General features: G+C 46.9%; 1 protein-coding gene and 1 non-coding gene across 2 annotated transcripts; both read left to right on the top strand.

Moving 5' to 3' along the window:
* The first annotated feature begins 25088 nt into the window (after window positions 1–25088).
* On the top strand, window positions 25089–49018 carry Ramp3 (receptor activity modifying protein 3). Its single transcript, XM_074058172.1, has 4 exons — window positions 25089–25139; window positions 33879–34089; window positions 46106–46238; window positions 47981–49018. The coding sequence occupies exons 1-4, from the start codon at window positions 25089–25091 to the stop codon at window positions 48234–48236; spliced, it is 651 nt and encodes a 216-aa protein (XP_073914273.1). The 3' UTR covers window positions 48237–49018.
* A 9986-nt stretch (window positions 49019–59004) lies between these two features.
* Window positions 59005–59077, top strand: Trnag-ucc (transfer RNA glycine (anticodon UCC)). Its single transcript has one exon. It is a non-coding gene; the product is annotated as a tRNA-Gly (tRNA).
* The last annotated feature ends 12411 nt before the right edge of the window (window positions 59078–71488 follow it).

The raw sequence follows: 71488 nt of genomic DNA, 5'->3' as shown, positions 1-71488 counted from the left end.
GACTAGAAGTACGTGCAAGATGTGCCCTGCCTGCTTGCTAAATGTAACCGTGTGCGTGAATACTGACCCTTGAATCTATAGGCTAAGAAGTAATGTACTCTTAAATGGATAGGCTGGAAATTTATGTGGTGTTACAAACTCATTGGCTATGTACTGTGCGGGCTTTTGCTGTAACGGCCGGTAGGGGCCTATATAAGATCTTCCCTAAAGAGGCTCGGGGTCTTGTCTGCCCAATCGGACCTGTGTGTCTGTGTGGGAGCTTGACCCTGGCTTGCCAGCTCAATAAACTCTGCTTTGTTGATTGCATTCACACGTGACTCTCTGTCTCTCAGAGGAATAGGATTCTCGGACCCTAACATTTGGAGGTCCCACCGAGATACCCTTTTTCGAGAAGGCAGACTGTCCACGAGAAAGCAGAGGTGATTCTAAGTCCTAGGCATTGGGAGAGTCTGAGATTCTCATTTGGAGGGAACTAATTGGTAGGTGATTGTTCCTGTTTGGGCCGCGGTGGGGATTTGGCCAATCCCCGGGGAGATTCATTCTGGGAATCTCATTAAGGGGACCACAAGGTCCTGCTGGGAGAGGCTTTCCTCTCATTTGGGCTCAAGCATTTCAGGAATCCTGGCGCCAGGTGAAGAACTAATTGAACTAGTCGACCGACCACCCGTCAAGTGGACGCCTTTCGGCCTGATATCCAAATTGGACGGTGAGGAGATTGAATGGGGTGCGCACCAGCGTGAGAGAAGGACTGGTCCAAGAGAGTGGTGGAGAGTGTTCTGTGTGTGTGGAGTTATTGTTGCTTTCACCCTTTTTGTTCTATCTCTCCTGGTGGTTGCTTCTCATCCCACAATGGGACAGGGACAAGCAACCCCAAAGTCTTTGATTCTCTCTCACTTTCCAGAAGTCAAAAAAAGGGCATTAAATGCGGGTCTGGTCATTAAGAAAGGTAAGTTCGACACCCTTTGTTCTGCAGAATGGCCCACCTTCGGAGTCGGATGGCCCATTCAAGGTTCCCCCTCCCTTGAACGACATTCAAGGCTGTCGTTTTCCGACCAGGCAATCAAGGCCACCCAGATCAGGTCCCCTACATTTTGGTTTGGGAAGATTTAGTGAGGAACCCCCCCCTTGGTTAACAGCTTTTCTGACTCACCCCTCCAGTTCGGCTCCCGGGGCTAAAACCCCAGTCACGCCTGCCTTGGTCATAAAAGAGGAAGAGAAACCTCCCCTTCCCTCCCTGACCAGTCCTCAAAATAGGACACCCTCTTTACCACCCCCCGGTCTTACCGGAGAGTTCCCCCCTTTACCCATCCCTCGCGGGGGTAGAGGAAGATCGGCCGCCCCCATACATGACTCCCCCTGGTCAGGCCAGTGCTCCAGAGGAGGAAATTTCCTCATCCTCCTCAACAGGACTGACAGCCGGAGGAGGAATGGGTCGAAGACTCCGCCCACGAGGGGTACGGGAAAGGGAGGGAGAAGATGGGCCCTCCTCATCAACACATGGGGAGGAAACTGTCCCCACATTTCCAGTCCGGACGGTAGGCCAAGGAGGACCGGGAGGGGGGCAACAGTTTCAGTACTGGCCCTTCTCCTCCAGTGATCTATATAACTGGAGGACGCAGAACCCACCCTTTTCAGAAGACCCTAAGTGTCTCATAGATCTCCTGGAGTCCATCATGCATACACACCGCCCCACATGGGACGACTGTCACCAGCTGCTCAATACTCTTTTTATGACGGAGGAGTGGGAGCGCATCCTCCACGAAGCTAGAAAGAATGTCTTGGGGGACAACGGGAGACCCACACCCTCCAACCGGCCATAGACGAGGCCTTCCCCCTACGCCGCCCTGATTGGGATTTCGGGACCACAGAAGGTAGGGAGTGTCTCCGAATCTACTGCCAGACTCTTATGGCAGGTCTCTGAGCGGCCGCTAGGAGGCCCACCAACTTTGCAAAGGTAAAGGCAGTTGTCCAAGGGGAAAATGAAAACCCAGCCGGTTTCTTAGAGCGCCTCTATGAGGCATACTGTCAGTACACCCCTATTGACCCCGAGGCGGAGATCCACCGGTCTGCTGTGGTATTCTCATTCATTAATCAGGCAGCTCCAGACATTAGGAGAAAACTCAATAAACAGAAAAACTTAGGGGAGATAACCATTAGGGAAATGTTACAGATAGCAGAAAAGGTCTTTACCGCAAGGGAAACTCCAGAAGAAAGGGAGGAAAGGCGGAGAAAGGAAGACAGGGAGGCCCAGGAGAAATTGAGAAAGGAGGACAGGGAGTTCCAGGCTAAGGAGAACCGAAAGCAACAAAGAGAAATGGCCCGTATTTTCCTAGTGGGTGTCTGGGACCAACCCAGGGAAGGGGGCCACGCCAGGACCCCGGATAAGGAACACTGTTTTTACTGTAAGGAGACTGGGCATTGGAAGAGAGAGTGCCCTAAGTTAAAGGAAAGAAGAGGGTTTGGCAGGAGACTGGGAGGTAACAGGGAAAGAAAACGAGCAGTGGAGCAGGCCAGAGTCCTTCTAGCCGGAGAAGAGGACTGAGGGAGACGGGGCTCGGACCCCCTCCCCGAGTCTTGGGTAACTGTATGTGTGGAGGGAGTCCTTAAACAATCCCCTGGGAAATGGATGACGAATGCCAGGCTCACCCACTACCAGGGGCTGTTGCTGGATTCCCCTCGGATCACCTTCACAGATCCCGTAACTCTGAACCCTGCCACCCTGTTGCCCAACCTGGAACTACAGACACCTGTCCATGACTACAAGGAGTTCCTCTCCGAAGTTACCCAGGTACGGGTTGACCTAAAGGACACCCCACTGTCCGGCTGTAAATTAAACTGGTACACTGATGGAAACAGTTTTGTCCAAAATGGAGTCCGAAGGGCAGGGGCAGCAGTGGTCGACCAAGAAGGAAACACAGTATGGAGCAGCGCCCTCCCACCCGGAACCTCAGCCCAAAAGGCAGAATTAATTGCCTTGGCCGAGGCCCTGGAAAGGGCAGAAGGAAAACGAGTCAATATCTACACCGATAGCCGCTATGCTTTCGGTACCATCCATGTCCACGGAGCCATCTATCGCGAAAGGGGATTTTGCACAGCAGAAGGGAAAGGCTTAAAAAACCTGGCCGAAGTCCAGCGTCTATTAATAGCCGTGAAAAAACCGAAGGCAGTGGCAGTGATGTATGTCCCAGGCCATCAGTCTGCCAAGACTCTGGAAGCTGTCGGTAACAACAGGGCAGATCAAGAAGCTAGGAGAGCAGCAATGGTGAGTCCCTCCATGGTTGCGGCTATAGATGTGCCTGTCCCCGAGCTCCCTTCGCTACCTCCTCGACCAGAGTACTCCTCGGAGTATTTCACTTGGATGAGAGCCCACTCCCTCACTAGAAAAAGGGAGGATGAATGGAGAAGCGACTTGGAAGGCAAGCTAATCCTGCCCAAGAAACTCGGCTGATTCCTGTTGGCTAACCTACATAAGTCCACCCACTTGGGGAGGAGAAAGTTGCTAGACTTGCTGACATCTGCACAACTCCGATTTCCGAACCAGACCGCGGCCGTCCGTCAAATTGTGGAGGATTGTGCTAGCTGTACAGCTATGAAACCAGGACGAAGGGAGGGGCACCACACAGGTATTTGGGAATGGGGGAGGGCCCCGGGAAGAAGCTGGGAAGTGGATTTTACCAAGGTAAGACCAGGGAAGTTTGGGTACAAATATTTGCTAGTGTTCATAGATACCTTTTCGGGCTGGGTGGAGGTATTTCCTACAAAGAGGGAGACGAGTCAGGTAGTGGCAAAAGCCTTACTAGAAAAAATCATGCCCAGGTACGGGGTGCCTGAGGCAATTGGGTCAGATAACGGTCCGGCTTTTGTTAGTAAAGTCCTGCAGGGACTAGCCCAGGCTATGGGGGCCAATTGGAAACTACATTGTGAATATAACCCCCAGAGCTCAGGGCAAGTAAAAAGGATAAATAGGACACTAAAGGAGACTTTAGCCAAATTGGCCCTGGAGACTGGCGGTGATTGGGTGACACTCCTTCCCTTGGCCATCTTCCGAGTCCAGAACTCCCCTTATGTCCATGGGCTAACCCCCTTTGAAATCCTGTATGGGGCTCCACCCCCCATCATTCAAAGGACCTTAAACCCGGGACTAGGTGATCTGGCTCCAAATTACCTGACTATGCTACAGGCTCTAGCTAAGGTGCAACAACAAATATGGCCCTTAATTCAAGCGTACCATATTACTGAGAGGGTCCCGACTCCGGAACATGGCATAGTCCCGGGTGACATGGTATGGGTTAAAAGGCATCAGTCCAAAACCCTAGAGCCTAGATGGAAAGGACCTTATGTTGTACTGCTTACTACCCCCACCGCCCTCAAGGTCAATGGAATTTCACCATGGGTACACCACTCCCATGTGAGACGGGCACGTCCTCAGGAGGAGCAGGGAAATTAGACCACACGACAGCATCCCACAAATCCACTCAAGCTCCGGCTGATACGGGATGCTCCGGAAAACGAAAACACCCCAGATGCTCTGCATCCCTCCTAAAATGGGTTCATCACCTGGGTCCACTACACCCACATCAGACCGGCAGACCCGGTAGCTGTAAAGGAAGACTTCCTGCCAACAAGAAGGGTGTCCCACCACAAGGACAATTCCTTCAAACTCAAACTTCAGCAAACTGGACCTCGGTAACCTTATTCCTTTTTCTAACCCTGTCCACCACTTGCTTGGGGCATACAAATCCACATCAACCTTTTAACCTGACCTGGATGATTGTAGATGTATCCACAGGAGACATTCTTAACTAGACCTCCAAGGTGACCCCTCCCAGCACCTGGTTCCCAGAATTATACTTTGACTTAAGGGCCTTATTCACTGGCAGGGGACAATGGGATTTGCGCCAAAGTTACTTCTATGTCTGCCCCGCTCCCCAACCCAACCACAAAAAAAATGTGGAGGAATCGCAGACTATTATTGTAAGTCATGGGGTTGTGAGAGCTCAGGGGACATATGGTGGCCACCCCACAAACAGTGGGACCTTATTCAGTTAAGTAGAGTCTCTCAATCTGTAACAGCCGGTAGGGGCCTATATAAGATCTTCCCTAAAGAGGCTCGGGGTCTTGTCTGCCCAATCGGACCTGTGTGTCTGTGTGGGAGCTTGACCCTGGCTTGCCAGCTCAATAAACTCTGCTTTGTTGATTGCATTCACGCGTGACTCTCTGTCTCTCGGAGGAATAGGATTCTCGGACCCTAACAGGGATGTTGGGCCCCAACTAAGAAAAAAAAAACAGATGCGGGGCCCCGTTTAAAAAATAACAGGGACATCGTCATTTCAGGCTCAGGCTCCTTTGTTCCTTAGCACTGACCTGAGCACAACCTCTCCCCTGGAATGCACCATAACCTGGGATGAACCCTCCTCTGGAATGCACCACCTCAGCCCTGATCCAATCATAATTGAGCAAAGCAGGCCTTTGCCCAAGGTGACCAAAAAAAGGAATAACTCTGGCCACACTCCTGACGACCAAGACACAATGGAGTAAAAACCAATTCCAATATGCCAAGACCCCCTCACCTGAATAACATCCAATCTGTTTACCCCTAAAATGAGAAGTCCTGTCTCCTGCCCTTCCCCAATAAAAACCCTGCTGGGGTGAGGCTCGGAGCTCTCTGTGCAGATCCGCTGTGTCAGTGAGGTCGGAGAGCCCAAGCTTAAGCCCGAATAAAGGCTCTTTGTTTTTGCATGCAACTTCGGACTCTGAGCGGTTTTTTGGGGTCTCGTGATCTGGGTACAGCAGGGACACTTAGATAAAAGGAGAAACCTCTGTTAAGGTGACCAATTTTCCCTTGTTTCCCTTTTTTAGATGGGAAATCAAGCCTCAAGGATTCAGGAAGGATCCCCCATTGCCTGCTTATTAAAACATTGGAAAGATCTTGATCCAGAAAGTCTTCAGCAAAAGTGATTCAAGTTTTACTGCACCCAGGCTCGGCCACAGTATACTCTGGGAGATGAGGAAAGATGGCCAGAAGAAGGGAGCATTAATTATAATACCATTCTTCAATTAGATATGTTCTGTAAAAAGAAGGGAATGTGGACTGAAGTTCCATACGTTCAATTGTTCTTTTTCCTAAGAGACCACCCAGAATGGCTAAACAAATGCAGGCTAGATACCCAGACCATGGTAACCCTTTGCAAAAATCCCCCAAACTCCCTTGAGCCAAAAAACTCATCTAATGCTCCATCAGCTCCCCATCTGCCCCCTTAACTAGCTACCTCACACACTAGACGCTGTCCCACAGGACTCTACCCCCTCCAGTTAATTCCTGGAGGGGACAGAGCTTATGTTCCTTTTAGACTGGGTGAACTTAAAGAAATAAAAAAGGATTTAGGAAATTACACAGAAAACCCAGATCAGTACATCCAGTCATTTAGAGAAGTCAGCCAAAACTTTGAACTGAGCTGGAAAGATGTAATACTATTGCTATCTCAGACTGTCACTTCTCTGGAGAAACAGCGGGTTTGAGATCAGGCAGTCACAGCTGGAGACAATTATCACTTAGATAAAAGTGGCCCTACAGGCCTGTCTCCTACTGGGCCCTCACAGGAGGAGGAGGCAGAGGAAGAGGAAAGACAAAGGCACTGGATACCTAAAAGGGAACCTCAATTCCCAATTCCTACAGGAGATCAGGTAGTGCCTAGGTATGACCCTAAGTGGTACCCTGAAAATGACAAGGATGAATGGAGTCGTAACCATTTCATCCACTGCATTCATGAGGGTCTAAGGACAGCCAAGGTAAAACCTCTTAATTACTCCCAAGTCACAGCTGTACAGGAAGGACCCTTAGAAACTCCAGTAGCTTTCCTACAGAGACTTAAGGATGCTTTACAGAAGCATACCAACATTGTACCAGAGTCAGAGGAAGAGGAAATTGTCCTAAAAGATAAATTTCTAACACAGTCAGCACCAGATATCCGTAAAAAACTTCAGAAATTGGTGGCTGATGGGAGCAGAGATCTGGACCAATTGGTCCGTGTAGCCACATCTGTATTGTAAGGAAATGTGGGCCCCAAAGTGACCACGTGGAGAGGAGTGATCTGGCCAAGAGATTCTTTATTGCCGGGTGGGAGAGGGAGAGAGCAGAGAGCCAAGAGAGTGAGGGAGAGAGGGGCAGGGGCTTAAATACCCCTCAGTGGGACTTAGCATGATCTGGTTGGTTAGGATCTTATGGTTCATGCTGATTGGAGGTTGGGGCAGAAGGAGGGTTCAAGCTAGACTTGAGGCTGGACTATGACCCTGGGAGGCAGGACTGTGACCCTGGAAAACAGGAGCTTAAGGGTGCAGTAAGAACTGAAACGTATCGGCGCCATTATTGCCAACATTCCTCCCTTTTTTGTTTGTTAAGGAAGGGGGGCGTTGTGTTCAGTCTGGCTTCTTTGAGCTGGCAAGGGGCGGCATAGGGGAAGGGAGGGTTAGTTGGCAAACAATGTTGGGGTGGTAAGCCTCATGATGGCGTACACCCAGGCTCCAAAAATGAAGATTTCCTCTTCCCTGAAGTTGATGAAGGTCCCTTGTAGCCACAGGTCATAAAGAGTCTCGAGCCAATCCTCCGACCTCTGCATAGTGGGTATCAGCCAACTATCCTGGCGTTTTGGAGAGGTTGGTATCCCTGGAGGTACAACTGGTTGAATTTTTGATTAGCAGTAGCAGACATGTAGTATGATACAAGGGAGGAAGCTTAAGAATAGGAGAGCAAGAACATAGGCATTAGGATGGGCATTGGCCAGGAGAATCACTGTGAAATGTTGTTCTCCAGACAATTTCAAGAGTCCTCCAATTCCCTTCTCCATTTTCTAATTGTTTCTTGAGAGGTGCCGCCATTGGGGGAACCCATTGAGCTTGACAGCAGTGGGTGTTGTGAGAATGACCAGATGAGGGCTGGTCCATTGAAGTCCCAATGGAGAGGGTAGAATATCCTTTTGGAGAACAAGATGCCCTGGTTTAACAGAAATTGTTATAGGGTGGGGCAGGATCTGGTTTGCATGCTCTCTGAGAAGTTCCCTGAGAAGGCAGGTAGTCAGCCAGAGGAGCAGAGTCTGTTGGAGGCAAGTTTTTCTAAGAGAAATGGGTGGCCATACATTATCTAAGACCCAAATAGGCATATTAGGAGGAGCATAAAAAGGTGTCTGTTCAGGGACTACATACCTAGGAATCTAAATTCTGCAAAATCCTATAACTGCCAGGAAAACTGTAAGCTGTCTTATGGTATGGGGGTTGGGAAATGGAAGATTGGGTTGATGCATTTAAGACTCAGGGAGTGAGTCTGTCCCTTTAAGGTCACACCTAGGTAGGTGACCTGTGGGAGGCAGGGGCTGTCAGGATTTAAATGTAACACTCTTGGATAAAAGAAAGCTTTAGCTCATTATTTTATATAAATTGACACTTTTAACCTTTTAAATATTTGTACCATATTTAGATAAAGTATAACATAACACTGTTACAAGGTAGTCATTTAAGACACATAAGCAAATATGTAAATGAACTCTGATTTAGTAGTACTTAAAGCTTGACAAGATCAGCAGAAAACACAAATAATTTCTTTGATAAAATCTTTCTCCGTAATGGTTTTTTGTAGATGTTACTCAGAGCAGAACAATATTATGATAACCTTGTTATTTCATAGACATAGAGGATTTGGTTTTAGTTTGACATGACCCTAAATATCTTTTAGGCAGCTCTTAGATTATATTGAACTTTAACTTTATCACACACTGAAGCTTTTATTATACACTTTTAAACTTACTCAGACCTTCATACAACATACTAAACCCTTTGATAGTTTGTCCTCATCTTTCCAATTTGAAACAATCTTTAGGACAAACCCTTCTTTACAAAATCCTTTCTCATCCAAAAAACCATTCCTTTTCTCTTTAACTTCCCAAAAAATACATTTATTACCTATCTATATCCTTTCCAGTTGTTTACTTTGTAACTTGTATTTTAAAATTAACTTTTATAAGAATTTTAAATTTATTATAGGGGCTGGAGCAACTAATTAGTAGCCCTTGTTGTTTTAAGGAATTTGTGATAGGCATAAGGCATCATCGTCCCTCAGGCTTGAGGGGATATTGTTTTAGGTGTGGAAACTGTGAGGGATTTTTGAGTTTTATTTCAATAGGGAGGGCTGTCCTAGCTCACCCTACACTCCTCTCATCAGTCCACACTGTGGAATCTTTTTGTTCCTGAAGGAGGGGGCAGCAGAGATAGCTGCCTGGGGGAAGGAGAATTTGAGCTTTTGATTGAGATAGTAAATCCTGTCCCAATAGGGACACTGGAGTTTCAGGTACTATGGGGAAAGAGTGACAGAGGAGGAGGTCTCCCCAAGAGCAGGCCAGAGGCCAGGTAAACTAGCGCTCTAGGGGCTGGCCAGATATGCCCCGAATGATAACTTTTGTCATTGGAGCAGGGACCAGGAGAAAAAGGTAAAACAGAGAAACAGGCTCCACTGTCTAGGAGGAAAATGGCCTTTTTTTCCCTGCCATTATGGCTCCTCAACACTGATGCCAAGAAGTGGAATGTGGACAGGAGGCTTGGACCCATCAATCCATAGAAGGTGGCACCTCACCTTCCATCAGGTGACGGGGGCACTTAGACCTTCAGTGGTTACCCTTGTAGAGGGTAGGGTCCTGGTTGGGGGCGGGGCTGTCTCTCAGGCTGTCCCCCCTTAAGCATTCTCTGCAGAAGTCCTGTCCACCACTGTAGCAAGTTCAGGATACAGGCCCCAGTCAGGTGGGGCCCTCTCTGAGAGCAGCAGTGAGGCCATGGTGTCTCTTATCTTTTTCTCTCCTGTTAGTAAGGTCCCGGACATACAGACATAGCCATAAATACAGACATGGCTAGCTGTATTACTTGGTTCAATGACTTTTCCTTTCAGCCACAGTCTGAGTTTTTTACGAATATCTGGGACTGACTGTTAGAAATGTATCTTTGAGGAGAACCTCTCTCACCTGTGACTCTGAGTCCACCGTGGTATGCTTTCTGATAGGTTGTTGCTGTAAAGTAAAGTTGTTATTTTACATTGACACCTGACACTCTGGAGAGCAGGTCTCTGAACTGTTCTGGGCCTCAGTTTCCTTGCTTGAAGAATGAGGGATCTGGTCTAAGTTAAACTAGGTTTTTCCACTGAGATGGCTGAAGTGACCTTAATGCCACTTATCTTGTTTACTTTTTTTTTTTTTTTCCGTAATGCTGGGGAATTGAACCCAGGGCTTTGCACATGCTGGGCAGACATTCTCCCATTGAGCTACTTCCACAGTCCCAAATATTATTATTTCTTACTTTGGCTGTATTGGGCTTGAACTCAGGACTTTATGCTTGTAAAGTGGCACTCTACTGCTTGAGTCATATAATCATTTCCAACCTGAGTGGCCTGGGCCCAAACCCATTCCTTTTCTAATGAGATAAGAGTCTGGTCTAGTAGAAGCAAAATATCCTTTCATGTCAGTTGAAAGGTTTGGATCACAGAGTTAAAGGCTTGAATGTATTTGTCTGGGCATCAGTACGACTGTTTAGATGTTTTAAAATTTCCCTTAGATCTGATAACTGGAAGGGGACATACGATTTGTTCTCTTCCTACCATTGCCTGTTGGAGAGGGAAGCACTCATTAAGAGGTTCTGAGTACTGGGGTGACTTAGAAGGTAGAAATTTGTATAGGGGACCTCAGTTTACTTTTTTTACTTTTATAGAAAAGGTCTAATTGGAGTATGGTATTGTAATTTAAGGAACCCTGTGAAGGCCACTTCTCTTGGTCACCCAAGGTATACTGAGGTTTTTGCAAGCACTTTTGTAAAGCAGCTGATTTAAAGTTGTGTTAGACTGAGAGGCCTGGCAAACTAGTTGGAATAGCTTAAGTCATAAGGTACCATGCTACAGGTTCTTCATGGGGGGCAGGGTCCCAGTAAGCCCAGGGAGGGGAAGGCAGAAAGAGACAGAAGACATGTGGTGAGACCATGATGGAGGCTGAAAGTTGTCTTGACATTTTAGGTAAGGGAGGGGAAGGCAGAGCCTGGAGGCATGACACACGCCTGAGGGATTAGCCATCACCTGTGTCTCCAGGTTGCTCCAATTGATTGGTACTGGCAGGCTTTCAGGAAACAAAACCTCCATTCTCCGGTCACCAAATAAAGCATGAGCTCTCTCTCAGAGCTGGAATTGCCTCAGAATTGGCAAGGAGTGGCTTGCTTAACTCCATGATGGGGAAAGTTTTTCAGGAAGATAGGAGATAGCTATGGTAAGCAGTGCAAGAAGTCTGCTTACATGGGGAAGGAGGAGGTTTGGAGAAGAATTGGCTGATTTAGAAACTGGTTTACAGGCTGATAGAATCTGCACAGGGGAACAGAAAGTACAGAGGGAGGATTTGAAGTCAGAGAGACAGATTTAGACAGAGGTATGAAAAGACTTGGACATAATGGAATCTCTCCCCATCGTCCCGATCACTCACAGTAGTTATATGTCCCATAAAAGGTTGGGATTTAAAGACCCGAAAAGGGGCCAGTGACTTTGGTTGTCTAAAGGATAAGTGGGCCAGATTTGAGTGTTTTATATCTGGGGTCAAACCCAAGGTGTCTAACTTATTGAGGAGGCATCTCAGTGGGGAGTCAGACGGCAGAGAAGACAGAGGCACCCATTATGAGGGACCTGGTCCCGGAATGGGAGAGGATGATATTATGTACTGTGAAGCGTCCTTGCACAGCACAAATATCCGAAAAGAAAACGCAAAGCGCACGTGACTTGGCCGTCGCTGAGTTCAGGTGGTTTGCAGGCCAGAGGCCGGCGGCTTGGATTACCTAGGCCTAGGTTTTGTAGGGTCCTGGACCCTGTAAAATCCAAACCTTGTGGAGAAGGGGATCCATCTACCGTCTGAGCCACCCAGAAATAGCCCAAAGCATGGGAAGTGTTCTTTTTTTTTTTTTTTTTCATTTTTCTTTTATTATTCATATGTGCATACAAGGCTTGGTTTATTTCTCCCCCCTGCCCCCACCCCCTCCCTTACCACCCACTCCACCCCCTCCCGCTCCCCCCCTCAATACCCAGCAGAAACTATTTTGCCCTTATCTCTAATTTTGTTGTAGAGAGAGTATAAGCAATAATAGGAAGGAACAAGGGGTTTTGCTGATTGAGATAAAGATAGCTATACAGGGCATTGACTCACATTGATTTCCTGTGCGTGGGTGTTACCTTCTAGGTTAATTCTTTTTGATCTAACCTTTTCTCTAGTACCTGGTCCCCTTTTCCTATTGGCCTCAGTTGCTTTAAGGTATCTGCTTTAGTTTCTCTGCGTTAAGGGCAACAAATGCTAGCTAGTTTTTTAGGTGTCTTACCTATCCTCACCCCTCCCTTGTGTGCTCTCGCTTTTATCATGTGCTCATAGTCCAATCCCATTGTTGTGTTTGCCCTTGATCTAATGTCCACATATGAGGGAGAACATACGATTTTTGGTTTTTTGAGCCAGGCTAACCTCACTCAGAATGATGTTCTCCAATTCCATCCATTTACCAGCGAATGATAACATTTCGTTCTTCTTCATGGCTGCATAAAATTCCATTGTGTATAGATACCACATTTTCTTAATCCATTCGTCAGTGCTGGGGCATCTTGGCTGTTTCCATAACTTGGCTATTGTGAATAGTGCCGCAATAAACATGGATGTGCAGGTGCCTCTGGAGTAACAGTCTTTTGGGTATATCCCCAAGAGTGGTATTGCTGGATCAAATGGTAGATCGATGTCCAGCTTTTTAAGTAGCCTCCAAATTTTTTTCCAGAGTGGTTGTACTAGTCTACATTCCCACCAACAGTGTAAGAGGGTTCCTTTTTCCCCGCATCCTCGCCAACACCTGTTGTTGGTGGTGTTGCTGATGATGGCTGTTCTAACAGGGGTGAGGTGGAATCTTAGTGTGGTTTTAATTTGCATTTCCTTTATTGCTAGAGATGGTGAGCATTTTTTCATGTGTTTTCTGGCCATTTGAATTTCTTCTTTTGAGAAAGTTCTGTTTAGTTCACATGCCCATTTCTTTATTGGTTCATTAGTTTTGGGAGAATTTAGTTTTTTAAGTTCCCTGTATATTCTGGTTATCAGTCCTTTGTCTGATGTATAATTGGCAAATATTTTCTCCCACTCTGTGGGTGTTCTCTTCAGTTTAGAGACCATTTCTTTTGATGAACAGAAGCTTTTTAGTTTTATGAGGTCCCATTTATCTATGCTATCTCTTAGTTGCTGTGCTGCTGGGGTTTCATTGAGAAAGTTCTTACCTATACCTACTAACTCCAGAGTATTTCCTACTCTTTCTTGTATCAACTTAAGAGTTTGGGGTCTGATATTAAGATCCTTGATCCATTTTGAGTTAATCTTGGTATAGGGTGATATACATGGATCTAGTTTCAGTTTTTTGCAGACTGCTAACCAGTTTTCCCAGCAGTTTTTGTTGAAGAGGCTGCTATTTCTCCATCGTATATTTTTAGCTCCTTTGTCAAAGATAAGTTGCTCATAGTTGTGTGGCTTCATATCTGGATCCTCTATTCTGTTCCACTGGTCTTCATGTCTGTTTTTGTGCCAGTACCATGCTGTTTTTATTGTTATTGCTTTGTAATATAGTTTGAAGTCAGGTATTGTAATACCTCCTGCATTGTTCTTTTGACTGAGTATTGCCTTGGCTATTCGTGGCCTCTTGTTTTTCCATATAAATTTAACAGTAGATTTTTCAATCTCTTTGATGAATGTCATTGGAATTTTGATGGGAATTGCATTAAACATGTAGATTACTTTTGGGAGTATAGACATTTTTACTATGTTGATTCTACCAATCCATGAGCATGGGAGATCTCTCCACTTTCTATAGTCTTCCTCAATCTCTTTCTTCAGAAGTGTATAGTTTTCCTTGTAGAGGTCTTTCACATCTTTTGTTAGGTTTACACCTAGGTATTTGATTTTTTTTGAGGCTATTGTAAATGGAATTGTTTTCATACATTCTTTTTCCGTTTGCTCATTGTTAGTGTATAGAAATGCTAATGATTTTTCTATGTTGATTTTATATCCTGCTACTTTGCTATAGCTATTGATGATGTCTAGAAGCTTCTGAGTAGAGTTTTTTGGGTCTTTAAGGTATAGGATCATGTCGTCTGCAAATAGGGATATTTTGACAGTTTCTTTACCTATTTGTATTCCTTTTATTCCTTCTTCTTGCCTAATTGCTCTGGCTAGGAATTCCAGTACTATGTTGAATAGGAGTGGAGATAGTGGGCATCCTTGTCTGGTTCCTGATTTTAGAGGGAATGGTTTTAATTTTTCTCCGTTAAGTATAATGCTGGCTGTAGGTTTGTCATATATAGCTTTTATAATGTTGAGGAACTTTCCTTCTATTCCTAGTTTTCTTAGAGCTTTTATCATGAAATGATGTTGGATCTTATCAAAGGCTTTTTCTGCATCTATTGAGATGATCAAGTGGTTTTTGTCTTTGCTTCTGTTAATGTGGTTTATTACGTTTATTGATTTTCGTATGTTGAACCACCCCTGCATCCCTGGGATGAAGCCTACCTGGTCGTGGTGAATAATCTTTTTGATGTGTTGCTGAATTCGATTTGCCATTATTTTGTTGAGGATTTTTGCATCAATGTTCATTAAGGAGATTGGCCTATAGTTCTCTTTTTTGGAGGTGTCTTTGCCTGGTTTTGGGATAAGTGTAATACTGGCTTCATAAAATGTGTTTGGCAGTTTTCCTTCCCTTTCTATTTCATGGAACAGTTTAAGGAGGGTTGGTATCAGTTCTTCTTTAAAGGTCTGATAGAATTCAGCAGAGAATCCATCAGGTCCTGGACTTTTCTTTTTGGGGAGACTCTTGATTGCTACTTCAATTTCATTTTGTGTTATAGGTCTATTCAGGTGATTAATTTCCTCTTGGTTCAGTTTTGGATGATCATATGTATCTAGAAATCTGTCCATTTCTTTTAGATTTTCAAATTTATTTGAATATAGGTTCTCAAAGTAGTCTCTGATAATTTCCTGGACTTCCATGGTGTTTGTTGTTATCTCCCCTTTTGCATTCCTGATTCTACTAATTTGGGTTTTTTCTCTCCTCATTTTAGTCAGGTTTGCCAGGGGTCTATCGATCTTGTTTATTTTTTCAAAGAACCAACTTTTTGTTTCATTAATTCTTTGTATGGTTTTTTTGGTTTCTATTTCGTTGATTTCAGCTCTTATTTTTATTATTTCTCTCCTTCTATTTGTTTTGGGATTTGCTTGTTCTTGTTTTTCTAGGAGTTTGAGATGTATCATTAGGTCATTGATTTGGGATCTTTCAATCTTTTTAATATATGCACTCATGGCTATAAACTTTCCTCTCAAGACTGCCTTAGCTGTGTCCCATAGGTTCCGGTAGGTTGTGTTTTCATTTTCATTGACTTCCAGGAACTTTTTAATTTCCTCTTTTATTTCATTGATGATCCCTTCTTCATTAAGTAATGAGTTATTTAGTTTCCAGCTGTTTGCATGGGAAGTTCTAAAACCCAGAGACACCAAAGGGAGAGACTGTAAAGGGAGCCCAAGAAGGGTAGGTGGACTCACCAAAGAATGTCGGTGTTGGATGCAAGCGAGGGCGATCGGGAGGATAAGTCCTGGTCAATCACATCCTCAGGGTGGTCATGGGGTGAGTCGGAATCGGGGTCCCACCAGGATTAGTGGGGAAACCCATCCGAGTCTTGGCACCAAATGTAAGGAAATGTGGGCCCCAAAGTGACCACGTGGAGAGGAGTGATCTGGCCAAGAGATTCTTTATTGCCGGGTGGGAGAGGGAGAGAGCAGAGAGCCAAGAGAGTGAGGGAGAGAGGGGCAGGGGCTTAAATACCCCTCAGTGGGATTTAGCATGATCTGGTTGGTTAGGATCTTATGGTTCATGCTGATTGGAGGTTGGGGCAGAAGGAGGGTTCAAGCTAGACTTGAGGCTGGACTATGACCCTGGGAGGCAGGACTGTGACCCTGGAAAACAGGAGCTTAAGGGTGCAGTAAGAACTGAAACCTATCGGCGCCATTATTGCCAACATGTATACTATAACAGGGACTTAGAAAAAGAAAGGAAGGACCTGAAAAGGGAAAACAGAAAGGATAAGGGGCAGGAGACTCACATGCTTTCAAATATGGACAGGCAGGCCATTTTAGGAGGGAGTGCCCCAGGAGAAAGCTGCCTCCAGGACCCTGCCCCATTTGTCGGGGAAAACATTGGAAGGCACACTGTCCCTGGTTCCCAGGGGAACCAAGGCCACAGCCTCCCACCCAATGACGGGTCTCTGGGCCTCTCATCCAGGCTCTGTAACCACCATAAAAGCAGGGGAGCCCTGGGTTAAGCACAAGGTCAGCCTCCTTATCAATACCGGAGCCAGCATCTCAGCTATTCCTTTCTCTCCCAGATCCAGGTCCTCCAAGAAAATTATTGTTCAGGGCATATCAGGCCAGTTCCTAGAGCATTATTTCACTCAGCCTTTAGCCTGCTCCTGGGGAGATTTCCATTTCTGTCATTCCTTTTTAATTGTCCCAGAAACCCCTACTCCTCTGCTTGGGTGAGACCTTCTATCTAAGTTGGGGGTACAGCTCTTCTTACCCCCAGGAGAGTACTTTTGCTTGCCCCTAATACAGGAACAGGTAGACCCCACAGTGTAGATGGACAGACACACTGTGGGATGGGCACGAACAGCTGCCCTGGTCCTAATTCATCTCAAGGACCCCTCCTGGTTTCCCCATCAAAAACAATATCCTTTAAAGTCAGAAGTTAAGGATGGGCTAATTCCCATAATCAAATACTTAAAGAGAAAGGGACTGCTAATAGAATGCTCCAGCCCATATAATAATCCTATTCTGGGTGTCAGGAAGGTACCTAACAAATGGAGGCTAGTCCAGGATCTCTGCCTAATCAATGAAGCAGTAGTGCCTCTCCACCCTGTAGTTCCAAATCCCTATACGCTTTTAGCCCAAATACTTCCAGGTATCACTTACTACTCTGTCATGGATTTAAAAGATGCCTTCTTTTGCATTCCCTTACACCCTAAAAGTCAGCCTATCTTTGCCTTTGAGGACCCCACAAGAAAGTCTGGACAGGTCACTTGGACTGTCCTCCCCCAGGGACTCAGAGACAGCCCCCACCTCTTTGGGTTAACTCTAACCCAAGACTTGGCAGAGTGGCAATATCCACAAGCTACTCTGCTACAATATGTAGATGACCTCCTGCTCTGTGGACCTACTGAGCCTGTCATTTTATGAGCTACTGAGTCCTTACTAAACTTCTTAGATAGAAATTATAAAATGTCTAAGGAAAAGCCCAATTGTGTCAGTCTAAGGTTACATATTTAGGTCTTGTCCTGGAGAAAGAAATGAGGTCTCTAGGAGAAGATAGAATCCATCCAATCCTGATGTTTCCTCTACCCAAAACTCTAAAGCAATTGAGGGCCTTTCTGGGGGTCACAGGATACCACAGAATTTGGATCCTGGGATATACAGACCTAGCCAGGCCCTTATATCAAATCCTTAAGGAAACACAGAAGGATACCCAACCCTTTATTGAGTGGGATGATAAGTCAGAAAATGCATTCCACCAGTTAAAAAAAGGCTCTTATGACAGCTCCCGCCCTGGGTCTTCCAGTACACAACAAGTTTCAGTTATATGTCTATGAAAAGGGAGGACTGGCCTTGGGCATGGTGACTCAGTTCCGGGGCATCACTTAAACAAAGAGTTAGATTAGGTAGCCAAGGGATGGCCAGGATGCCTCAGAGCAATGGCCGCAGTAAGCCTTCTAGTGCCTGAAGTGCAGAAACTCATCCTAAACCGCCCCCTAATGGTGTATACCCCACACGACCTAGGGGGAATTTAAACTCAAAAGGAGAACTTTGGCTATCTGACAGCTGTCTACTTAAATACCAGGCCTAGGTTCTGGGAGGGACAAAAATAACTTTAAGGACCTGTCAGATCCTAAATCCTGCATCCCTTCTATCAGAGGCAGAGGGAAATCCTGAGCACTCATGTGAGGAGGTACTTATGGAAAATTATGCTGCCTGACCTGACTTAACTGATCAGCCCTTAAAAAAACCCAGATCTAGAATTATACACTGATGGCAGTTCCTTTGTCAAAAATGGTGTCAGACATGCAGGGTTTACAGTTGTGACAGAATTTGACACCCTCAAATCAGGTCCTCTTCCTCCTAATAAAGTGCTCCATTGGCAGAATTAGTGGCCCTAACAGAAGCCCTAAGACTGTCAAAAGAACAGTAAACATCTATACAGATTCTAAATATGCCTTCCTGATTTAAGTATGCCATTTGGAAGAAAAGAGGAATGCTAACGAATAGGAACAGCTTCCCATAGAAATAAGAGAGGTTACTTTAATAGTTTTAGGGATAACTGCATTAATTTCAGCCCTTGCTGGAATCAGTTATGGGGTAATTGCCAATCATGTAACTGCAAAAAACCTAAACAAAGTGGTAGAGGGCACCTCAGACCAGGTAGGCCTTGCTATTAAGGACATGCAAAGGTCTTTGTCATCCCTTGCCTGTATGGTAATGGACCACCGCCTGGCCCTAGATTTTCTTTTGGTCAAACAAGGGGGGGAGGTATGTGCCATCACCAATATCTTCTGTTGCACATATATAAACACTTCAGGCATTGTAGAGGAACATGCAGACTACATTCTCCAACAGGCTAAATGGCTCCGGGAGCAATCTCTTGAAACCTAGGTTTCTACTCAGGTATGGAAACAAATAAAATCCTGGCTTCCCTCCAGGACTTGGTTTCTACCCTTTCTGGGGCCTATAGTTGCCATTATTCTCTTGCTTGTGTTTGGGCCTTGCATTTTAAACTTACTTGTCAAGTTTGTTTCTTCTCGCCTAGAATCCATCAAACTACAAATGCCTTGGGTGGAAATGAAAATGACCTACTACCGTGGTCCCCTTGACAACCCCTCTCATGGTCAGCCTTGACGCTGCGGGCCCCTTCATCGCCCCCTGTCATCAGGAAGCAGGGGCCCCTTCATCACCCCCTGTCAGCAGGAAGCAGTTACTGAATAGACTTCGTTGTCCCTATTCCTAACAGCAGTTAGGGCGGTCACTGAGAGGGGACTTGAAGGACAGACGGCAGTAGGTCAAGGAGACATTTCTCCTCCCTAGGAAATGCCTGTTTGCATTTGAAAGGCATCTCTGCCATCAGGCAATGCAAATAGGCTATAAAACCCACTCTCCACCCTGGCCCATGGGATCACCGGTTTCCGGGTTCCCCTGCATTCCCCAATATGCAGTCTTTCTCTTCTCTTTTCTCCAACTAAATTCTCTACAAATAAAATCTTTCCAACCTCTGCTGTTAAGTCTGTCTGTGCTTTCATTTTTAGAGCAGGCTCAAGAACCCTGAGCACCTGAAATTCCTGCGTGTGTCATCTGTGCATCATTAGGACCATTTTTCTGGTTATAGATATTATATTACATAATATATATTATATTTCTGGCATATATATATGTGTGTATATATATGTGTATATATATATATATATATATATATATATATATATATATATACTTTAAGCCTTACACTCCTTCAAAAAAAAAAAACCTGCAATATTTACTAAATAGAAAAGGGAAAAAGGACAGCTCTCTCTCTCTGCCCTTGCCCACTTGTCCACAAATAATTAGTGCAGTTCCAGTGAGGACATCTTAAAGAAAGACACCTATCCTGGGAAAGAACTCAGGAAAATGACTCCTCTGGGCACAAAGTGTCCACAGAGGAAGATATTTATCTCAAGGATGGACACCTGTCCTGAAGGGAGCATTTGGCAGGACCCATATTTTGTTAAAAGGGATGTTCAAACATCTGTCATAGTGACTGAAATTTACTTAGCAGACCATTAGGGTGAACAAAAGGGAAGCCATGTTAGGATCAGGACACCGCTGCCCCCACTCTCTGGCAGGCAGCTGATGGGTATTGGAAACACCCCATCACCCATCACTTACTGGAAGGACCACACTTAGCCTCAAGGTACTGAGGTGAGGTACTCTTACCTCACCAGGGATCCAATCTACCTAGAGATAATTACCACTTATCTCCTCCAGCTTCCCCTCACAATGGTTAACCCTGGGAACCCAGCTAAACTTCCCCTCCAGACCCCTCCCCTATATGTACTCCAAGTCTGTAAATTGGCAGTGGTGTTCTGACTTTGGCTAGGTTTCTTCCAGAAGAAACCCTGTGCTGGCCTTTGAGCCATCTCCTGTCTGTCTATTTTGTGCCTCTTTTCAGTCTAACACAGGCCAACCTTTAAATCTTTGGGCTCAAGTGATAACAGCCTAACAGCCAAAGCAGCTAATGATACCAGGTGTCAGAAGAAAGAGGAACACTTTCCTAAGGGTAAATTCAAGCCAACACCTACCCTACTTTTTCCTCTAAATACCTCTGATGTTCGAGCACTCATTGCACATATTATCAGATGTGCCTGAACCCGGGTCTGGTCTGTGTACTCTGTTTCTATCTTTCCTTTGCTTCACTTTACTAATAAACTTCTTGGTCTCTACTTCCATGTGTCCTAAAATTCTTTTGTGCAACAACATCACGAACTTGGTACCCAAGGGCCAGGCAGAGGCCTCCTCCCTTTTGGAGACCTCCTTCCTGGAGTGTCATTGGTCTGGTAACATCAGGACTTGGCCTTGATTTTGGGGAAGGTTGAAGAAAATGGGGCTTTGGTCTGGATGGGTGGCTGTCAGGCACAAGAGTGATTCTATGATTAGATATCTGACAATCTCTAGAAAGATGGCGGGAGGCTGAAGGAGAAGCAATGACTCAGATGAGCCAGGAGAGGGAGCTGTTGGCCCTTTTGCTGTTTGATTCAGGCTTTTCTCATTTCAGATGTAAATAGCAAACAGCCCTGTCTGATGGTGAGTTTTATTTTCCCCTCCAAAGGCCTTGATGCTGCAAAGTGACTATATCTTTTCTTTTGTAGTTAATAAATATCTGAGGGAGAGGGAGAGGGAGGGGGAGGGGGAGGGGGAGGGGGAGGGGGAGGGGGAGGGGGAGGGAGAGGGAGAGGGAGAGGGAGAGGGAGGGAACGAAGGTTGAAGGGAGATTATATAGACATCCTTGTTCTCAAACTCACTTGCACTGATTTAATTTGTTCGTGGATCTTAGCTCACCCCTGTGATTGCCTGGTGGTGACCTTCTGCTTCCTCTTTTCTTTTATATTTATTCACTGGAATTTTTCTGTAAGGAAGAGCTGTCCCTTCTGTCACTTATTAGATTGTTGCTATTGTTTGTGCCTCACAAAGGCTCATGTCTTTTAAGAAGGGTATTATAGGATTCTGATCTCTGTCTATCTCTCTCTGCATTCCAGCCGTCAGGTAAGCCCTTTGCTCTAGTGTTTCCCACAGTGACATGTGGCCTTGTCCCAGGCTCAAAAGCAATGGCACCAACCTACCACTGGGTTGAAGCCTCTAAAACCATTGATACTGGTGTCAGGTGTGGACCAAATTCATGTCCTAGAGCCAACAAAAAATGACAATTCAGACTCAACTGTAAGCAGACACAAAGCAACAGGACTTTATTAAGGAAAGGAAAGGTAGAGACTGCACATAGGAGGGGCTGGAGGAGAGTGAACCAGACCACAGCAGGTGGGCTGGCTAGGGGGATTTCTGCTACTTTTGGAGAGCTTGAGGGGTTGGGACTTTGTGGATCTTTCTGAGAGGTGGATAGTGGTGTGGGTCTCCTTGACAGGCAGGTTTGGGCACAAAGATTTGGTGCCAAGGGCATTGGAGGTGACTCCCTCCTCCCCCTTTTCTGTCCTGTATCTGCTTCTTAAAGATGTGTGTGTTGCCACGCCCACCTTCTTTATATTCTGGCTGGCCTTTGATCTGGGCTGTCACCCCTTCTGGCCCTCACCCTTGCTGCCTATATCCCAAGCTAACTCCTGTCACCATGAGCCCAAATAACCTTTTCTATTTTATTTATTTATTTTAGGATATAGTCATTGTACAGGGGGGGTTCATACTTTAACAATACCATCTGGGGTGAATCATGCTTGTAATCAAAGCTACTTGGAGGCAGAGATGGGAAGGAATCACAGTTTGAGGCCAGCCCAGGCAAAAAGTTAGCAAGACCCCATCTCAATCAATAAGCTGGGTGTGGTGATGCATGCCTGTGTATCCCAGCTATGTGGGAGGCCAGAAGTAGGAGGATGGAGTCTGAGGTCAGTTCTAGGCAAAAATGTAAGAGCCAATCTAAAAAATGATGTAAGAAAATGACTGGAGGTATGGCTCAAGTGGCAGAGTGCTTGACTAGCTAATGTGAGGCTCTGAGTTCAAATCCCAGTACTGCTAAGTGTGTGCGTATGTATGTGTGCGTGTGTGTGTGTGTGTGTGTGTGTGAGAGAGAGAGAGAGAGAGAGAGAGAGAGAGAGAGAGGTTTAACAATACTAACTCTAACACAGAGAATGTCTTTCTGTTTCTGTGTGTCCTCTTCAATTCCTTTCACCTGTCAACTTTCCCTCTCAGCCGCCTCTGCAACCCACTTAAAGCAATTGCAAGAGGTTTCTTTGTTCTATTTCATGTAAGTATATGAAGTCCATCAACCATATTCCCTCATCTTCATCTCCTTCATTCAACTCCCTCTCCCACAAGTGCCCCCCACACTGTACCTATTTTACAGTCCTGTCTTTCGTTATTAATATTTAAGTTGATGTTCAAAGGGGTTTCTTAATGTATCACCGCTATGAGTATACTTTACTTTGGTCAGTTCATCCTTTCCATTGCTCTCCCTCACCCCTTTCCTCCCACCCCCCATTATTCAACAGCATTCAATGCACATCCTTATGTCCTCTACCTTCTCTCTTTATAATTTGACAGGCGTTTGTTACAGTATGGAAAGCCAACTAATACAATTATTTAACATACTCTTCCAGTTTTGGCCACTGGGAGCTCCTTGAGGTTGGGTCCTGTTCCTGTGTTTGACAAGCACCATCCTCCCCCGCCCCACTCTGGCATGACAGGACCTTCCAGACCCACCTTGCAGGCCCCCTTCCTCAACCCTGGAATGGGTCACTTCTCAGAGGAGCTTAGCGCCTTTCACTGGACAATGATGCTTAGAAACCAAGGTCTATGCTTTGAGTTGGCCACTGCCTCTGAGGTGTCACTTGGGAGCAGACAGGTACATGCCCTGACACAGACAGGAAGCATGTGTATATCTGTGTCTGTCTGTTTGCACACATATCAAAGACAAGTTTGTACTAACATCTTACTTGTAACTTCATTCTTTGACAGTGAGAAATTCAGCCTTTAGTTAGATACTAAGGCAGGCTAGCAAAGGGCAAATAACCCACCTTGGGAGGTTCTCTTTCTCGCTCTCTTTTGGCAGGGCCTATACCTTGAGCCACTCCACAAAGCCCTTTTTTCATGAAGGATTTTTCAAGATAGGGTCTTGTGAACTATTTGCCCAGGCTGGCTTTGTGCTGTGATCTTCCTGATCTCTGCCTCCTGAGTAGTTAGGATTACAGATGTGAGCCACCAGTGCCCAGCCCAGAAATCTTGATGGCACAGGAAGTGCTCAGAATACAACATGACTATAGTTGGAACTGCAACCCAGCTCTGTCCACACAAGATTATCCTATATGAAATAGGTGCTCTACCACTTAAGCCACATCTCCAGTCCATTTTGCTCTGGTTATTGTGGAGATGGGGGGGTCTCACAAACTTTTTTCCCCAGTCTGACCTCAAATTGTGATCCCCCTGATCTCAGCCTCCCAAGTAGCTAGGATGACAGACATAAGCCTCCAGCATCTGGCTGGCCTTGAACTCCCTATCATCCTGATCAATAGAATGATTAGGTGCTGGGATTACAGATGTGTATCACCAGGCTCTGTGTGGGTCTGCTTTTCCAAAAGTAAATTAATTTCAAGTGGATTTGAAGATGGTGCAGAAAATAAAGTACCTCATTCAGAACTTTTTGTACTGGTTACATGTTGAAATACTTCTGGTATAATGGGTTAGATGTCTTGTTAAAACTAAAATTTCAGGGCTGGGGTCATAGCTCAGTGATAGAGTACTTGCCCAGATATGTGAGGCCTTGAGTTCCACCCCCCAGCACCATAAAATAAAACCAAATTAGACCTAAAATTTCACCTATATCATTTTCCTTTTTTCAGTTGGCTACAGGATTCACACATGCATTTACATACACAGCAGCTCACATCCCACATCTACTGACAGACCTCCTTGGGCAGTGACCCCCTTAGAGTGGGCACAGAGGGTGGTGGAAATGAGGGAGGCTAAGGGACTGCTCCCAAGTGCTCAGCGGACCAGGCCACTCCTGGTGTGTTGGGACAATGGGTGGCATCAGGAGTTTTGCATCTCTCTGGCTATAGCTCTGCAGGTGAAGCCCGCTCCTGTGGGACGGAGGGGAGGGCAGAGAACCTGGGATGGTGAAGTCACAGTCATTTAGTTGAGACTGAAACCAGAGTTTTGGATCCAAGGCTCAAACTCCTGAGATCCCACATGCCAGGTCTGGCCACCTGCCCTTAACACCAAATAAAGAGGCCTGGTGAAGGCAGAGAAAGGAGGTTTATTACACGGCTCAGGACATGCCATGGAAGAGGCAGAGTGAGCACTCAGCCATCTTCAGCCGTCTTTGGGAGTACAGACATGAGCTATAAGTTTAAGTAGACAAAGCACTGGGGATGGGGACAAAGGTGTGTATAAACAGTCCCAGTTCCAGGTGTGTTCTGGTTGGCCATTATCTCAATCCTTGTTTTGGGAGTTGTTATCTCAATTGTCAACTGGCAGATGGTCCATTCTGAGAAGGGTCTATTATTGGGGGTAGTTTCTGTCCCTTGTCATAAAGATGTTATTGGTAATTCCTTTTCTTCCTTGATACCAAGATGGTTGCAAAGTGGCTGCAGAGAGAATGCCTCAGAGCAAAGACAGATACAAAATGCAGGAGGGGTGCCATGATTTTCTCCTGCTTTTAGTTAATTCCTGCACCCAAGTAAGGAGTCAGTGATTTTCAGCAAAAGCAGTATGAATGTCTCTTATACTACCATGTATAAGTCTATGAAGACAACTGACACAGAGAAAGACCCTGAGAACAAGGTAATGAAGTGATTGAAAATAACTCCACAATAGAACCAAGGATTCAGTGTTTGGTTCTGTTAGAAATAAAATCAGAACTGGTCCATTTTCAAGGCAAGGCATTTAACCTGGCCACTTGCTTGCAGATCGGCTTGTGGATGTTGGGGGCGGGGCAACTGATAAATGAATTTAAACTGCCATAAAATGGGGAAATGGGTAAAAACCGTGTATGTGTGTTGGAGCCTGAAGGTCAGGCAGAGGGGCCTAGTTGACACAGTCCTTGGCCCCTAGCTCAGAAAATCAAGAGTTTGCACAGCTCTCTTGCAAAAGTTTCTGAGCGCTATACTGACCTTCAGCACTAGAAAATAGCTGACCATACCCTCATACTTGTTCCCTGGTGCAAGAAGATAAACAACCCATGACTTCCTCTTGAGACCTCCTGACTTCCCTTGCTCTGATGACCTGAGGATAACCTTTACTGCTGACATACCTTGTGCCTGCTTTCAATTCCTTGCACTTACACATAAAATAAACATGCTGGAATAGTTCGGTGCTCACATTTCCCATCAGGTGTGTGTAGTCCATCCGGCCCTAGCTTTTTCTCTGTTTGTGTCTTTATCATTTCTCATTCCCCTTTGTCCCCATTCGAGTCTCTCAACCCACTTGTGGGATGTGAGATATGTACATGCCAGAAAGCACACGTCACAGGCAGACCTTCTCTTGTGGGGTACCACTTAAAGCCCACTTCTAGAATTTGACCAATCCCAAGGGGCATATTTTAAATAACCCGATAGGAAATTTAGGAATGAGTGTACACCCATAGTACTCAGCCAATGAGGAACTGGGGGAGGGACTTGCACATTAAACAATATAATGCTTGTTGTAACCGCTTTGGGTGTGTCTGCTCACCAGACACTCCACCTTGCAAGACCTCCATTACAGTCCCCTTTCACTGCACTCCATTCTTTGAGTTTGGACAGGTGAATGTATTTTTCACAGTTCCACCTGAGTTTCCCAAAGTTCCAGCCACCCTTGTTACCCAGAGCCCAAGGTCTCAGAGTAGCCAACATCACAGGTGTGGACAGCTTCACTGCCACCATCCCAGGCCACACTCCAGGCCCACTACTGCTGCTCTGAGAGCAGCTGGTCACATCCCTAGGTGCCCCATACACGTGGAAGCAGGTGTGATCACAGGTATGAACATCCGTGTTCTGGCTTCCTTAGCCTCCTGACTCATCTGTCCTCCATTTCACGTGCTTCTGGTCCTGCCTGTCCTGACAGCTGCGCTGGTGACAATCAAGCTGGTTTAGGTGCTACTTGCCAGGATAAGTTTGGGGGAGGCCAGGCTGTTGAGTGAGGGACACTGACCACCCAAGCAAACAGTGTAGAGTCAATGCCAGCTTGGCTGCCACCCCTGTCCTGTCTCAGGTATTGGGAATGTGGGGTGCAGGTCTGTGTGCCTGAAGTCATTATGCTGGAGGGATGTGTGCTAATACACAGGGCTGTGCCATGCCTTGTAAGCATGGCGTTGCCATTTATTATAGGGGAAACCTAATCCCTCCGGGCTGATGAAACACACTGAGATAACAACACAAAGAAACCCAGACTTTATGTGTGAAAGGGGGACTGGAACAGCACAGCAGGAAAGGCTCACTTTTCACCAGGCTGTGCCAGATATGACTTACGTTGTGTATCTGTGTGTGACCAATTGTCATGGGTTTCCTTAACTTTAACAAGGCTTAACAAGCCAGAGATGGTGGCTCATGCCTGTAATCCTAGTTTCTCAGGAGGGAGAGATCAGGAGGATCGAGGTTCAAAGCCAGCCTGGGTAAGTACTTCATGAGACCGTATCTCAAAAATACCCATCCCAAAAAAGGGCTGGTGAAGGCCCTGAGTTCAAACCCCAGTACTGCAAAAAAAAACCTCACAACCTCCCCCACCAAAAAAAACAGGTGAAAGGAATTGAAGAGGACACACAGAAACAGAAAGACATTCTCTGTGTTAGAGTTAGTATTGTTAAACCTCTCTCTCTCTCTCTCTCTCTCTCTCTCTTTCTCTCACACACACACACACGCACACACTTAGCAGTACTGGGATTTGAACTCAGAGCCTCACATTAGCTAGTCAAGCACTCTGCCACTTGAGCCATACCTCCAGTCATTTTCTTACATCATTTTTTAGATTGGCTCTTACATTTTTGCCTAGAACTGACCTCAGACTCCATCCTCCTACTTCTGGCCTCCCACATAGCTGGGATACACAGGCATGCATCACCACATCCAGCTTATTGATTGAGATGGGGTCTTGCTAACTTTTTGCCTGGGCTGGCCTCAAACTGTGATTCCTTCCCATCTCTGCCTCCAAGTAGCTTTGATTACAAGCATGATTCACCCCAGATGGTATTGTTAAAGTATCTTTACTGCCTAAAGCTACCTACACATTCAATATGATTCCTATCAGAATACCAATGATATTCTTCACAGAAGTAGAAAAAAAAAAACCTCCTAAAATTTGTATGGAGGCACAAAAAACCCTAAATAGCCAAAGCAAAAGGAAAAAAGCTGGAGGCATTACAATACCTGGCCTCAAAACATACTACAAAGTGATGATAACCAAAACAGCATGGCACAAGCATAAAAACAGACACATAGCCAGCTGGGTGCCAGTGGCTCACATCTGTAATCTCAGCTACTCTGGCAGCAGAGATCAGGAGGAGGCAAATAGTTTGAGAGACTCTATCTTGAAAAAAACCCATCAGAAAAAAGGACTGGTGGAGTGTCTCAAGGTATAGATCCTGAGTTATATATGCACAAGTAACAAAAGTAAAAATTGACAAATGGGATTATATCAAACCAAAAAGCACTGTACAGCAAAAGAAATGAGCAATAGTTAGTAGAATTGGGGAAGAAATTTGTAAACTATTAACTCTGCAAGGGCTCAATTTCCAGAATATTTAAGGAATTTAAACAACTCAGCAGCAACTCCCTCCCTCCAAATAATCCAACGAGAAATGGGCAAATGACCCGACTAGACATTTTTCAAAAGAGGACATACAATGGCCAAAAAAGTATGTAAAAAAATGCTCCACAGTCTTAATCACGAGGGAAGGAAAATCAAAACCACAATGAGGTATCATTTCACCCGACTTAGAGTGGTGGTTATAAAAAAGAGGAAAATTAAATGGGGTATGGTGGTGCGTGACTGTAATTCCAGTATGCGGGAGGCCAAGGCAGGAGGATCCCAAATTTGAGGCCAGGATGGGCTGTGGGGAAAGAACCTGTCTCAAAAAAAAAATTAACAAATGCTAATGAGGAAGTGGAGAATGGTGAGTTGTCACACATGATTGGTGGGAGTATAAATTAGCATAGCCATTATGGAAAACAGTATGGAGGTTCCTCAAAGAACTAGAAATATAATTACCATGTGACCCAATGATTCCACTACTGGGTTTATAGCCAAAGGAATTGAAGTCAGTATGTTGAAGAAATCTGTACCTCCGTGTTTATTGCACCACTATTCACAATAGTCAAGGAATGTCATCAAGCCAGGTGTCCATGGGTGGATGGATGGATGGATAAAGAAAGTGTGGCAAATGTTCACAGTAGAATATTATTCAGTTGTAAATTTGCAGGAACATGGATGGAGACTGGAGGATGTTATGTTAAATAAGTCAGGCACAGAAAGACAAATGCCACATGGTCTCACTTATATGAGGAAGCTAAAATGTTGATCTCAAAGAAGTAGAGAATTAAAAAAGAGTAGGGAATTAAAGAGTGGCTATGACAAAGGACGGTTAATGAGTATGGGGGTGCAATTGGATGGGGGGGTCATACCTTTTTAATACTCAATAGTATGGTAGATAACTATTTTAACCATTAGCTGAGTATTTCAGAGCTGGGGATGTAGCTCAGTGGTTGAGTGTTTGCCTAGCATGCACAAGGCTTTGGGTTTGACCCCCCCAGAAAAAATGACGTGCAAATTGAATATTTCAAAATAGCTCCTAGGGAGGATTTTGAATGCTCCCAATACAAAGAAATTATATATGTCTGAGGTGATAGATATTCCAGTGGTATGCACCTGTAATTGAAATGCCACATGTACCCCATAAATATGTATAATTACTATGTGTCATCCAAAGAAGAATGAAATCATGTCATTTGCAGGTAAATGGATGAAACTGGAGATAGTCATGTTAAAAGAGAAGTCAGTCAAGTTCAGAAAGATAAAGGTCACATGTTTTCTCTCATATGTAGAAGATAGACCTAAAAGATAAATGTATACATGAATACACATATTTTCACATATATGTATATACATATATAAAATGTTTGCAATAGTGGGACTGTGTGAGGGGAGTCGGTGGTGGGGGAGAAGGCGGGAGAGGAAAAGAGAATGATAGAGTGAATTATTTTGAAACACATCATCTGTGTATGGTGATGGTGTAACACCGAAAGCTGTTGAAAAAAGTCAGAGGGGCAGGAGGAGAAAGAAAGTAATAAGGGGGTTAATCTCATGAAGGTATAATATATTTGTGTGTGAAATACCACGGCGAAACCCCCCTTTTTTTTTTCATTTTTCTTTTATTATTCATATGTGCATACAAGGCTTGGTTCATTTCTCCCCCCTGCCCCCACCCCCTCCCTTACCACCCACTCCGCCCCCTCCCTCTCCCCCCACTCAATACCCAGCAGAAACTATTTTGCCCTTATTTCTAATTTTGTTGTAGAGAGAATATAAGCAATAATAGGAAGGAACAAGGGTTTTTGCTGGTTGAGATAAGGATAGCTATACAGGGCATTGACTCACATTGATTTCCTGTGCATGGGTGTTACCTTCTAGGTTAATTCCTTTTGATCTAACCTTTTCTCTAGTTCCTGTTCCCCTTTTCCTATTGGCCTCAGTTGCTTTAAGGTATCTGCTTTAGCGGCGAAACCCCCTTGAACCATGAATACACACCTAAAAAAATGGAGGAGGGTAAAACTGTTCTTGTTCAGGGCTAGGTACCAGTAGGAGAGGGAGGGGGATGGAGATGGTGAAGGAGGGGGAATATGGTAGATGTATTTTGTACACTTGTATGAAAATAGAGCAATGAAACTTGTTGAAATTGTTTTTAAAAGGGAGGGAGAGGGGATGAGGGGGAATGATGAAGGGGGTGAATTTAACCCAGGTACATTGTAAGCATACATGGAAATGTCACACTGACCCCCCCCTCCCACATACAGCTCACATGTGCTAATAAAAATGTTAAAAAACATATTTAAAACACTGCAGGTGGCTCACACCTGTAATTCTAGCTACTCAGGAGGCAGAGATCAGGGGGATCGTGGTTTGAAGTCAGCCTGGAGAAATAATTTGTAAGACCCTATCTCAAAAAACCCATCACACACACACACACAAAAAGGCTGGTGGAGTGGCATAAGGTGTAGGCCCTGAGTTCAAACCCCAGTACCAAAAAAAAAAAAAAAAAAAAAAAAAAGAAGCTGCAAAGTTAGGTGTGAGCAGGGGTGGGTGGGAAACACCTGGGAATCAGAGTGATCTCTTCCTGTCATTTCTACCTTTTCACCTTTTCTTTGGAGACAGGTCCTCTACTGGGCCCCAGTTTGGGGACAGAGGCACCTTAGTGATGTCTATAGTCATTTAAGTGTCCTTCCAGCAGGGGACGCCAAGCCTTTGGGAATGTCTCCCTGGCCCTAGCTGGTCAGCCCAGACTCCCTGAATGCTAACCCCAGAAAGAGCACAGCATCTTTGAATCCTCAGCTGGCGTGATGCTTTGGGTGGCATGTGTGCTCAGAGAGGGTGCAGGCTGAGATGCTGAGTGTTTCTGGTAGAAACATGAAGTTATTTGATCACAGGTCCTTGTCTTAGAAAAGAGTTGGATGCTTTGATTGGAAAGTGACTTGAAGTGGGATGTTTGGTATAAAGAATTATGAACCACAATGGGGCAGAGAAAACCCTAAAGAGCTCAGAATGGCAGACACAGGAGGGTCCTGCCTGCTCCAGTAAGTATTGCCAGGTGTCACCCAGGCACAGCTAGTTGGGCAGAGGTGACCATTCCCCTGTCACAGGTGGAAAACTGGATTCCTCTTTTTCCTCCATCATGCAGCTTGGGAGATACAAGGGGTGAGGCAGCCACCGTGGGGCTTCCTGTGCCCGAGGGATCCAAGTTCGTTCTCTTCCTAGGGCTTCAGTGCTCACTGCTTGTGGGTTAATTTACTGTTGGTCTCTGAAGACGGCCATCTCTCCATCAGCTTAGACACATTGCCCAGAGGTGTCCACCAGCCTCTCTGGGTCTCACCTTGATTGCTCAAGCTTGTCAATCTGCTGGGACAGTCTCTTGTCATCTCTTCTGGGGTCATCAACCACCTACAAAAACCCAGTACACTAAATATCAAATACTCATGGTTCTCACAGTCCTTCAGAGGTCTGGGCTCCACTGGGAAGTTGTTCTGCTCCGAGGTGGGCTAAAGTTCGTCCAGACACTGAGCTCGGCCAGGACCTTGGTGGGACTGGAACACTAGGGGACTTCTCAACCCCAAGGCTGCCCCACATGGCCTCTGCTTTTCCAAGAGGAAGTCAGTGCCACAACGCACTGAGCAGGAGGTGAGGGCTGTTGGTCCTAGATTTGGACTTCTTAGAGCTCGCTTCTGCTGTATTCAAGGAATCACAGCCATTGGAGATTGACAATCCGGGTTGAGGCCAGCAAGCCAGTCTCTTGCAGAGTTGCAGTGAGAGTTGGCCATGACTATGATGCCCTCCCCCACCATTTACTCCTCCATGGTGGTCACTCTCTCTCTCTCAGCCTGTTTCCCCATGGGTGGATCGCCCAAGGCAGCTCAGGTTTTGGTCACCCACACTTATCCTGGAGTCACTGTTGTTGACATTTAGATCTTTATGCAGAATGGGTAGGAGGAACTGGACAAGGAAGGGGGGATAGGAGCAGGTGGGCCACCTCTCAGTGGAGGTGAGGGTAGTCTAAATGCACAGTTGAGCCAGAGCAGGGGAGGGGGAAGAGGAAGTGGGGGAGTCCCAGGGTGGTCCCACTGCTGGGAAGTCTATACCATGGACATGAGGCAGACCTCTTTTACAGCCTTGCTTCTCACAAACTATCTCAAATCAACCTGTAGGCAGTGGACCTCTGCCTCATGGAGGATGCTGGGTGCAGAGCAGAGTGACAAGGGCCCTGGGTTCCAGGACATGAGTGCAGAAGATGAAATAAAGGCTACCTGTCCTCAGCTGTAACAGAGGCCTCAGAAGGGTGTCAGGGACACAGGTGACTGTCTGGGGCTAGGGTGTTGGAACTTGCCTCTGCAGGATGGGCATGGCTTCTCCACGGTGAGCCAGGGAGGGTGTCTTACACAGGCAGAAGAAGTAGCACCGTCTGGCTCCAAGTCAGTGTCCACAGGCTTGGTGCCATCACTCTAGGTCCCCCTGGCTTATGGCTTTTATTCCCATGTAGTGGTCAGTGCTCAGCCACAGCCTCCCAGACTGGCACAGGCTTTAGGGTGCTGTCTGCCTCCCCTCAAAACCCCATGTCCCTGTTCTGGCTGTGTGCAAACCCTTTCCAGTCTGGCCTAGGCTAGTCCATGTCTGTAGCCTCCTGGAATGCCAGGAAGCACCTGATCCTAGTCTGTCCTTTTGGTTTGTCTTGGTTAGTGTCTCCCCTTGGTATAGGGGAGGTTGTTAGGTTACTTGTCTGATGGCCCCTTATGACTTGTGAGTGGAAGACCCAGGTGTTCACACCATGGGTTACCCTTTGATACCTACCCCTCACCCCAGGCAGAAAACAAGGAGACTGATCAATATTAATAATTTCTTAAGTCTCCCTTGAATTAATTCTGGCTCTAATTAGGTATTATTTCAGTGAAAATTCATGGAAAATCCTCAGACTGGTCTTTCTTTGGTAGCACTGGAGTTTGAACTCAGGGTCTCACCCTTGCTAGGCAGGTGCTCTACCGCTTGAGCCGCACTCCTGGCCCCTAAAGTGGTCTTTCTGAGCTGGGAGAAGTCAGCTTGGCTCATGTGAGGGTGGCAAGGCTGTTGCTCAGACAGGTGAGGGCTTATCCAGGTAGGGAGCCCATTTTCCCAGACCAGTATGGGCTCCCCCAGGGGGACTGTGGGCTCTGGAGGGCAGAAGGGTCTCCTTGCCTGGATCTTGGAGTGGTTCTGACACTGACAATTTGGACATCCTGAGCAAGTGCCCACTGGGGCTAGGGCCTGTGCTAGGGGTGACAGAGATGGCCTGGGACTGGAGAAGCTGAAACCGTCTCTCTCCTTGGGGTCCCTCTGAGAGGCCAGGTCCTTCTGGGCACCCGTCACTGTCCTGTTTCAGTTTGCTTGTGATTTGGCCCTTTGTGTGTGCCCACCTGCCACACACACACTCCCCCTCTCTTGCATGCTTACAAGCATGGCAAACTTTTTCATACCCTTTCCTATCTCTTGGAGACCCAGCTCCCAAACCTATCTTTGCTCAAAGGCTCCTCCCTACCAGGGTTCTCACTCTGGACTCTGCCTTCCTCCTTGCCAGGTGCACTTTTGGTACTTCCAAGTTCACCTTCTCAGTCTACCCTTGATCTCAGCCTCCCCTAACCCCAGCTGACTTTCCAGTTTGATCCCACAGTGTGTCTCCTGGTTCACCCCAGCCTGAACTGCAGACTTCCCGAGACCTCACGTAGGTCCTCCTTTTGCACCCCCACTAGACGCTCGTCCAGACCTCAGCGCGCCCCCCATCTATGAGCGCCCATCGCCTGCGCGCACTTCCAGGCAGCACCTTGGAGCATCAGAGAGCAAGGCACTCCTGGGGGCGTGGCCTCGAATGGGCGTGACTTACTAAAGCCCCCGCCCCGGCCACGCCCTCACGGCTGTGCAGCGCTGCAAACTGGACCAGCAGGGGACCAGCAGGACAGACACTTCCTGGCCATGCAGACGCGAGCGCAGTGGCCACATCTTCTCCCGCTGCTACTGCTGCTCTGCGGTAAGGGGGCGTTAGTTTCCAGGGGCGTCCTGATCCCTTGGGGTCACGCCTGGGATACACCCCTTCCCTTCCCTGGAGCTCGGGAGGGAGGGACGCACAGTGACCTGCACACCCTCCCCTCTCCCCCCCGCCCCCCCGGGCTCTGCTGGAAGGTCTTCAGCTCCTCTTCCATCCAAGGAGCTGGGGCCAAGGGGAACAAACCCAGCATAGTGTCTCCTGCAGGGCCAGGCCCTCCTGACGTCTGGGGTCTGGACTCCTTCCCTGGGGATGAGGTTCGGGGAGGTAGTGAGTACCCCATTCTGGTCTCCAGTGCGCCAGGTGGCGCAGAGTTGAAGGTGGGTAGACTTGTGGGTCTTTGTGAGCCCTCCCTTCTTAATCCCTTTCCAGTGAGAAAACAGGTCTTACAAAAGTGTTTCTGCAAGAAACATCGCTGACAAAATGGGAATGGATGAAATGAAAAGCTTGTTTTAAAAACAATCTTGCTAGGGCTGTCAGAGTGGCTCAGGTGGTAGAGCGCCTGCCTACCAACTGTGAGGCTCTGAGTTCAAACCCCAGTACCACCAAAATAAAAAAAATATAAATAACTGATGATAAAACAGTCTTGCTAAAGGAGTCATCCAAGAATAAGTAAGAGGGTGCATGTACCAGTACATGGGAGTGGGCACGCATGTGCACTTGGACCTGTGGAAGGGCTCTGGTGCAAGGGTGCTGGCCAAGGGCTGGGAACTTCTAGGCACATCCTGTGTCTGGCCAGTCTCGGGAGGAAAGCTGGTGACAGGGCTTGGTGGTCACAGACTTGGGATCTGGATCCATTCTCCAGGGGTTCCTTTAGGATGTCTCTCTTCTCCTCCTGGCCCTAGCTTGTTTGCAAAATCTTCCTCAATGTTGATGATTACGTCAGGGAGATGGGAAGAGATACACTAGGTGCAATGGTGACTTCCCTTCCTTTGAAGAGGTCTCCATGTGCAGAGTGATACTTTATCTCATGTCCCAGGTTGCCACCTAGGCTGGGGTGGATTTTTGTGCTGAAGGGTTAGGGCATGTGGCTGATCCAAAATTCAGTATATTGATTTGGGATTTCAGCAAGCTTCCAATGCAAGCCTTACCCCAGCCACAGGGATTTTGGTCTTCATAGTGAAAGGAAAGTCCCGTGTTCACTCTGAGGGAAACTGAGGCCCCCCGATAGCCTCCAGCATGGCTGAGAAGGACCTCAGACACAAGCACCTCAGACACAAGCTACACGGAAATTCTCCTTATTAATATTCTTGGGTCTCTTGTGGACGCTGCCCCTGAGGGACATCTTCCTGTCCTGTTTTGGTGGTTTTCACTGTCTCTTTTACCCCAGGGGCCAGGCTTCTTAGTAGAGGACCAGGTCTAGTCTTTCACAGACATGCCCGGTGTTAGTCTGACCAGAGCAAGAATCAGAAAGAGGCAAAATGTGTTCATGGTGACATGAAATTTTTCAAAGGTGGGATCTGAGCCTAGTCTGCCTCTGGAAGGGAGGAACTGAGCATCTCGGCTTGTAGGAATGGCGACCATCTGTGCTTTGAATGCTGGTGCCCTGCTGTTGAGCTGCCTTTAGACCACACAGAGTGGCCTGGCCACCACAAGCATCAGGGCCAGCAGAGGCCACCCTGACCTTTCAAAAGAGGAAGGTGCTGGTCTGTAGGTAGGGCTTCTTTGGGAATTTCAAAGAATTATTCAGACAGCATTTCGCATTGCTCAGGGCCCTGGGATGGGAAGTCTAGCTGGTGTCCACTCAGCAGGAAGTTGCTCTGGTATCAAGCTCTTGTTCCAGATTTCAGTGAGAATTCTGGATCAGAGTCCCAAAGATCATAAGGCACTTACTGGCTTTTAGCCTCAATTTCCCCAGCTATAGCACGAATGAGTTCTAGCAACCTGTCGATGATTACTGTGACAGTCAGTTTGATTTGATTCAGTTCAGTCCAGTCACCTTGTGCTGGGATTGGGATCATGGCATCAGAGGGCTTACATTTATTTACTTATTTATTCATTTATTTGCGGTACTGGGGTTTGAACTCGGGGCTTACACCTTTGAGCCACTTCACCAGTCCTTTTTTTGTGATGGGGTTTTTCAAGATAGGATCTTGCAAACTATTTGCCCAGGCTGGTATTGAACTGTGATCCTCCTGATCTCTGCCTCCTGAGTAGCTAGGATTACAGGTGTGAGCCACTGGCACCCGGTAGAGGGCTCAGTTTAAACCAGAGATGGGCCTGGCATGTGTGCTTCTCTCTCTCAGGGCCCACTGACACCCTGTGTATGAACGTGATGTCATCATTTTTATCACGATCATTTTCAGTCTGCTGAGTTAAGTGGGCCCAAGGGCAGAGTTGGGTGGCAAGTAGCCTCGGGGCCTTAAAGTCTTGAAGGAGATGGTTTGTCAAGCACAGGGCCATAGATTTTTTTTTTTTTTGGTGGGACTGTATTTGAACTCAGGGCTTTGCATTTGCAAAGTAGACGTTCTATCACTTGAGCCATATCTCCAGTCCAGGGCTGTAGATTTTTTTTAGCATTGGAGCCCAACTGCCCTCTCCTCTTACAGATAAGAAAACTGAGGTGGAGGGGCAGGGAGGGAATTGCCTAGACCACAGGGACTAGGGGCAGAATGGTGCAGAAACCACAGCCCCTGAGGCTGACTGACCCTGGCCTTTGGCGCTGGGGTCTTGTGACAGCACATCTCCATGGAGGACGCTGAGAGAGACCGGATTTCATTTCCAAATGACTAGAGGCAAAGACCTTTCTCTTGGAAATGCATCTGTGTGACTGTTTACCCATCTCAGCATGTGGGAGTCCCCAGGACAAAAGACAGACGCACAGAACTGTGTGCTCTCCTTTTCCTGATGAAACTAACCAAAATGGATTTCTATTTTGATTCAGTTCTCGAGAACTTGACCGGCATAGTCAGCACCTGGAGTGGCAGTGACCCACTTTTGCCATATTCCAGGGGTCCGTCTTTACTCTTCTGCTATTACACTGGGTAGGTTGTAGGTTCTGTGTGCATTGGAAGTGGTGCCTGACTTGGCCCACTCCAGGTGTCCCACGGTGCCTGCCTCACAGTAGCCCTCTTGGGCAGGGAAAGGATCCCAGCACATCTGCCTGAGGAAGGCATATGTTCCTCCATGGCACGTCCACAGCTGCCTCAGCCAGGATCTTGCTGTGTCAGGCACCATGATATTTAAAGGCACGCAGAGATTCTTGGGCATGCAAAGAATTTGGGGCACACAGAGATTCTGGGGGACATGGAGATGTTTGGTACAGAGAGATTCTGAGTTCTGGGGAGGTTCTGGGCATGGGGAAGACTGGGGTACACAGATTCAGGGCAGAGCTGTGAGTCAGGCACACAGGAAGGGACCCCATTCTTCTTTGATGGCTGGGCCCACTTGGCTGTGGTTTGTAGACCCATGAGCTGAGTCACACCTATTCTGGCCAGCCCTTCCTGGCACCCAGGTTGGAGGGAAATCAGTGCTGTCTTTGATCAATTTCCTGGGAGTAAAGAGAGTCCAAGGGCTTAGAAGGTAAGTGGTATTTATGGGAACTTGTCCCAGAGTGCTATTTCAGAGTACAGTGGTCAAGGCAAAAGATGCATCAGATGTGGACCTGCGTCAGGAAGGCAGGCTTCCAGAAATAGCCAGAACCTGGGCTGGCTGTGCAAAGGCCTACTAGGATTCCTATTCATTCCGACTTCCAGGATGAAGAGGAGGGAAGGGAGGAGGAGGATCAAATGGGAGAGGGGAAGACAGAGGAGGAAGAAGTCTTGGTGGTCTGTCAGGTAGAACTGGTTCTTGCTGGTCTGGCAGGTGGCAGCCTGGGCAGGCTGAGGGGGTTCAATTCAGCTGGGCCAGGTGGGGTGTGGTACCAGATACTAGAGAGTGATGGGTGGGACTTGCCAGGCTGGTGCCCATTGGGATGGTGGGAGAAGTTAGCCAAGGGTGCTGAGAGAGTCCTGTCAGGGACCAGGAATGAGGACAGAGGTTGGGCATGGAGAGTATCAGGTAGCAAGTTGGGGAGTGTGTCCATGAGCTGCAGGATGCTTTTGGAATAAGTAGGCCTTAGGGAGAAAGGAACACAGGCTGCCTTCACCACTATCTGCTTCCCTGTGGTCCCTGAGGTCTGTCCTGTCATGCACTCCCAGGCTCTGCAGGTGCAGCTGAACAGGGTGATGGGGGACTGATGGAGGCTTGGCCCTGGGGAGCCTCTGGCTCAGATGCTCACTCTGTGTTTGACCTAGGGAAAGTTGCTTTTCTTCTGGGCCTCAGTTTCCCCATCAATTAACTGGAGGGGGGGGCAGGAGGAAAGATATTATTTTGAGGCCCTTCCCAGGGTATATGCTGGCCTGGATTCTGGTGCCTAGTGTGGAACCCAGCCTTTGCAGGTAGTTGAAAAGCCTGCTGGGAGAGAGGAGAAGAAGGTGCGGGTAGGGGAAGCTGCACAGGGACACTAGCCAGAAGCACCCAGAGCAAGAAGGCAAGTCTGGGATGGGACCAAGGATGAGAACTAGGGTGAAGGTGTCAGCTGACTGGGGGCCTGGCCTTGAGTCCTGACTGCCATGGTGCCTCACTGAGTAGTGTTTCTGTCTTAAGTACCTGTCCTGTTCACTTGTGTGGGTCTGCAGGTTGGATTGCTCCTAGAATGGGGACTGGGGAAAACTGGCCATTGCTGAGAAAGGGGAGTTGGACTAAAGGGTGAGGGGAATAGACAGGGGTTTCATTTCTAAGTGATGTCATTGAGGCTCAGAGACCAGCCCTTTTTTGTGATGAGTTTTCTTCAGATAGGGTCTCGGTATCTATTTGCCTGAGCTGGCTTCAAACTGTAATCTTCCTGATCTCTGACTCCTGAGTAGCTGGGATTACAGGCATGAGCCGCCAGTGCCCGGCTTGACCTGCACATTGCTGAGAGAGGTGTATTGAATTCCCCAAATACAATTGTGGATTTATTAGTTTTTCCCTGTGTTCTTATCTATTTTTGGTTTGTGTATTTTTATTTATTTTTTAAATATATTTTATATTTATTTATTTATTTATTTGCAGTACTGGGGCTTGAACTCAGGGCCTACACCTTGAGCCACTCTACTAGCCCTTTTTTGTGATGGATTTTTTTCAAGATAGGTCCTTGCAAACTATTTGGCTGGGCAGACTTTGAACCTTGATCCTCCTAATCTCTGCCTCCTGAGTAGCTAGGATTACAGGTGTAAGCCACTGGCGCCTGGCTACAGTCAGCTATCTTTTCAATAGACTGAAATGTTGGGAAACAAATTATATACATTACTCACATAGTTGCAGCTTCTGGTGTTCTTCATTCTTTTGTGTGGGTCCAGATTTGCTTCTGATATAATTTTCCTTCTGTCTGAAGGACACTCTAAATCTTACCTTGTAGTTTGGGTATGCTGGTGATATTTTCTTTCAACTTTTGTTCATTTGAAAAAAATTTTTGTTTTGCCTTTAAATACAACCCAACTTGGGCTGGGGATGGGGCTCAGTCACAGAGTATTTGTCTAGCATATGTGAGGGATGGGTTCTGTCCCCTGCACTGCAAAAAAAAAGAAAAAAAGCTAACATTTCCTTCATCATATACTCCAAGCAGCTCACAGATCAAAGCAATGATGACAGTGAAAGACCTGTGTGACAACTATACACTGCAATTGCAATGCTTCTCCCATAGCCAATGGTGGACAGAAACATAAAGGAGGAAAATGTTTCTGCCGGTCTTTGACTTCAAGGGTTAATACCAGATTTGGATATTGGTTAGTTAGATCATTGGTAAGGTGTCCCAGGAAGTTGTGAATGGGTAGGCTTCATAGCGTTCTCTGCAGGTTTCTGCAATGCTAGGATATTTCAAAGCTATCCAGCTATCTCAATTGTACATGGGTACCACCCAAAGAATCCTTATTATTGCTGTTTGAAGTTCAAGGTTGTGTGTATTGCACTGAGTGTTGCAGGATCACCCACAGCAAGCTAGGTATAATCAACGGCAAGAAGGCTGCAGCAATCATCCAAGCCTTGCTGTGTACTCCAACCTGCAGTTTCTGTGATTGGCACACGTAACCACTACAGATACCAGGTAGATGACCTTAGCTAAAGGCCAAATCCGCTGTCTCCAGCTCTTCCAGGTACACATGCAAGGCATGTTTTCCCACATAAGTCAGCTCCGAGTAGCAAGGAGAAAGGGCTCTGAGCTTTCTGCTGCTGCACCTGCGGCAGTTCAGGATGCTGGCAGTGCAGGCGGCATCCTTTCTGTCCACCTCCCCCCCACATCTAACTGGCTCAACCCCGGTGACATCCCTGGGTGGAGTCACTGCCCTCACCTAGGCATCGCCCAGAGCTCTGCCTGCACCATGGCCCACAGGACAGTCCCTAGGAACCCAGACTGGCCCCTAGGGACCCTGCACTCTTGACTGCTGGCCCACAGTTACCTGTCTGCTTGCTCTTTCACTGAGGGACTGGACTTCCTCCCTCTTGCCCTACCAGGCATCTGGTGGCTGCAGATAGGCCCCCAGGATTTCTCACTCGCTCTCAAGGGACATCTCCTATTGCAGAACTCAAGGCCAAACCTGGGCTGTGGGCTTTCTTCCTGCTCTGGTTATTTTGGAGTTGGGGAGGCATCTCTCAAACTATTTGCCCAGGGTTGGCTTCAAACCTTTATCCTCCTGATCTCAGCCTCCCAAGTAGCTAAGATTACAAGTGTGAGACACTGATACCCTCCTCCTCCTCCTCTTCTCCTTCCTCCTCCTTCTTCCTTTTTCCTTCTCCATCTTCTTTTTGAGTGACAATAGCTCAAGTTTATTTTTATCCATTTATCTATTTGAGCATGCTAGGCAAGCACTGTACCAGTAAGCCCCACCCCCAGCCATATTTTTTAATGTAGGTGGTTTAGTTGCATTCTTTTAAGTTTTTGTATATTGTGTCCTCATTTTCTTTCTTATCAATGTGTTATTTAGTTTCTGCCCAGAGGCATTTTATGACCTCAAAAAAACTCACCTACCTAGGAATAAATCTAACAAAGGAGGTGAACAACTTATACAATGAAAACTACAAATCACTAAAGAAAGAAATCAATGCAATTGCTTTAAGTGGGGTGAGGAGGGGGTTGAGGGGGAGAGACAGTGGGGGTGATCTAACCAATGTACAATATATACCTATTTGGAATTGTCACAATCAATCTCCTCCCTGTACAACAAATATATCCTAATTAAAAAAAGCGTTTTCACAAAAACAAAATAAGCTAGTACAAATGTTATGCAGATATGCCAAAAAAAAAAAAAAAAAAGAAAGAAAGAAATAACTCAACAAAGACATTTTCTGGAAGATATCTAACAAAGGAATGGAAGGACATCCCATGCTTATGGATCAGCAGAACCAATATTGGGAAAATGGCTGTACTACTAAGAACAATCTGTGTGTTCACTGCAATCCCCATCAAAATCCCAAGACATTCATCACAGAGATTGAAAAATCAGCTCTAAACTTCATTTGGAAACACAAAAGACTGCAAATAATCAAGGCAATACTGAGCAAAAAGAGCAAAGCTGGAGGTATCACAATACCCAACTTCAAACTATACTACAGAGCCATAGCAATAAAAACAATATGGTACCGGCACAAAACCAGACATGACCACTGGAATAGAATAGAAGACCCTGACACAAACCCATGCAACCACATCCATCTGATTTTTAACAAAGGATCCGAAAATATGCATTGGAGAATAGATATCCCCTTTAACAAATGGTGCTAGGAAAACTTGATTTCCACCTGCAGAAGAATGAAACTAGATCCCATTCTCTTGCCTTGAACTAGCATCAATTCAAAGTGAATTCAAGACCTTAGTGTAAAATCTGAAATGGTAAAATTACTTCAGGAAAAAGTAGAGAACACACTGGACCAGATAGGCATAGGTAATAACTTTATGAATGGAACTCTAATAGCTCAGCAATTAAGAGAAAGGGTTGACATGTGGAACTGCATGAAACTGAAAAGTTTCTGCACAGCAAAGGCAATGGTCACCAGATTAAAGAGACAGCTGGCAGAATGGAGGAGTATCTTTGCCAGCTACACATCTGACAAGGAATTAATAACCCTCCTTTAGTATTTCTTGTAACATAGGTGTGCTATCAATGCTTACCTTGCTTATCTGGGCATGTCTTTATTTTACCTTCAGGTTTGAAAGATAGTTTGCTGGATTTAAGATTCTTTTTTTTTTTTTTCTTGGTGGTACTGAGGTTTGAACTCAGGGCTCACACTTGCTAGGCAGGCACTCTACCATTTGAGCCCTTCTGCCAGCCCTGGATTTAAGACTCTTGACTAACATTTTTTTCAGCATTGTGAGTCTACCATCCATCGCTTCTGGCCTCTGTGTTTTCTTTTAGAAGTCAGCACTCAATCACATTGGGGCTCTCTTGTTTGGTTTTGTTGTTTTCAAGATATATTTGTCTTTTAAAATTTTTACACTGTGTGTAGGTGTGAATCTCTTTAATTATCTTCTTTGAGCTTTGTAGAACTTCTTTAACCTTTGTTAAGGTTTTTCAAATTAAGACTGCTTTCAGCCATTGTTATGATTATTTTTGGTGGTTCTGGGGTTTGTCAACCATTTTTTTTTTTTTTGGAGAATTTTTTTTCTTTTCTCCCTCTCCTCTCCTTATTACATGTGATCTGCCTTCAATCTTGTTGATTCTTCTTCTTCTTCTTCCTTTTTTTTTTTTCTTTTTGCAGTACTGGGGCTTGCACTCAGGGTCTACACCTTGAGCCACTCCACCAGCTCTTTTTGCTAAGGGTTTTTTCAAGATAGGGTCTCATGGAACTATTTGCCTGTGCAGGATCTCTGCCTCCTGAGTGGCTAAGATTACAGATGTGAGCCACTGGTGCCTGGCCAAAAATCCACTGTTTTTGACAACATCGTTTGGCATGGGCCTCTGCTCTGTTCCACACATAGTCCAGCTCTGCCAGAGCTGCAGAGATCTCTGTCCTTATAGTTGGCCTCTTCCTCTGGTCAGTACAACAGGTCAAGGTCCTGTTGTACTGGTCTTGGCTTTGGGACAGTGACCTGCTTCTACCAGAGTGACATCCCTGCCCTGTGAGCAGGCAGTGCAGAGGGGATGGTAACTCCTGGGCTCATTGGCTAGCTGCTTCCAGGGTGGAATCTCCACAATACCTGCCATCTGGGCAGAGGACCAGTGTTATTGTCCTGCCATGCTTGGGGCAGAGCCTCCAGCAAAGAAGCAGGGGCTGGGTGCAGAACAGACCTTCAGCCCTCCTGGCCTCTTCTGCCCAGAATGAAGACAGCTACTGTAGGAGATGAGCTGACTGTCCCCTGGTGAAACTAGCCACTGTCAGTCATGGTTGTGTCTTTCTGTCCCCTGACCATTGACTGGTATTCACTTTGGACACTTGGATCTCAACTTCCTTTCTCTCCAAGCACTGCCTGCCATCTGGACAGCTCTCGTCCACCTGGTGTGCATGTCTTGACCCCTCAGCCTCTGCATGGTGTGCCCTGTTGCAGCCCTGATGCAGCCCTGGCTGTTCCCTGACCTGCCATTGTCATCTGGAGCTCTAGAGCTCTGACTATGGCTTCCTGTGTGTGCAGCCCCCATCCTAGGGGTCTTGGTAAGACTTTTTGACCCTTGGTCCCTGGTCCTGCCTTGTCTGTTATACCCTGCCTTCAGTCTCTTCTCTCTTAGGGCCAGGATCCCTGTGTCTCCTTCTTGCCCCATGGAGGCAGGTGCCCTGAAGACAGGAACTGGTTCCACCCGTCCTCTCCTCCTAGTGCCCAGTGCAGCTCTCCACACAGGGGAGTTGATGCCCACATTGTTTTGCTAAAACCCCGGATGGAATGCCCTCGGGTGACAGAAGGTACAGACTCCCCAACTCCATGTATAGTCTCTGTATTATAGGTTGAGACTGATGGTACAGAAACAAGCACGCAGCCTTTCTGTGGTGATAGGAGAGTGCTGAGGTGCTCTGACACGGGGACCAAGTCTCGAGTGGGATGTTTTGAGTCTCAGACCAGCCAGGTGTATAGGTGTGCTGATGGGAGGTGAATGTTGGGTCAAAGGAAAGACTGTTGCAAGAAACCACACAGGGGACAAGAGGCCATGAAAAGTGTGTTCTGGGAGAGACAGGACCCTGACACCTGTGTCCTGTGACTGTTCTGGGGACATGGGACCAGCTTCTGTCTCCCCTTAGGCTTATATGTGGTAGGAATCCACAGCTGAGCCAGGCCTGTGTGTACCTCTCACTTGTCCTCACCTGTCCCTGGGGCCTCAGCATACACCAGGTCAGAAAGGTAGATGTGAGTGTCTACACACTGGGACTTCCTGTCTTATCACCCCACTCACGGCATGGATTCTGAGGTCTAGGTTAAAGCAGTCACAAAGGGAAAAAGGTGCCCCAAGTGTGCGCACCCAGGTTCTTTTGTGTTTTCCTCTGTGTGAGTGTGTGGGGGGAGGGGGCAGGCTATACCTGTATTCTGTGTGTTCTCTGGTAAGTGCAGAGGAAGGCAGCCCTGCTTTCTGCAGCCTGGTGAGTTTTTACCAGGTGAGTGTCAGGGAGGGTTGCTGAGAGCCATACCACATGGCTCCTTCTCATCTCTGCTTACTCCTGCCCCCCTCACTCTTGCCATTCTCTGCCCCCCAGAAGCATTTTATGGTCTTGGGGCCACCACAGGGTGAGCTGCCCAGCCTCTCCCTGAGCCAGGGCCCAGGCTTCCTCCATAGGTTGGTCAGGGCTGAGCACTGCGGGTTCCTCAACCCAGTAAGCCCAACACCTCAACCCTCTTTGTGGCCTCAGGTCCTTGTCTGTGAACCAGGGGCTCCCAGGGCCTTCTCTGGTGAGGACTTGGAGGGCTGTGGCCTCACTCATGGTATCTGGAGCATTGTGATCAGGTAGGGAGGGTGAGGAACTGCAGGAGAGTGTGGTTGGTTCTGAACCCACCTTTTCTTTATCCAGGTGATTTATTTAGCATGTGCTCAGTGCCCAGTGTGAGCTGCACACAGGAAAATCTAGGGCCTTGACATGCATTCTGCTCCCTGTGGGGATGTAGCATTCATTCACACCCTCCACAGGAATTGACTAACCAAGGGGGAGCAGTGAGCACTTACCAAATACCTACAAGAAGACCTTCATGAAGATGGCTTCTTGAATGTAGCCAGTTCAAGAGCCTTGTGTACGCTTCCCACATTTAAGGATGGGGAAACTGAGGCTCAGGAAAGACTAGGTCTGCCCCATTTCAGGTGGGAGTCTCTTACCTGTTCCCTTCTATGGTCTCTCTTCCAACCCAACACTGGCTGCCAGAACACAGACAGTGGGCTGTACACACACACACACACACACACACACACACACACACACACACCTCACACCTCTCCTGGGCTCTCCTGGATTATATAATCACAGGCAAAGCAAGAATCACAGTCCTGCCACCTGGAAATGGGATAGCCATGGTTGGAGTGGGCCCTTGAGTTCAGGAGAGCCTTGCTTGGCAGGAGGGAGGAAGTTCCCACATGTGTGGGGTGGAGAGGATAGGATGTTTTGCTGGGTAGAGGCTGGGAAATTCTGGGGCAAGGACTACAGCACTCACCCCATGGATGGGAACTTGAGTCCTTCAGCAGCCAGAGCCTCAGGCCTCCCTGAAGCAGAGCTGGCCTTTGACCAGTTTGGGAGGTCCTCACCAGCTCTGAGCTCCCTCTGCAGCCCCTCTGCAGCCCCTCTTTTAAGCACCAGGTCTCAAAGCCCTTCCCAGGACAAGTGCCCTGTTCTGGCTATCCCAGGACCTCTCCCCACTCCTTAGCTCCCCTGGGGTCTCACTTCTGTTGTCATTGTGCTGGTGGAGGGGCAACCGCAGCCCCTGTGTGTGGGAGGGTCTCCTTTCTAGGCCACAGAAGGTCAGGCCTGAGGGGGACATCCGCAGGAGGTATTGTTAGAGGCTGTGCTCATCAGAGTCCCCCAGGATCCCTCCTCCCCCACCGTGGGATCCAGTGGAAATCTCATGGCTGTCCCTCTCCAGGTGGGTGTACCTGCGTGTGTGGCTGCAATGAGACAGAAATGCTGCAGAGGCTGCCCCTGTGTGGAAAGGCTTTCGCTGACATGATGCACAAGGTGGATGTCTGGAAGTGGTGTGACCTGCCCGAGTTCGTCGTGTGAGTGTCCCCGCTGGGCCTTGCCACCTGATGGTGGTGATGCCCAACCTCTGCCCTAGGCTGAGGCCCCTCCTACGGCTCTGCCCGTGGCCTCGCCCATACCTACACCTGCAGTCCTCCTACAGTCTCACCTAGCTCCACCCACACTCTTCCTTGGCCCCGCCCCCTCCCATGGCTCTGTTCATGATCTCGCCAACCCCCACCCGCAGCCCTCGGATAGTCCCACCTAGCCACCCAAATTCTGCTAATGGCTCTGCCCACTCACAGCCCTGGCCCCGGGGTCCATCGGGCTTAGCCACCCTGAGACCTAGGGATAGTTGTGGCAGCTGTTCTGGGCAGTTCAAGTGGAAAGGCCTTGGTGGCTTGCAGGGTTGGGTGGGCCGTGGAGTCTGGGCGTCTGCTGGTGTTGCCCATGGACCAGGCTGCTGAAGTGGCCTCAAGGCCTGGGCGTGTCCAGGATATGCATCAGTCTAAAGCCCCAAGCTGGGTCTGGAAAAGGATTCCAGGCCCCTTTGCTTCTGGTTCTGTCCTGCCAAGGTTACCTGGGAGGGCCTAGGTATGTGCCGTGTGTTTTAGCATCATTCTGAGAGCATGGGTTGAGTCAGGAGCCTGGTTGGGTGGCTGCCTGGACTCCCCCCATTCTGCCTGGGAGGAGTGGGCACAGGAGGGCCTTGGGCCCAGTGGATTAGCCCTCCCATTTCCTTATTCTGACACTTTTGGGAATCCCAGATTGAACTGGTGTTCTGTGCAGGAAACTCCCTGGAGGAAGCAACTCCTTCCTGTCCATGGGCCAGGCTTCCCATTCCCTTGGGGTCAGCATGGGAAGGAAGAGGGGAGCCCTGCCTGACCCCATTGGGAGAGTGGAGCCAGGAGCCTCCCCTTCTGTGTCTGTCCTGAAGCAAGCAGTACAGGTGTGGGACATCTGCCTGCTGCCGAGCTGCTAGCTTCCTCTGGAGCATCTTAGGTGGGTGGTCACAGACTCCTCCTCATAGACCCTAACAGCAGGGAGGTCAGGATTTGCTTGCCAAATCCTGGGCCAGGTGGTACTGGGAAGTCGTTACACATATCAGGCTGAACTCTGGGTCCTGGTAGCTGCAGTTCTTGGTTGTCTTCGAGAGCCTGTGTACTGGACAGTCAAGGCCCATCAAAGGTGGTTTGCTGGGAGCCCTTCTCTGTTTGATATATGAGCAGTTTCCCAGGGGCAGATAGATCTGGTAGAGAGAGGTAAATTCCCTTACTGGAGACAGAGAGGTGAGGGCGGGGACTCACAGGTCACACAGGTCACATCAGCAGACACCTGGCTGATCTGGTTGGGAGAGCAGCTGTGGTCTCAGACAGACATTCCTCTTGGCCCTAGGGAGTCCCTGTATGAAGGCCTTGCAGGTGGCAGGGCCCGTATGCACTGGGTTGTATAGAATCAGAGCTTGGCACATCTTTTGGGCAAACCTGGGTGATGCTTTGGGGCTTGGGGACTGAACTGAGACGCTGGGCCCCAGGAACTCATATCCTAAAAGGAGCAGGTCATGGTCATAGATGTAGGCTGGTGACAGATACAGAAAGAAGGGCACAGGTACAAGTGATCCATGTAGTATAGAGGTGACTGACAGTCAAGACCAGATTTTGGGTAGGTGGTCAGGTGGGACTGGGTCCAAAGAATTAATTGCCTGTCCTCCTGGACCCAGAGTCAGGGAAGGTGCCAGGAGTTCTGGGGAGAGTTGTGGTCTCACCTTCTGCCCCTACAGGTACTACAACAACTTCACTCTCTGCACTGAGGAGGAGACCATAGACGTGGGCTGCTACTGGCCCAATCCACTGATCCAGGACTTCATCATTGGCATCCACCAACAGTTCTTTTCCAACTGCACGGTGGACAGGACCCACTGGGAGGACCCTCCAGATGAGGTGCTCATCCCGCTGATTGTGGTGCCAATCCTGCTGACCTTTGCTATGGCTGGCCTGGTGACGTGGCACAACAAACGCAGTGGTGGGCGGCTGTGAGGGCCCTGATGGAAGGCCATGCCTGGAGAGCTGGAAGAACAGCTGCAGTGATGTTCCCTGGGGCTATGAGGGCTGGTGGACATTGTCACTGTCTGGCCTTCCCCGGCTGCATTACACCTGCCTGGTCTTGGCAGATTTCTCCCTGTCCAGGCTGATGTGGTCTCTGGTGTCTGGACTGCTTCCCAGCTAGGACTCAGAGTGCCCACCCGAGCTTTTTGCTCTTCCTGGGCCAGTGGATGAAATAAACAAGGCCAGGGGTTGTGGACTGGACGTGGAAGAATTTGCTGTTGAACCCTGCACTCCCTTGGGCCAGGCCCACCTCTGGTCTGTGGTCATTTCTTAGCAGAATTTGTGTCCCCGGGCCCTGACCCATTTCCAGCCCTGACCCTGATTCTAGCCCAGCCCTGGCCCCTGCCACACCGGGGTGGGGACAGCAAGTAAGGTCATCTGGAAGGTGTTACATAGGGGAGCCCCAAGCTGTCCTGGTAGGAAGAACAGGCATATCCATTGTTGGAAAGTCTGGGGGATGAGGGACAAACTTGTGACCTACAGACCTGTCTGCTTCATTGAGTTTCTGCAATCAATGTGGGCTGGGTGTATGTGTTGGGGGTAGGCCAGCCCCTCACAGGGACCTGTTCTGCAGCCATCTGTAGAGTGTGGGCCTCCTTCCGAAGGGAGCTTCCCTGGGAGCAAGACACCCTCCAAGGGAAGTGTATACTCAAGTGCCCTGTCTGTGACAGTATGTCCTTCCTTTGAATAAAAAGTCTCCTTATGGTCTGGTATTTCTTGCTTTATTTCAAGGTATTCAGATATTTAGTTGGGGGGTCTCGGGACTGATGAGTCTCCCATACCCATCTGATAGATGGGGCCTATGAAGTGTGAGAAATCCAAGATGTCAGAGCTCAGGAGCTCAGAGCTGCTCCATCAGGGCCTGAGATCCCACAGTGAGGGTCTTGATCCACTTGCAGTCCCTTTGTTTTCCTCTTCCAGGCTGCCTTGGCTGCCAGCCCCCTGCCTGTGGTGTTTTGGGGAGGGGAGCCCTGAGGGTCTGGGCAGCAGGTGACAGGGCACCCTCTCCAGGCCTTGTTTGTGTTGGATGTGGGCTGCTGACCTTAGTGTCCACTGGCTTGAGTGGAGGCTGGGAAGAAGACCCTGAGGTTTCTGTGCCTGGAGACCCTGCTTCTCTTCCACACCCAGGCAGGCAGTTCCTGGCCTTGGGGACCTCTTGGTGGATGCTGCAGGACTACAGGTCTGGGTGACTGCCTAAGCCTGACCCTGGGGACAGTATGGGGGTGGGGGGGGCGGCGCAGAAGCTGAGGCTATTTCATGTTCTCAAAGAAGGCCAGCGAATGGAAGGTCACATTCTGAATGTTGCCAGATCGACTGGTCATCTCTAAGATGGGAGAACATTGTCTGGACAAGGTGACCTTGGGGGCTGTGGGAGGCTCGATACTGGCAGGTGTCACACTGTCTGGCTTGCACACAGTCAAGTGTTTGACTTGGTGTGTGTGTGAGACTGGTAGGGGCACAGCCTTACCCCTTTGGCTTGCCTTTCCCCCTATTTGAGCACCCCTGGAACACAGCGTGCAGTGTGCTGATGAGCGCCACTTGTATTGGGGCAGGACCCTTACAGTCACCTCCTAGGTTCCATAGACCAAGCTCCCAACAGCTCCCCCAGGGGTGTGAGCCTGGAACCACTTTCCCCAACCTCCCCCAAATTCCCAGGCACTGTCATCTGATCTGTCATGCCCTCGTCCCCCTCTAGCAGTGAAGCCCCCTTACAGAGTACTAGGGTCCCTCACTTGGGCTCAGAGGAACCACCCGTGGGAGTTCACTAAGAAGGGTCAGGAGATAGGGACTGAGGAGAGCAAGTGGAAGCTGGTGGATTCCGTGGGCAGAGAAACCTCAGGACAGGTATCTCCTGGGCTCTGGCTCCCTGGGGCAGGTCTGTGGGAATCACCTGGTGGGGACAGGTCATGGCAGTGGTGGGGGACTGGACAGATGCAAGGCAACTCTGGCCTGACCTTTTCTCTTGCAGACTCTTAGCCCCTTACCTTCCTGGGGTCCACTTTTGAGAATGGGATCTGGGAGAGAGGTGTAGGCACCCACTTGAGTTAGGAGCCCAGACCTGCGGGGGAAGGGGTCTGTCCCCAGCAAAGGGGAGGAAGACAGGCCAGTGGTCTTTTGGGGCAGTGAGGTGGGGAAGGACAATGGGAGGGGCCAGCACCACGTGCTGTTTGATGTCACACCCCTGTTAGGCACACAGGGGCTCTCAATTAGAACTAGTTGAAGGGGATAGGACCAGGACAGAGAGTGACCCATGGCAGGTGGGGGATCAGAGTGATGTTCAGCAGCCTGGATATCATCTGTTGCATTTTATTTCTATGGAAAACATTTGTTTGTACGTTGGGTAGCAGGGGAAGGGCAGGAGTGGGGGAGGGGCTCCTGGGAGGCGGGGTTCAATGAAGGTCACCCAGAGGCAGGGTCTCTGGAGCTCCTTCTGGCAGGGCTTGAATTTAGACAGATGTTTCTCACACTGACAGCGTTTTTGGAGACACCTTGAATTCTCCTGCAGTGCGTGCTATGAACCTGGCAGGAGCTACATGCTTGCTTGCTCTCTTCACAGGGACAGGTGGCAGGAGTGGCTACATCACTGTGCATGCAGGTCCAGCAGCCTGGTGGGGACCCAGAAGGCCTGTCCTTATCAGCCTGCAAAGTCTTACATGCAGGAAGGGAAATTAAAGTTCCCCAGGGTTGACTGTGTGCAAGAGAAGCAATTATCCAGGAAGTAAATCTACTCTGTGATCCTGTCTGAATCTTTTCCCCCATTGTCATATATTTGTGTGTTTTTCCTGGGTGGTCCAAGGTGCCAGGTCCACACAGGGAATGTGTGTGTGTGTGTGTGTGTGTGTGTGTATTTGTGTGTGTGTGTGTGTCCAAGGCAAGGATAGACAAGGAACTTCCTTGGCTAAAAATCTCTTAAATTTTATGATTGGACTGCATCCTTGATGACTTCATTAGTCAAGGTTTGTGCACTGCTATAGGGAACACAGAGGCTCAGCCCAGCCCCCAAGAGTCCCAGTCACTTGTCACAAGTGTAACATGTAGCACACGGGGTAAGGAGGTGGAGGGAAGGGTGGGTCCTTGTCTGGGGACTTTGATGAGACTTCACGGATGGACAAAGGTTTGAGGGAGTGTTTTTAAGTGGCATCTCTAAGGGTGAGAAGTCCATCATAGACGAGCATGGTAAGCAAACCCCAGAGACATGCAAGACCGTGGTGTGGGTGCAGCCTAGACAGTGTGGGATGGAAGTGTGGGCAGGGAGATACTTGGGTTGGGGAGCAGGAGTGTCTTGGGACTGAGGTCTTTGCAAATGCATGTTATTTGGGTCACCAGTAGCTGGCATCTTCTGTGCGGTTGCCTTGAAACTTGTCCCTCTGGCCTCATTTTGATTCCAGAAACTCGCTGCACAGGCTCTGGAGACAGTGGGAGAGGCCACCCTTCTTTCTGCATGGCCAAAGCAGCTTTCCTGGCAGAGGGAAAGGAGGAGACCTCTTCAGACCCAAACCCAATATGGGACAATACTCTGTGGAGGTCCTTGGGAAAGGCACTTCTGTGGGCTGGAAAGGGCTACCGATAGAGGTCCGCGTTCCTTCTGTTCCTCTTATCCCCAGGGAAGGGGGCATGAGTCCTGCTGCTGGCATCACTGCAGCGGCAGCAGGTGACTTTGTCCTTTGGAGGCTGACCAGGGAGTGACTTGTGAAGGAGTCTGTGACCTTCGTTCCTGAAAGTGCCCCCTGTGCTGTCAGCAAGCCAGTGTTCTTCATCTGAGGAGATGGCTTGCTAGGGTTTGTAGAAATCACATGGCCAAAGGGGGACTTCCAGAATAGACAGGCCCTGTGCACCTGAAACAATCCTGGGGGACAATAAGCAGTGTGGGTGGAGTGGCTGCACTGTAGATGGGACCCTGAGGATGACCACAGCTACCAGAAGAGTAGCTGTGGAATTGAGAAGGAAGTCCCCAGCTCCTCCAAGCCTGCATCTGGAGGCCCAGCTTCACTGAGGAGGCCCAGCCCAAGGTCACTGTCAGTGACTTCTCCTAGGTGTTAATGACATCCTTGTCCATCATGGGCATTGAGTGATTAAATAAAATTTAATTGTTCAACTGATGGAATTCTTTTGCAATTTTATAACTAAACCCACTGAATAGCCGGTTTTCAAGAGACCTTGAGATTTCTTCTGGTATATAAGAAACAAAAAATGTAGAATATAAGACAGCTGGGCACCGGTGGCTCATGCCTGTAATCCCAGCTACTCAGGAGGCAGAGATCAGGAAGATCATGGTTTGAAGCCAGCCTGGGCAAATAGTTCACAAGACCTTATCTTGAAAATACCCAAGACAAATAAAAGGGCTGGTGGAGTGGTTCATGGTGTAGGCCCTGAGTTTAAGCCCTAGTACCACAAAAAAAAAAAAAAAAAAAAAAAAAAAGAAAAAGAAAGAAAAGTAGCATTTAAAACAATATGGAGGATGTATTTTTAAAAAAATTATCATTGTTGTACTGGGGTACACTGTGACATTTACAAAAGTTCTTGCAATATATCATAGTTGAAATCACCCCTTCCATAATTTTCTTTATCCAATAGTCTCAACAGGTCTCATTTTTTCATTGTCATACATGAGTACATAATATTCCCACCATATTCACCTCCTATACCCTTTCCTTACATCCTCCCCTCCTACTGGTGCCAACTCCCAGACTGGTGCCAACCCCTTTCTGTTCTCCATTTTTGAAAAAAGACATTTTTGTTTGTTTAAGATATCTATACAGGGAGTTTTCTTGTGGCACTTCCTTGTATATATGTATTATATCCCAAATTGGTTCATCTCTATTTTTCTCCTCTCTGTCTTAGTTCCCTTCTTACGGTGATTTCAACAGGTTTAAAATTCTATATTCATTCTTGTATAGAAAGTACATCAACCATAACTACCTTCTTAACTTGTTCTTTTACCTTCCCTCTCTCATACGTGACCTCCCCTTAGTGTGACCTATTTTTCATAATATTGCTGTGTTTGTATTGGGTCTGTATTCCATGGATGAGAGAAAAAAATGTGGCTTGAGGATGCACTTCTGAAATGAGCTGAGAAGCTTTGTGGGTCAACAAACAAACAAACAAAACCCATAACTGGTGCAAATCACACACACAAATAAGTGAATAAATCAAACCATTTAAAATTGTCCTGAGGTCATATAGCAAATGAAATATTTATTAAGGAAAATGAACCAACTCTGCGTAAGGACTGACTCTGTAGGGCATGAGCCATAGCTGCTATCTGTCCCCAGCCAGAGTCCCAGATGTCATGGATCCCTGTCCCCTTGCTCCTAACTGTGCTCTGTGTCATTGACAAGAGGTCTCCCCTGGAGGGCGGTCACCACAGCTGCTCACCTCCCCGCCCCCAGCTCTGTGTCGCAGAAGGAAAAGTCCCCATGGGATTGAGGTGTCAGCTGCTGGCAGGTCCTCCTGAGGGAGGTGTCCCTTGTCCCCACCTGCTGAGAGCCAGGAACTGGGGAACTCCTGTCCATCTTGATGCTCTCCCTTGGGATAGCATGCTATGACTACAAGGACCAGCAGTGACCCAAAGGGATTCTGGAAGAAGGTACCAGAAGGAGTGAGACATAGCAGGGTGGGCTGAAGGGTGCAGAGGAGGGGGGTGCTTACCCCAGAAGCTGTTGCTCAGGCCAATTACAGAAATTGGCGGGGAACCCTGGAAGGGTTGTGTTCAGGACACAGATTGCATAAAGGGGGCTCCTAGGGTGGAGGCGAAGGCTCTGAAGGGTCCTGGAAGTAAAAGCAGCCCCCTTCTCTGCCCATGGGCAGGGGAACACACTCTCCAGCACTTGGGGCACACAGGAGCCCATGATAGGGAAAGACAGACAGCTGGCGGGGGAGGGAAGGCCCCTTCAGAGCACAGGCTAACAGTACCCTCTGGTCACTGCCCCTCCCACACAGGCATTTCTGACTAGCAGTCACTGTGAGGTGCCTCAAGCCATGCCAGCCTCTTTCCTGGCTGCTTTTTGTGCTATCAGTCACAGATATAGCAACACTATCCATGCTGAACGAAGTGGACATTCACTATGGCCCCTGCCTTAGGGCCAGGTCTGAGACCACAGTGGAGCTACTGTCCCAGACAGCAGACAAGATCTGGTATTGCACGGCAAAATTGTGGGGGTTGATTTGGGGTTACTGAAGAGGAAAAGAAAGGGAGACTATGAGAGTGTGGGGGCAATACAGCTGCCATTCTCATCCCCAAAAACATGATGACCAGGCACTCCTCAGATGTCTATCCCAATAATGTGTGAAACAACTTCCTGTTCTCTTATTTAACCATCAAGTTCAAAGGCTGGGCACAGTGGCTTATGCCTATAATCCCAGCGACTTGGGAGGCAGAAATGTGGAAGACAAAAGTTCAAGGCCAAAAGTAAGCAAAAAGTTAGCAAGACCCCATCTCAACCAATAAGCTGAGAGTGGTGGTGTGTGTCTGTCATCCCAGCTATGTGGGAGGCATAAGTAGGAGGATCATAATCTAGGCTGGCCTGGGAAAACCTTGAGATTCTATTTGAAAAATGACCTAAAAGCAAACAAAGGCTGGGATTGTGGCTCAGGTGGTAGAAACTTGCGTATCAAGCACAACGCCCTGACCCTAGCACTGCCAAAAAAAAAAAAAAAAAAAAATTCATGGGCCATCTACACCACAGCTATTGGTGAGGTGGAGATCAGGAGGACTAAGGTTCAAGACCAGCCCAGGCAAAAAGTTATGAAGACCCATCTCAATCAATAAGGTGGGTGTGGTGGCATATGAGTGTGATCCCAGCTACATGGAAGGCAATAGGTAGGAGGACCACAGTTGGAGGCTGGCCCTGGGCAAAAACGGGAGACTCAATCAATCAATCAATCAATCAATATAACAAAAAAGGACTGCTGTCAAGGCTATCTATCTATCTATTTATCTATCATCTATGTATCAATCAGCAAAAATGAAGGCCTGAGTTCAAAACCAGAAAACAATCAAATTCAATTAAAATTGGATGTTCATAGTCTTTCAGCTATGTTTCAACTGAAACATAGCTGAAAGACTGTAGTGTGTGGCAGGTTACCAACTTGGAGACTGAGGAGAGGGTCCTGGGGAAAACGTTTCCTGGAGGGTCCCACTATTAAGGAACCATTGAGGAAGCTGGAGGAGACAACAGAAGAAGACCTCAGTTATGGTGTCTTGATGCACCTGGTAGCAGGGGTGTCTTGGCACCCTGATGACCCACCCTCCTGAGTCGCCTGTGAGAATCCTGCAAAAGGGAGGTCAGCACTGGATCTTTCATCTTACAGTGACTTGTCAAAGGGACCTGAGTGATCCTGGGACCCGTCCTCCTGCTTGGAGTTCTCAGGCTGTTTTATCTGAGAGTTTCCTGCACACTGTGCTCAGGGGCAAATCTGAGCACTGGACAGTGGGGCTGTGGGTGACAGGAGTGGCCAGGCTGCCACTGGCCCCTGGGGGATAGTCATGCCTATCTATGTTCAGGTGCCCTAATCTTGCTTTTCTCTACCCTTGGAGACCAGGGGACATTGAAGGAACTCAAATCAAAGGTGGTAAGAGTTAATAAGGTGAATATGGTGCAACTATCATGTACCATGTATGAAAATGGAAAAATGAGACCTATTGAAACTATTCCAGGAATGGGAGAGGAGGATGAAGGAGAATGATGGAGGGGATGAATTCAACTATGATATATTTGATATAAAAACTATTGTAAATGCCACCCAGCGCAACAATAAAATCAATAAATTAAAAAAAAATGAAAAAGCCCACCAAAAAAACAGATGGAAGAGGGCTGGGCCCTGTTTCCACTCTACTGGAGAGAGCCATCTTTGTCTCATATCCTGGCACAATTTGCAACCTGCATTTGGTACAACCAACCCTAAACAGCCTTTGGGTCTTTCAGTGACTGAAAAAGGTCCTAATTCCATGATATTTCTTCTTATTTATTAATTTAATTTTTCTTGGCAGTACTGGGGCTTGAACTCAGGGCCTCACACTTGTTAGGCAGGTGCTCCACCATCTGAGCCACTCTATTACCTCTTCTTATTTATTTATTACATTTTTGCAGTGCTGGGGATTGAACCCAGGGCTTGTAGAAGCTTGGCGGGTGCTTTCCCACCAAGCCACTCTCCAGCCCCATGCAGGGTACTTCTGCTGAGCCAGAGGCCCAGCTGGAGCTTCACAGGAGGTTGTGAACCTCCCTGCAGTTGAGTTCTCGCACCCAGGGCTGTGCTGGATTGAGCTTGGTGCCCCCTCCCACACTCACCCTTTCTGCATTGCCCAGAAATCCCTCCATGGATTTGCCTCAATCAAAAATTAGTAAATGTTGAATAGATCTAGCTGGAGAGAAAGCTGTCCTTTGGCTGAAGTGTCTACATGTCCTGTTTTCCTTCCAAGGGGTTCAGCCAGGCAGGCTGTGGAAGGGCTTCTGTTCTGAGGCTGCACCTGTTGCTGGTGGGAACAAGCAAGGCAGGACGCCATCACTGTGCCCAAAGGACAGGCTTGCTAAAGGGCTCTGCTTTTGCAGTAGGACTACTGTGATTTTACAATCAGAGGACTGAACTCCCTGTCCCGTGATCAGCACCAAATGGATATTAGGTAAGAGCAAGAAGATACCCTGGAAGCGGCTGTCCTGTCAGTCATCTGGCCTTAGAGTTGTGGCAGGGAAGGGGTCCCCAAAGTCCCCTCTCAGAGGGGGACAGAGTGAGAGGGAGGTGGAGAGGGGGTGTCTGGGAGGGCTGGAGGAGGCTCCGCTCTGAGCCCTTGAGCCCACAGAGGAAGCAGGGTTTCAGCCAGACCTTAGCTGATGGGTGGGATTGGGACACACAGAGAGTAACTGCATGCAACATTCCAGCTTCTAAGGATGCAAAGCCGGCACTGTCCCGGATGAGAGAGAAACCAACCTATTCATAACCCTTGTGGGAGATTTGAGCAGATGCTGCTCAGAAATCAAGAGCTCAACTAAGCACACACTAAGTAGAAATGAACAGGTTTACTAGATATTTCTATTTATGCCTATCTATCTACCTGTCATCTATCTACCTATCTACCTATCATCTATCTATCTAATCTATCTATATATCTACATATCATCTATTTATCTATCACCCAATCTATCCATACATATCTATTTACCTATCATCTATCTAGCTACCTACCTCTAGCTATCATCTAGCTATCATCTAGCTATCAACATATCTGTCTATCACCTGTGAATTGATATTTGCATGCATGTATCTATCATCTATGTATCTGTGTATCTATCTGTCTGTCTAGCCACCTACCTGCCTTCTCCACAGACATAAACTCATTGACAAAAATTGAAGTGATAACTGGCCACATTCTTGGACTAAAAGGAGAAAGAAAAAATATTTTTACCTGGAAATTACAAAAAAGCCCTTCTATATACTTTAGGTTGAAAAGGAAATGGACATTAAATGACAAAGTCTAAGTTTACTAACAATGAAAGCATGAGCCACACATCAAAACACATTGAGATGTGTTCATAAACACACACACAGTGTGGGGGTGACAAGTATGCCCCTCCCCGCGTGACCCAAACACGGGCACAAAGCAGGTGATGGGGAGAGATGTCCTCCTACCGTGACTTACAGTGACTGCTGAGCATAATGGGGCTAAACAAAGAAGATGCTGGGAAGAACCAGAAAAACCCAGTGTGGCCACCTCAGTGTAGAACCTGAGATGTTTTTCCAGGAAATATGAAAGATTGAGGGCTTGGGGGCATGGCTCAAGTGGTAGAGCATCTGCCTAGCAAGTGCAAGGTCCTGAGTTCAAACCCCAGAACTGCCAACAACAAGAAAAAAAAAAAAGGAAAATTTCAAAATAAAATTAACTAGGTATTCAAGTCAATAGGCTAGAAAAAAAAAAAGCAAAGAAATCCCAAGAAATATAGAAGGAAGAAACAATAATAAAGAAAAAAAAAGATAAAATGGAACAGAGATTTAATCAGTAAAATAAAAAAACCTGAAAAGAATAACACAGAAAAACTGGAAATTTCCTTAAACATTTACTTCTAAAAAAAGGCAAGACCCCTCCCCCATCTATTCCTATTATATACACACTGACTCAGATCACAGGTAAAGTTGGGCCACTGCCTGCATAGTCCCACAGGTCTGGCTTCACTGTGCCCCATTAGGGCTCATTCTGTGAAGATAACCTGAGTCAACCACAGGAGGAATGATGGGTGGCCATCCAGAGATGTCACCCAGGAACATGGTGGATTCTAGCCAGTCCTGCTGTGGCATTCAAAGCATTCTATCTACATGTGGACATGAAGGATGGTGGTGGTGGTGAGCCAAACCATCTTCTTCTCAGGCATCTACCTTTCCTCTAGGAAGTCCCGTTTCCTCCAGGACCTGGGGTCCTCTCTACCTTGGTGGCAGACTTGGATCACTTCTAGCTACAAGAGAGGCTGGGGATCCTGAAAGCTAAGAGTCAGATGTTCCTGCCCCTTCTGGCCCGTGAAGGACATAAACACACTCAGTCAATGAAGGACAACTGTAGAGGCTTCATGAAAGGGTAGAATGGGGTGCTGGGGACTCACACCTGTAATCCTAGCTACTCAAGAGGCAGAGATCAGGAGGATCGTGGTTCGAAGCTAGCAAGGGCAAATAGTTTGTGAGACCCTATCACAAAAATCCAACACAAAAAAGGGCTGGTGGAGTGGCTCAGGTGGTAGAGCACCTGCCTTCCAAGTGTGAGGCCCTGAGTTCAAACCCCAGTGCCACCAACAGAGAAAAAAAAAAAAAGAAAGAGTGAATGAGTAACACACCAAGTGTAAATGAAGCCCAAAGTGGACAGAGGTGAATTCTTTCTGAGCTCTTTCAGGAACAAGGTCAGTACAGGTCAAGAGCTCCTGCAATCCCAGTCATCATGTTGACAGAACACTCCTGGAGGTGCCCAGGAGTCAGAGAGGAGGATGCTAACCAGGTTAGCAAATTCTCAACTAAGAAAGCCCCTTCTCCCTCTTTTCCTTGCTTTTTTCCTAAAAGTGCATTCTGCAATCCGAGGGACACCAAAAAGGGAGCTGGGGCACATCTCTCAGGAGAGGTCCCCTACATGGATGAGGAGTGGGGCCAGGTTGAGTTTTGGGGCTGGGGGAGGGAGAGACAGGTGTGTGTGTGGTCGGGGAGGGACTCTGGGTGGGAATGAGATCTTGGCAGGTTCTTTTCTTTTTTTAATTGTAAAATATTTTACTCACATACACAGAGTGTAGAAGATACTGAATATCAAGGAGCCACCTCTCTCCCCCACCCCTTTCTCTCTCTCTCTCTCTCTCAATTTTTTTTGGCAAGGTTTCCAGACAAGGAAGCTACCAGAGGAGGAAGGTATGACTCTGTTTTCCTGGAACAGACAATAGCAAGTCCTTCCTAAGAGTTCACTGCCTTCCAAGAAAAGCTGTCCCCCCACTCCTCTCTCCAGTACCCTCTGAGGCAGGTGGTATTTTTCTTGGCATGGTTAAGTAACATCCCCAAGACCACAAAGCAGTTCATGGTGAGAAGGATGAAACCCTGACTTTCTCTGACCTCAAATGCCAGTGCTTTTAACTAGCACCATGTTGGTTGGGTATGAGAGAATCACCAACATCTAGACAGAGCAGTGTGGTGCCCCCACCCCTCCATGGCCTGGGGAAGTCCGTGGGACCATTTCTCATGAGACACTCGCTCCCTTACCATCAACTGGGGGGCTGTCCTTGAGTTTCTGGGGGTTCCTCTGACTGTAAGCCTGTCTACTTTCTCTAACTTGTGTCCCACTACTACTTTTCAATGGGGAAATAGGCACAGAGCGACCAGTCCTGCCCAAGGCCATCTGGGAACAGCAGAGAACCCAGCAGCACCCCTACTTCCCACCACTCTGGTGACAAGTCTTCATTTCGATGTCACCCCTCCCAGTTTAAAGACACCCTGAGAAGCCTCTTGGGTGTCCATCTGCCTGCAGGCCTAGGACTCTCGTGGGTTGCTGTTCTGGCTGTGTGTGGCTGGACTTACATCCTTGGTTCATTGAGTCTTTACATCCTTGCACATTGAGTCTTTGAAAAATGCTGTTGGGTATGTAATATGCTTTGAAAGGTACGAAGATAATTATCTCACCTTTTAAATTGGTTAGTTCTTCATGCTTGGAGTCCATGGTAGTAATAGTTAGATAGTAAACATCATACTAAATATGACTAAATAGCTTTAGTGGCTTGTGACTGGGTTGTTCTGATTAATTCTCTCAGATTCCCAATGAGCCCTTATTCTGCACAAATCTACATGTCCCATTTCTGGAGTTTTTTTAGATTTTAGTTTTCAATATTAGTTTTATTTAAGTTATTTTGCTTTCTTCAGGGACTCCAAATAACAAAAATGATTTTTTTTTGTCCATCTTTCTTTTCTACTTCTTCCTGTCTGATCTGATTTCTTTCTTTCTATCTGTTTTTTTTTTTTTGTGGGACTGAGGTTTGAACTCAGGACTTTGCACTTGCAAAGCAGGAGTTCTACCACTTGAGCCACACCTCCAGTCCATTTTGCTCTGGTTATTTTGGAGGTAGGGTTTCATGAACTGTTTGCCCGGGCTGACTTTGAACTGTGATCCTCCTGATCTCTGCCTCTCAAGTAGCTGGGATTACAGGCGTGTGCCACCAGTGCCTGGCTAATATACTACATTTTCTTAATCCATTCATCACTTGTAGGGCATCTGAGCTATTTCCAAAGCATGGCTATTGTGAATAGTGCTGCAGTAAACATGGGTGTGCAGGTGTTTCTATTGTGTCCTGGAGCACATTCTTTTGGATATTCTGCAATAAAATTTACAGTTGAGTTATTTTGTATTCTGTGAATTTCACCTTAACTTTTTTTTTTGGAGGGGGATTGCTGGGGATTGAACCCATGGCCCTTTGTGTGCTAGGCAAAGGCTTTACCACTGGGCTAATAGTTGAGTCATTGGTATCATTTGGAGATTTTTAAGTCCTGGGGCTGGCGATTCTTTCATTTATGGGCAAATAACTAGACTAACAAATCAGAAAACTATAGAAGACTTGAATGTCACCATCAACCATTGTGACTTGATTCCTATTTATAGAACACTATTCCTAGCACCTGCAGAAATATGTTTACAAGAATATATGGCCTCTTCACAAAGACACACTTTGTTCTTGAGGGTAAAACATATCTAAACTTTCAAGCTTAGAGTCAGACATAGTGTCCACAATAAAATTAAGTTAGAAACCAGTAAGATAGCAAATTGCTCAAAAAATTGGAAATCAAGAAGAAAACCTCTTTTTTATTTTTTGCTATGTACTGGGGGCCCATTGTGACATTTACAAAAGTTCTTACACTATATCACAGTTGAATTCACCCCTCCATCATTCTGCTGTACCCCCTCCCCATTCCTGGAATAGTTTCAACAGGTCTCATTTTCCATTTTCATACATGAGTACATAATATCTCCACCATATTCCCCCTCCTATACCCTTTCCTTCTGTCCTTCTTCCTCCCACTGGTACCAACCCCCAGACAGGACCTGTTTTACCTTCCTGTTCTCTGTTTTTGAAAAAAGACATTTTTGTTTGTTTAAGATAGCTACATAGGGAGTTTCCTTGTGACATTTCCATGTATATATGTATTATAACACAAATTGGTTCATCCCCTCTATTTTTCTCCTTTCTATCTTAGTCCCCTTCTTATGGTGATTTCAACAGGTTTAAAAAGTCTACATTCATTCTTCTATGGAGAGTACATCAACCATATTCACCTTCTTTTTTTTTTTTTCATTTATTCACATGTGCGTACATTGTTTGGGTCATTTCTCCCCCCTGCTCCCTGCCCTCACCTTCTCCCCTCCACATATTCACCTTCTTAACTTTCTTCTTTTACTCTCCCTCTCTCATATGTGACCTCCCCTTAGCGTGACCTATTTTTCATAATATTGCTGTATTTGTATTAGGTCTACATTCCACATATGAGAGAAAACATGCGGCCTTTGGCTTTCTGAGCCTGGCTAACGTCACTTAAGATGATGTTCTCCAGTTCCATCCATTTACCTGCAAATGACAAAATTTCATTCTTCTTTGTGGCTGAATAAAATTCCATTGTGTATAGATACCACATTTTCTTAATCCATTTGTCAGTGGTGGGGCATCTTGACTGTTTCCACAGCTTGGCTATTGTGAATAATGCTGCAATAAACATGGGTGTGCAGGTGCCTTTGCTGTAACCTGACTTACATTCCTTCAGATATATCTCTAGGAGTGGAATTGTGGATCATAGGGCAGTTCTACTTTCAGTTTTTTTGAGGCGCCTCTGTGCTGTTTTCCATAGTGACTGTAACAAGATATTTTTAAATTATAGGCAATACATAGACGTGGATAAACAAGGCAGCTGTATTTGTTCCTAGCACAAACCAGAGATCTGACGCTCTCCATCACCAAATCCATCCTGGGTGGGGGGTGAGTATCTGCAGTGACCATCAGCAGGAAATAGTTTTTTAATTTTTTGTTGGGATGGCATTTGAACTCAGGGCTTCACACTTGTTAAGCAGGTACTCTACTGCTTGAGCCTTACCTCCAATCCATTTTGTTCTTGTTATTTTGAAGGTGGGGTCTCAAGAACTATTTGCTCTGACTGGTCTCAGACCTGATCCTCCTGATCTCAGCCTCCTAAGTAGCTAGGATTACAGGCGTGAGCCACCGGTACCCAGTTCATTCAGTATATATATACATTTTTTTTGTCTCAGATATTATAATTTTTATCTCTAGGAGCTTTCCAAGGGTCTTTTTAATGTCTCTGCTTCTGCTCTAATGTGTTAAATCTTTCTTCTAGCTTTTTGAGCACAGCTGTAACAGCTTTCTATGGTTTAGGTTGTTGTCTTAAAACCCTCTGTCACCCCAGCAGCACAGCAACTAAGAGATAGCATAGATAAATGGGACCTCATAAAACTAAAAAGCTTCTGTTCATCAAAAGAAATGGTCTCTAAACTGAAGAGAACACCCACAGAGTGGGAGAAAATATGTGCCAACTATACTTCAGACAAAGGACTGATAACCAGAATATACAGGGAACTTAAAAAACTAAATTCTCCCAAAACTAATGAACCAATAAAGAAATGGGCAAGTGAACTAAACAGAACTTTCTCAAAAGAAGAAATTCAAATGGCCAGAAAACACATGAAAAAATGCTCACCATCTCTAGCAATAAAGGAAATGCAAATTAAAACCATGCTAAGATTCCACCTCACCCCTGTTAGAATAGCCATCATCAGCAACACCACCAACAACAGGTGTTGGCGAGGATTCGGGGGGAAAAAGGAACCCTCTTACACTGTTGGTGGGAATGTAAACTAGTACAACCACTCTGGAAAAAAATTTGGTGGCTACTTAAAAAGCTAGACATTGATCTACCATTTGATCCAGCAATACCACTCTTGGGGATATACCCAAAAGACTGTGACACAGGTTACTCCAGAGGCACCTGCACACCCATGTTTATTGCGGCACTATTCACAATAGCCAAGTTATGGAAACAGCCAAGATGCCCCACCACTGACAAATGGATTAAGAAAATGTGGTATCTATACACAGTGGAATTTTATGCAGCCATGAAGAAGAACAAAATGTTATCATTCGCTGGTAAATGGATGGAATTGGAGAACATCATTCTGAGTGAGGTTAGCCTGGCCCAAAAGACCAAAAATTGTATGTTCTCCCTCATATGTGGACATTAGATCAAGGGCAAACACAACAATGGGATTGGACTTTGAGCATATGATAAAAGCGAGAGCACACAAGGGAGGGGTAAGGATAGGTAAGACACCTAAAAAACTAGCTAGCATTTGTTGCCCTTAACGCAGAGAAACTAAAGCAGATACCTTAAAAGCAACTGAGGCCAATAGGAGAAGGGGACCAGGAACTAGAGAAAAGGTTAGACCAAAAAGAATTAACCTAGAAGGTAACACACAGGCACAGGAAATCAATGTGAGTCAATGCCCTGTATAGCTATCCTTATCTCAACCAGCAAAAACTCTTGTTCCTTCCTATTATGGCTTATACTCTCTCTACAACAAAATTAGAAATAAGGGCAAAATAGTTTCTGCTGGGCATTGAGGGGGTGGGGGGGAGAGAGAGGGGGCGGAGTGGGTGGTAAGGGAGGGGGTGGGGGCAGGGGGGAGAAATGACCCAAGCTTTGTATGCACATATGAATAATAAAATAAAAAAAAAAAACCAAAAAACCCTATGTCATTTCTGGGCCATTTTTGTCTGACTGATTTTACTCTTCATGAGTGGTATCATCTAGATTCTTTGCATGTTTGGTGTATCTTTTTAATTAAAGTGTCAGATATTAAATTTTGTTTTGCTGGTGCTGAATGTTTTTGAATCCATATAAAAATTCCTGAGTCTTCTTTGACAAAGTTATTTTTATAGAAACTGAATCTTTTGGACTCTGCTTTTTAAAGTTTGGCTTGGCTAAACCAAAACAGTGTATATAGCCCAGGGCTATTCACTCCCCATGACTGAAGTTCAACCCTTGTGAGTGGTCTGCTCACTGGACTGTGAATTGGAGCTTCTCCAATTTGACTGGTGGGTCCAGGTGCTGGTTTTGTCCTGGTAACAAGAGCCCTGGATGCTATCTTCTCTGATCTTTGAGGTGGCTCTCTCTCTGGCCTTAGGTGTTCTCCATCACACACAGATCATTCTTGGCTGACGTCTTGAGGAGGCTCAGCACACTTTCCAGGGCTCTCTTGGGTTGGGTCCTGATAGCTATAGCCCCTGAGTTTCTGAACTTCACCTCCTGAACTGAGTTTCTGAACTCCACCTTCTCTCCCTTCCTGGGCTCCTCATTCTTCACTATCTGATGTCCTCTGATGTCCAATATTTTGAAAACTGTTTTCTTGCAATTTGTCTTTTCTTTCCCTTCCTCCTTTTGCTTCTCTCTTTTTCCTTCCTGCCTTTCTTTCTTTTTTTTTTTTTTTTGGCAGCTCTGGGGTTTGAACTCAGAGCCTCAGGCTTCCTAGGCAGGCACTCTACCACTTGAGTCACTCCTCCAGTCCTTTATTGTGATGTATTTTTTTCAAGATAGGGTCTTGCTAACTATTTGTCCGGGGCTGGCTTGCAGCCATGATCCTTCTGGTCTCTGCCTCTTGAGTAGCTAAGATTACAGATGTGAGCCACTGGTGCCCAGCTCCTTCCCTCCTTTTAAAGTCCCCTTCACACCCTAGTCAGAATGGTAACTGTAGTTCCTGTTAGATTATTTCACCTGCAACACACATCCTGAACTCACACTCTGTCCGTACTTGCATTTCCTTCCGTGTCTGTCTTCTCAGAGAATGAATCCATCTTTCCTTCATTTCTCTATGGGGCTGCAGGCATGGCTCAAGTAGTAGAGCACCTGCCTAGCAAGCACAAAGCCCTGAGTTCAAACCCCACTAGTGCCAAAAATATAACCCTCTTCATTTCTCTAACTCAGAACCTGAGAATCATCTATGAGTCCTTCCTCTCCCTCATCCCTTACCCATTCTGTCCTCAACACCAGTCCTTCCTACAGCTTTGACCCTTGCTTTGTTTGTCTCCTCTGCCACCAGTTTAGCTAACCACAGTCTCTTAGCCTGGATTACTACACATCTCTCTTCTCAGTGGTCTTTTTTTCCTTATGTATTCTGAGAGTGACATGTTCACGCACCTAGTTGACTAAGGCAGAAATAGGAGTCATTCTGGTTTTTGTTTTTTCTAAGCCTAACACATTGTAGGTGTTAATAGATTTGTTTTGTTGTTGAGATAACTTTTACACATGTGAAAAATTTGACCTCATCAAAATCACACTCACATACAATATGGAGACCATTCCTCACCGATTAGGTTGGCAAAAATCCAAAAATGTGAAGGAGGACATGAGGGAAAGTCATTTTCATATCTTGCTGCTGGATATAAGTTAGAACAGTCTTTGTGGAGGGCATTTTGACAATATCTCTCAGCCTAAGTTGGACATGCATGTACCGTTGACTTATCAATTTCACTTGAGGAACTGGACCTCACTGGCATTCTTGCACATTTATGTCTATGGCAATATTTACCACTACAAAAGCTTGAGTGCCAACTAAACGTACAGCATCAGAAGGCTAGTGCAATACCATGTGGTCCATTGGATGGACAATGGCAGGAATGAGCTCTGGGGAGACTCAGGTACAGGGCTGCATGTTTCATAGTGGGTCCCTCAGAGACCCACTCAGGGAAGGAGACAGGTGCCCGAGACAGATATGTCAAGGACACTGACTTTTCACAATATACCTTTATGTAGTCTTTTTTTTTTGTTTTTTTTTTTGTGAGGGGGTGATAGGGATTGAACCCAAGGCCTTGCACATGCTAGGCAAGTGCTCTACCACTGAGGTACATCCCCAGCCCGGTACTCTTTGAATATTGAATCATGTGCATCTGTTACTCATTCCCAAAATAGTTAATATTTAAGAACAAGTGTTAAAATATTGGGATTCCCTATATTCTGCGTCTCTGTTCCTACAGCAAAGCCATCTTCAGACCCTACTGGTTTTATCATCTACATTGTTCCAACACGTTCCTACTTTTTCTCAAGCCTCTTTCCTGTTTCTGCCTCTTACTGTCCTGTGAGGCCCAACTAAGGACCTTCTCAGCTGAGAAGTCTCCCTGATCCCTTCCGGTATGAGTGCAGTTAGGTTTGGTGAGACTGAGGGTGCATATCTGCATCTGGACTCTGGAGACAGATTTAGAGATTTAGACTACAGATGAAGATTGGGGAGTCACTAGGTACATTTCCTGGCTGCATGCTTGAATTGACTGGTGGCCCTCAGAAGTGATTGATTTTTTTGGTTTAAGCCTGTCTAGCTGATCCTTGACCTTCAGTTTGACATTGACTTCCAGATAGCTTCAGAGGTTATAAAAACACATTGAACTGCATCTGCCAGAATCTCCTGGGCCTGCTCATGGGACCACATACAGTTTTAGGTATAGCTATACCAATGACTCCACTCCTTTGTATCAAGTTTCTGTATTAGTTTATAATTATTTGGTAATTAGTTTGTAATTAGTTAGTCAGGCAGGCTAACTTTATGAAGAAAGAGGTGTATTTAGTTTATAGCTGTAGAAATTCAAGGGTATTGTGATGGCATCTGGTCAACATTGATGAGGACCTCATTGCTGATGGCCAGAACACACATGAGTGGTGGAGAAGATATCATCAAACATTAAGTGAGGGAGAGATTCAGGGGTTTGGTTAGTCTTACACAATTTGCTCTCTTGAAATTTACCTCAATCCCTTCCAAGGGCAGAGCCTTCACTGATCTGAGATTTTACTAAGGCCTGCTTCTCTCTCTCTCTCTCTCTCTTTCTCTCTCTTTGCCTATGTATGTTCTTTTTTGGTGGCACTGAGTTTGAACTTTGGGCCTTGTTTTACCCAGGGCTGGTCTCCAACTACAATTCTCCTCCTACATAGCTAGGATTATAGAGGTACATGCCACCAAGCCTGGCTGGTTTGTTGAGGTGGAGTTTTGTCAACTTTCTTTTTGCCCTGGTGGACTTGAATCATGATTCTCCTGATCTCTGCCTCCCAAGTAGCCTGGATTACAGGCAAGATGTGCCACCCCTGGCCTAAGTTTGAAGAATGTCATTCAGAAAAGCCAGCCTACCCCTGGCATTGTGTAGGACTTGGTGGAGATGAAGGCCACTTGGGGAATGTGCTTCCCTTCATTGTTTGCTAGGATGTCCCTGGGAGCTTCCATTTTTCAGGAGCTGCCCACTGATGACAACTGTGGAGGCTGAGGGGAAAGTCAGGTGACAGTCTGACCTGACACCTTCACTTAGGATGGCCTGCTGTTCACGCCACTTTGAGCATGAACTTCAAACTGAAAGTCTGCAAGTTTGTCCTGGATGTTTCTTGTCACTTCCTGAGAGAGTAGAAAGCCTGACACGTGATAGGTCAAAGCTGGGGACTGGCACAGCAGGGACACTAAGGAACAACCCATTCCAAGTCACCCACATGTTCTGTTACCTATCTTTCCTTCCTGGCCTATTTACCAGCTTCCTGTCTTTCAGTTCTGAGCTCCTCACCTCCCTGGAAAACTTGCTAGGCCCAGAGTCCCACACTAGCTGTGACGCTGTAGGGTGAAGGTGGCTGTTGTGAAAATGAAACAAGTTCATTTTCATTTCTCTCTGAGTCAGGTATCCTGTGACTCTTCTGCTTCGCTAACACTCAGATGGGTTGGACAAGGGAGCTATTGCTTGGCTCTGAGTTTCAACACAGACTTGGATTTTTGGCTAGGGGTGTGGTTCAAGTGGTAGAGTATCTGCACAGGAAGCCTAAGGCCTGAGTTCAAACCTTAAAACTGCCAAAACCAAAGCCAAAACAAAACACTTGGGTTTCTAGTAAGGCAAGGGTTCAATAATCCAGGCTTGGTGGTGTGAGGACAGGGACGTCTAAATCCCACACCTCCCATTTCACATAGGGCTGAGAAGGACTGAGGACACAGGTGACAAACCCCACAAGGCTCTAGGACAGGCAGACCCTGCAGGATAGGGCTTGTTTGACTCTAGTCCTTCCCAGTTGGGAAAGAACCCCAGTGGGTGGCAGAAACTTGTGGATGGAGCTTTTAGCTAAATTTGGCAGAGTGACATTCGTTCACTAAACACTAGACTTGTAGAGAACAAACATGCATGGACAAGAGAGTCAGAGAGGAAACAAGGACAGACATTAGCAAATTTTGAGACTGAAAGTTGGTGGACTTCAAAAAGCAGAGGAAAATGAGACCCACAAACCTGGGTGAGCCAATGGGGGATAAGGTGTGGGGCCCTGGAATCCCAGAGAGGCCCAGGAGCCGGAAGGAATGAGGATCCCTGTGGGTGGCTGTAGGGTGAACAGTGAGACTTCCCACCTTCGCTAGACCCTGGCCTGCCTCACTCAAGGTCAGCTGTGGGCACAAGGTGAGTGAGTGAAAGTCTATGTAGGAGAATGAGGCCAGACTGCTTTAGCTACTCATCTTCTAGAATGTTCTATCCTCCAGACAGAGACTGGGCAGTTTCTCTCAGGGAAACTGACCAGCTTGGACAGAGCTACAGATGCTAACCTCTGAGGTCCCCAGGGAGGTCATAGGTGTCTGATTGCCTTTACATGAGATATATCAGAAATAAGGCCCTCTCCTGTGAGCCTTCATTCAGCATCATTCAGCATTTTAGTTTTCCTCTGAAATATTCAGTCAGTCCAGGGTCATCTGACTTTCATGGACAGCTTCTACCTTGAGCCACACAGGAGACTCAAGGAAGGTGGGGACTGAAAAGAGAGAAAACCCAGACAGAATGGCAGCCCATCTGGAATTAATAGTCCCGAGGGCAGGAGCAGTGGTACATCCAGTAGCAGGCTGTCTAACAAGAGTTGGACAGGTGTTGAGAAAGGGATCAGAGGAACAAAATCTCAAAGAAGAAGAACTTCCAGCTGAAGGGCTGGATGCTAACGCTCCTCCCTTCATGGGTCTCTGAGAACACGTCCATCTCTCTGCCTCAAGTGCTGAGTGTGAAGAGTATTGTCAGCTGCACCAGAAGGCAACTTTCATCATGGGCGTCTGGTTCCATGTTGTTTTTCAGGCACCATGATGGAGGTAGAACAGGGATAGGTCAGTCAGTTTTCCATTGCTGTGACAAAATACCTAAGAGAACTAAAAAAGGGAAAAGATTTCTTTTAATTCATGGTTTTAGCCCATGGTGCTTGGCCTCATCTCTTTGAGCCTGTGGTTTTAGCCCATGGTGGACATGTGTGGTAGAGATAGTCTTCCACTCATGGCATCTGGGAAGCAAAAGAGAGAGAGAGGAATGGGCCAAAGTCTCAATATCCCTGTCAAAGGCATGGCCCAAATGCCCTAACTTCCTTCCTCTAGGTCCTACCTTGTAATGGCTCCACTGCCTCCCAATAGTGCCACACACTGGCCACATGCTGCTATCATCGGCCCTTGGGGGACTTTTAAGATTCCGACCATAAGAAGGTGGGTGGGGCATGAGTGCTGGACCAGCCTCCCATCAGTCCTCTAGCGTGGCCTAGAGCACATTCACTTGCCGATTTCCCCAGCAAGGATACCTGGCTGTCCACAGCTTTCTGCTCTATAGTTAATCATGTCATCAGCATCTTCCATGGGCCTCTTTCTGGAGCTCTGAGATGGTCTTGCCAGGATCTCTACTCAGGAGCACAACTCCTGGGTTGTTGGGTATGCCCACTCTTGATTGAATAGATGCTGCCATATTGCTTTCCCAGAGGGAGAGAGGGATTCCCCCTTCTGTACATTGTAGCCAATCCTTGGCATTATATGTCTTTCTAATTTTTTTCTTTTAGTAGTGGGATTTGAACTTAGGGCCTACACCTTGAACTACTCCACCAGCCCTTTTTCGTGATTTTTTTTTTTTTTTGAGATAGGGTCTCTCAAACTATTTGCCCAGGCTGTCTTCGAACTATGATCCTCCTGATCTCTGCCTCCTGAGTATCTAGGATTACAGGAGTGACCAACTGGTGCCCATCTTTCTAATTTTTTTATGTGTGTGATTCTATTGGGTATAAATGGTATTTCACTTTAAAATTTGTCCTCTATCACATTACTCATGACTGTGAGCATTTCTTTTCTTTTCATTTTTTGGGGTGGGACTGGGGTTTGAACTCAGTGCTTCATGCTTGCAAAGCAGGTGCTCCATCGCTTGAGCCACTCCTCCAGTCCATTTTGCTCTGGTTATTTTGGAGATGGGGAAGGGGTCTCACGAACTATTTGTTGGGGCTGGCCTCGAATTGTGATCCTCCCAATCTCAGCCTCTCAAGTAGCTGGGATGACAGACATGAGCCACTGGCACCTGGCAGGATTTCTTCATAGACTTGTTACTGGTTGGGTTTCCTTTTCTTTGGTCATCTGCTCATCACCTTCCATCTACTGCCATTTCTGGTACTTTATTGTTCATTAGAGGAATTCCTGATAGAGCCCAGATAATCTGGTGTGGTTCAGGTGTGGTCGTCACCTGCTCATTTGAAGTGATGTTGTTCACCAAACCACAACCCTTAATTCAGATGTCATTGACTCACTCAGCCCCTCACCCGTGGTGTGTGATATTCCCTCACACTCTGCTCTTCAAACTGCCATGCTTGTCCTTAGACATGAAGGAGCCTCAGAGGATGCC

The sequence above is a fragment of the Castor canadensis genome, chromosome 2 (assembly GCF_047511655.1).
Source record: "Castor canadensis chromosome 2, mCasCan1.hap1v2, whole genome shotgun sequence".
In the NCBI taxonomy this organism is placed as follows: domain Eukaryota; kingdom Metazoa; phylum Chordata; class Mammalia; order Rodentia; family Castoridae; genus Castor; species Castor canadensis.
Note: the sequence above shows the minus strand (reverse complement) of the source record. Positions and strands in the feature narration are given on the sequence as shown.

Coding starts and splice junctions, on each gene's coding strand:
- Ramp3 (XM_074058172.1), top strand. CDS start 25,089: ATGTATAAGTCTATGAAGACAACTGACACAGAGAAAGACCCTGAGAAC. Junction 25,140..33,878: donor AGAAAGACCCTGAGAACAAG/GTAATGAAGTGA, acceptor GCGCACTTCCAG/GCAGCACCTTGGAGCATCAG. Junction 34,090..46,105: donor GCTGCTACTGCTGCTCTGCG/GTAAGGGGGCGT, acceptor GTCCCTCTCCAG/GTGGGTGTACCTGCGTGTGT.